Below are 71,364 nucleotides of genomic sequence, written 5' to 3'. Positions count from 1 at the left end.
CTCTCATTATCCGTTTAGGGCACTTTGTAATTATATTTTAAGAGCCATTTAAATAACATTTTATATTTTGGCATAATGACACGGATAAGTCAGAAATCACCGCAGATATTTTCTTCGGGACAAACCAAATAAATGTTTGGCTGTCACAGTAGAGGGGCAGTAACATTCCTAATGGAATCACACACACGCACACATAACTCTAATCATGCACAATTACTGCTGGCCTATATTGCTACATCCAAACCGCGTGACATGGCAGGATAATAGGAACATGACAATTTATGAGGAAAGATGAGGTCCTATCGCTTTGCCCCTGCTGTGTGTTTTTGTCATTCTGTGGTTTGTGATGACATCTGACTGTCACTGTGGATTTGAAGCAGAAACGGTATACTGGTGTTTCTCCATTTGTGCATTATTAACATGAATCTTTCTACATCTTCACATCTGACTAAAAATTTGTCAATCTTCTTTCACAGGAAATGATGTAGGTACAGTTTGAAGTTCCAGTGAAGTGTTAAATTAGATGCAGGAAAAAAACCACAAACTTCCTTCCTTCCTTCCTTCCTTCCTTCCTTCCTTCCTTCCTTCCCTGGTTTTATTTTATCAAGAATTTTGGTGGGTTTGCAGGCATCTTTGTTTTGTGTTGCTCATTACTTCATTGCTCACGCTTCCCCACTGCTGATAATACCGACACTACAGCTCATGGTTTCTTGTGAAATACATTAGTGGTTATGTCACGGCCAGAATGGCCAGTGTTTTTGTGGAGCAGACCTAAAGGCAGACAAGCGAGAGACGGAACTGAATCATTAACAAAAAGTGAGCCGTTTATTTTGGGCTGATGTCAAAAACAGAGAACAAGGCTAAACGTACTGGGAGCAGCTAAATTACTATGATAACTGGAACATGAAACCAAAACTGAACAGGTATATGCGAAACATGAACCTGAGCAGTAGAAATAAAACTCTGTGACCAGTCGTGACTTGACGTGGAGACAACAAACAACCTGACAAAGAACAGAGAAGGAAAGAGGACTCAAATACACAGAAGGGTAATAAGGGAAGTGGAAACACCTGGGGAAACACAGCTGACACAAATGAACCTGAACACCACAGGGGAAACAAAACTAAACACACTGAACATGGAATACGACACACCTTCTCATTTAATGTTTTTTCTTTACTTTCATTCTACATTATAGATTCTCACTGAAGGCATCAAAACTATGAATGAGCACATATGAAATGATGTATTAAACAAAAAAGTCTGAAATAACTCAAAGCACCCCATCACTCTCCTTCCTGGTCAAACAGCCTGGAGGTGTGTTTGGGGTCATTGCAAACCGGATTGGATGGTATGTCGCTGCAGGATGCTGTGGTAGTCATGCTGGTTCAGTGGGCCTTCAATTTTGAATAAACCCTCAAGGTGTCACCAGCAAAGCACCCCAACACCGTCACACCTGAATTTGCAGTCTTTCTGCTTTTGCTTCAAATACAGGGACCAGGTCTGCAACCACTTGCAGTCTTCAAAGCAACTTTGGTGACAGTACTAAAAGTCCTTTGTGATTATAGGGGGATTAACCATAGAAGAAAAAATCCACTGATGAAACAACCCAGACATTCAGTATGTTCAGATAGCTTCATTTTTTTGGACTCATAATGTTGGACCAACTGAAGGAGCCCTGGATCTTAACGATGACATCATCGGTTTATATAAGGTAGGCACTGGGCATCACTTCACATGCCTTTTTTCCTACCCAGGAACAGAGTAAATCTGGACTCGTCAGATCACATGACCCTTTTTCCATTGCTCCAGACACTAGTCTTTATGCTCCCTAGCAACCTGAGGCCTGTTTCTTTTTTTCCAGATTAGCCTCACTGAGAAGTGGTTTTCTTGAGGCTTTTACTTTCACACTGAAGACGTTGGTTCACCACTTTTCTTTCTGCTATTCATAGTGTGTTGGGCTGTTCTTAATCTGGTTTTAGTAGTTTCAACAACCTCATTAGTTGTCTTCTTTGCTTGATGCATGCCAGTAGTTTGACCCTTCTGAAAAAACAAATATGTTTTCCACAACCACACAATATGTCTTCCAATGAGAAATGAGAAGCTTCTCTCTGCATCACTGGGTTAAATAGCCTGTTGGTAGCTGTAGTAATTATCCAGTGGAAAGTGCTTACCTATTTGCTTTGTTAAATCCAGGTGTTTACCTGATGATTTCATACATGTCAGAAAAAAGACAAAGAAAAGATGCTGAGATGGTTGCAACCGAAACACTGTTGTTTAAACATGATCTGAAACCTGAGACTCTTTATTATATCAGCACTGATTACTTCAGTTAAATGTCTGGCAATGACTTCTCCATTTGCTTTCTAGGGGCATGATGATAGGATGTGGGGATTTGTGCAAGCAAGGCTTCCAGAAAATATGGAAAAGTGAGGGACATGAGTGCATTTGAAGCATGAGAACGGAGCAAGCCTGTGTGTGTCCTGGCTGTGCAGCTAGCTGAAGTAAATGCTGTGTAACTGTGAGAAATGTATCTGATCCCAGAGTTTGGTCACATCATGTCTCCTGTGTCTTTATACGTGAACTCACCCGCTCTTCCTTCCAGTGATGTGAAGCTTTTATTAGGAAGTGGAGGTCACAGTGGACGTAGATTTATTTAGTTACTTATTTTCTGAATGGAGAGTATCAATGATTTCCTCAGAAGCAACATTTTATTTTCCCCACGATCTTTAATCAAAAGAATATTTTTAATACAAAAACTATTGTAATTGAATTGAATGTAAATCATTTTCATATTTCAAAAAAATGAAAAAATATATTAAGATACAAAATGACAGCTACTTACTTGCATTCCTTAAAAGAAAAAAAAATAGTTTTAGTGGTTGAATATTAAATTTGAAATACATATTGCTTGTCAAGGAAATACACAGACTTTAAAAACTTTTTAAAACTTGCTTCACCCAATTAATGTCTTTTCTATGAACATAATTTTTCAGACATGTAACTGGTCAGTGAGCAGTAATTTCATATCTACTGATCTTTTATCATGAACCTGATCCAGTCCAGGTTAGGTCTGCAGTGTAAGTTATCATTACACTGGTTTTAAAATGCTAAAGACGCAGGCTTAAAGTGACCTCAGTACGCTCAAATCTGCTGTAGTACAGGCCTCTGATGAGGTCGTGCAGTGATAACACACATAAATATCACATTCAACAGCTGAAAATAACATGTAACCCATGAGCAGTACAATAACTGCTATTTTTCAACCCTTTCTAATTGCACCTCTGCAGCACAATTCTGTTGCTCTATGGCAGCTTTTAATGAAACCGTCTTAAAAAATAATCTAAATGCACACAAATGATTTACTCCAACCACAAATGATGTCAAATCAGAATCAGCTCTTTGCACATTCACTGGTGAAAATAAATTTACAACGTTACTGTACTTAAATCCAGTTTTTAAAGTATTTTATTCAAGTGCTTCTATTTTACTCTTCTTTCTTCTAGTATATCATTATGGTGTATTTTACACTATTGATACATAACATATAATATTAAAGTAATCCTGCAGATTGCAGACTTCATTCTGCTTTATATGTGCTAACAAAATGTCTGGACATTTGTTTGTAGTAGCTTTGATACCATGTATTTGTGCTTCTTCCATCACTGGTCAGAGACCTTTAAGAAAACAACTTTAGAGAATAGATGATAGTTTTTGAATTGCTTCACCCCCCTCCTCCACCCCCCCCTCCCACCATCTCATTTTAAAACCAGGCCACCCTCATTTCTCTTGATCCCTGAAAACAAGCTCCATGTGTGTGCCTGAGCGTGTGGAAGGAACACGCTGTGAGCTCTGTTTATGCTTCTTGTCGGGGGGGTTGCAGTGTAATAAAGGGTCTAAGGTACAATCAAAGCCTACTGGAGACAGTCTGGGTCAGACCAACCTGAACACAATGTAACAATGTTACAGTAGCAATCGTTTTATAACTACACTGTGACTGGTGCTACATGAAAATATTATTCTATAAGTTTGCTGGTTTGGTGCTTTTTAGAATCATTACAGAGAACTTCCATAGCTCATACAGAGCTGTTATAGTAGTATAGATAGTGGTGAAAGGTAATGGCAGAGTTAGACAGACACTACAAGATCGCGAGCACATGTAATGTGTATAACTGAGGTGGTGGAGGTAAAGGAGAAGAGGTGGAAATGGAAGGGGAGGGTAGTCTGTGCCACACAAGTTGCCCCTGGGGCCTGAGCGGTCATGTTGGCTTGGCAGAAGGAGAGAGGAAGCACAGAGGGGGGAGTGGGGCATGTGGGTGTGTGGAGGGAGGGCAGCTCCGGGTGCCACGTTTGCATCACAGGACTGTATTTCCTTTCACCTCAGAGCAGAGCCGGCACAGTGGCTGCTTCACTTTTCTTCTTTTTTTTTTTGACTTACTTCGACCAGTCGTTGCTCAGCTGACACCCACAGAGGGACATTTTAACATCAGAAAATAGCTTTAGCATTTTTAGACTATGACCGACAAAAGTGGGCTTTTCTTTTTTACCCAGTGACCGTGAAGTTTGCCATTTAAAATGACTTGTTCTAAAAGTTTGCACGTGGGGTTTGGACAACCAGGTGAATGATGGGAAACTGAGGTGCGTGAATGTGATTGTTCTGAAACATGTACAAATGTGCAGATGCTATCAGGCTAATCTTTGTTTGGCGGCTGATAGAAATAGTGAGTTGTGGGGGTCAGAATTTGCTTCTAAATTGGGGCAAGCCAGAAGGCGTTTGAGAACCACGTTGTTCACAGGAGCTGAAAACATATTTGTTGCTTTCAGCTGTGCGTAGGAGTCTTCCCTTCCTTTGGGGAGCAGGATCCAAAGCAAGAGACTTGCACATGGCACAAAAGTGGGAAGTTTGATAGTTATTCATAACTATTAATTATTAGTATTAGTTTAGTAATAGCTGACGGTTTTTATGTTACAGTTGTAGATTCTTTGTGGAGCTGAGGACTGACCCATTGTGAGTTATGATAACAAACACAGCTTAATGCGACAAAAGTACATGTATTTGTGGTTGGTGGAAAGCGAGTGGACCCACACAAACACATCTGACAGGATGTTCCTAACTGTCATTTCTGTTGCTACAAAGACGGGATATTGTACGAGCTTGCAGCCATCATATCTTGATTAATATAAAGAGTGTGGAAGATTAAATTTAAATGCATTCAGGACGTTTTAGTAAACTGAAGGTAATATACACTAATATATTACTTAATACTGGGTTGGAGCCTCTGTTGCCTTTGGAACCGCCTTTAATTCTTCCCGACATCCATTCAATAAGGTGCTGGAAACGTTCTTCAGAGATTTTGGTTCACATTGACATCACAGCATCACATAACTGCTGCAGATTTGTCAGCTGCACATTCATGACATGAATCTCTTGTTGCACCAAATCCCAAAGGTGGAGAACTGGACTGAGATATGGTGACTGTGAAGGCCATTTGAATGCAGTTAAAAGAGTGAATTGGCGTGTTCAAGAAACCCGTTTGAGATCATTTAATGAGAACACTGTGGTCATAAAGGGCTGGACAGCAACAATAACTCAGGCAGGCTGATGCATTAAAACCATGCTCAGTTGCTACCATAGTGTGCAAAGTATATCCCCCACACCATTACACCTTCACCACCATTGTTACAAGGCAGGATGGATCCATGTTTTATGTTTAAGTATGCCACATTCTCACCTTAACTTCTGAATGCTACACAAGAGATCGAGACTTATCCACTCTTACAATCATCCAGTTGTGTGTGATTTGTAATCTCATTTTCCTGTTCATAGCTGACAAGAGTGGCACTGAGATGCTCTTCTGCATCTCTGAAAAAAGTTTGATGTAATTAATGGTTACTTGAGTTACTGTTGCCTTCTGACCATTCTCCTCTGATCTTTAATATCAGTGAAGCTTTGTCACCCAGAGAACTGACACTCACTGTTATTTTCTTCTCTTTTTCTGATTGTTCTCTGTAAACCCTAAATATGACTGTTTGGGAAAATCCCAGCAGATCAGCACTTTCTGAAATACTAACACCCGCCTGTCTGGTCCTAGCAACAATGGCACTTTCAAATAGTGATGGGATTTCCAGCTCTTTTTAGAGAACCGGCTCTTTCGGCTCGGCTCACTAAAAAGAGCCGGCTCTTTAGGTTGTTTTGTTGCTTTAATTAATTTATTCTTAACAACAATATAAAATTATGCACAAAAGGAATTACTAATGTAAAAAAAGTGGTTTTATTTATATATGTTTGTATATAAATATATGCATTTAACTATTTAAATTTTCAGCTTTTTCCTTTTAAACATATTTAAAATGAAACAACACAAAACACTGCAAACCACAACACAATTAAATATAAATTAAAATATGAAAACAAACAGAAGATGCATATTCTCTGTCATATGGACCTGCATGAATAAACTTTCTGAATCGTTTATCATCCGCAACTGAAAACAGTTGTGGATGATTACTATACCTTTCTAATGTGACGTTGTTGTCCCTGGCTCTCTTTCTCTCTCTCTCCCTCCTGCTCTGTTCCTGTGCTACTGCGAGTGTAACTACGGCCCCTCCCCTTCCCAGTGCAAGCACAAGGCTCGTGTGCGGAGTGAAGCGGGACAAAGTGCGAGAGAGAGGGTGAGAGAAAGAAGAAAAAAAACCACACAGCTCGCGATAAGGAGCCGGCTCGCGTCGTTCACGTCAAAGATCTGGCTCTAAGAGCCATTTCGTTCGCGACCGACACATCACTACTTTCAAAGTAACTTAAATCACTTTTTTTCCTCATTCTGATGCTCGGTTTGGACTTCAGCTTCCATTAATGCATTGAGTAGCTGCCATAGGATTAGTTTATTAAATACATGTGTTATTGCTGAACTTGCTAAGTGCTAAGTGGCCAGTGAGTATACTGTATATGATTTGGCAGACATAGATCCAGACACTGGCAGTTGTTACTGTGGGGCATGATTAGGGATTAGTGTTAATACAGTAAGTGTAAATGAAAAGAGTTGAATGAAAGCCTGAAATCAAATTGAAAGCCAAACACACACACACACACACACACACACACACACACACACACACACACACACACACACACACACACACACACACACACACACACACACAGTCTTGCAGCAGTATGAGTCAGCAGTAGCTTCCAGTGGAAGGTTGGAGCAGCCTTCTGTGACACTTGGGATTTTCCAAAGTCCACAACATCACCAGTGCTGGAAAACTCCTTCAGAGTTGACGGCCAGGTGGTCTTTATTGAACCGATCGCGGGATGGCTGTCGCGACCTTCAATCTCAGGCTGAAAGCACAGATATTATGACCCCAGCAACGTGCACTTTTGATATATGATTCATATTTCCAAAATCGTGCTGGAGGTCTAAAATTTAGCTTTTTTTCCTCTTTACGATGCAACTCAAGTTGTCAATGCTGAGTAAAAAAGCGACATTAGAAATACGCTATGGCTAGATCTTTGTAACAAATGTATCCCCACATGCCCGCAGCAAGAATTGTGATTTAATGGGAAAAAAGAGATTCTCGTGTTGCATTAACATTTTCAAGTGACTGTGCAGAAATATTAATAAAGTTAAAATTAACATTCATGCGTTGTAGTCATGTGTGGAGGTTCAGAAATAGCAAATACGGTCATAATGAACCACCGCAGTGCTAACGGGACAGCTTTCTATCTTTCCAGCCTGCTGTTTGCACTAACACCAGTTACCATGGATACTAAGGGCATCAAAATACAGGCACAATGACAAATACCAGTGTGTGTGTGTGTGTGTGCGTGCGTGCATGCTGGGTCAGTGAGGTTCAGTCTTGGTGGTAATGTGAGACCAAGATGAAACCCTCAGCCATCAGCACATTCCTATGGGCCTCGGTTTTCTTCAGCCTCGAGAGAGAAAGAGGGAGGGAGGGAAAGAAACAGCTGTAAACATGTCTTGGACTAAAAATGATGCAGCTGCCATTTAGTCACAATCATAATCATATGGCAATAACTCATCCACCTCTCATTACTCTGTATGTTGACTTAAATTTTACATAAAGAAATGTTTCGCGGGAGCTTTACGCAGATACATTGTGGTGTTTTGGGGGTGGATGGGTGGGTTGCCGAATTTACTTGCCACAAATATCGTCTGAATATCTGTGAGCCAGACTATAAACAGAGAGCTATCTTGAAAATTATTGTTGTGGTGTGGCTGCAGAGCCGCTTAATTCCCACTTGTAACCCTGTGCAGCTTTGTTAAGAGTAAATTAGGATGCAGAGAACTTTTTAGCTGTCAGCTGTAGGTTTGAGAAGTGGAAAAATATGTTTCTTTTAATCAAGGCCACAAAGTTTAGTTAGAGCACTGCTATAAACCTGAGATATACTCAAACTGTGCTTTGATAGAGCATTCTGGCTGAGCTAATCTCTCAGTGTGTGTCCAATTATCCAGGCGGGATTTATGGTTTATTATTTTGAACAAAAACAAAAAAGCAAAGACATAAACATTTAAGCAAAAGTGAAGGATGACAAGGACGGAGGATCGGGAAGGTGATGCGACAGGAAGGGAGAGTCCCACCTGCTGTTATTCTTACTTTTCTGCTTTCTTCAGCTCTCCCTCAAGTCTGTTTGAGGACCGACTGCCTCATTTTCTCCATTCTTTTCTCCATTTTTTCTCATTCAGCCCTCCCCTTTCAACATCCCACATCCTTCTCTCCTCTGCATGCAGAGGGGAAAAACGCAGACTCCACAGTAATTATCCAGCTGGATCTGCTCATGGGGACTGTTCAGGCTGTATTAAACTCATTACCAACCAAAGACAAAGAGATTCTGAGTATGCTCTAAGCGCAGATTGTGTCTTCATATATACTAATTTATCAGTGTTACATGCAGGGTTGTTGGCAATTTACTGAGCAGGAAGGTGATGCTCTGATACACTTGAATTCAGGTCTTCCTGTGACATCATTTCCTGACAATTAGGGAGGCAGAGGTTGACAGGTTACCAATAAGCTTATGATAAGATAAGATAAGATAACCTTTATTAGTCCCACACGTGGGAAATTTGTTTTGTCACAGCAGGAAGTGGACAGTGCAAAAGTTATGAGGCAAAAATTAGAATACAATAAGAATAAATACAGTACACAGCTGTACAGAATAGAATAAAATAAAATACTATATACAGTAGAATAAAATAAAATAAATATACAATAAGATAAAAATAGAATACAAATACAAATACTATATACTATATATCAGGAAGGAGCCAATGGTGTATTCCTGAAGTATTCAGGAAAATTAAAGGGAAATCACTCCATCTGAAATAAAGAAGCCACGGGAGAATGAAGGCATGTGGAAAATCCTCTCTGTTCCTCTCCCTCTCTCTCCCTCTCTGTTCCGCTCTCTCCCTCTCTCTCCCTCTCTGTTCCTCTCTCTCCCTCTCTGTTCCGCTCTCTCCCTCTCTCTCTCCCTCTCTGTTCCGCTCTCTCCCTCTCTCTCTCCCTCTCTGTTCCTCTCCCTCTCTCCCTCTCTGTTCCTCTCTCTCTCTCCCTCTCTGTTCCTCTCTCTCTCTCCCTCTCTGTTCCTCTCTCTCTCTCCCTCTCTGTTCCTCTCTCTCTCCCTCTCTGTTCCTCTCCCTCTCTCCCTCTCTGTTCCTCTCCCTCTCTCCCTCTCTGTTCCTCTCTCTCTCTCCCTCTCTGTTCCTCTCTCTCCCTCTCTCTCCCTCTCTGTTCCGCTCTCTCCCTCTCTGTTCCTCTCTCTCCCTCTCTGTTCCGCTCTCTCCCTCTCTGTTCCTCTCTCTCCCTCTCTCTCCCTCTCTGTTCCTCTCTCTCCCTCTCTGTTCCGCTCTCTCCCTCTCTCTCTCCCTCTCTGTTCCTCTCTCTCCCTCTCTCTCCCTCTCTGTTCCTCTCTCTCCCTCTCTGTTCCGCTCTCTCCCTCTCTCTCTCCCTCTCTGTTCCTCTCTCTCTCTCCCTCTCTGTTCCTCTCTCTCCCTCTCTCTCCCTCTCTGTTCCGCTCTCTCCCTCTCTGTTCCTCTCTCTCCCTCTCTGTTCCGCTCTCTCCCTCTCTGTTCCTCTCTCTCCCTCTCTCTCCCTCTCTGTTCCTCTCTCTCCCTCTCTGTTCCGCTCTCTCCCTCTCTCTCTCCCTCTCTGTTCCGCTCTCTCCCTCTCTCTCTCCCTCTCTGTTCCTCTCCCTCTCTCCCTCTCTGTTCCTCTCTCTCTCTCCCTCTCTGTTCCTCTCTCTCTCTCCCTCTCTGTTCCTCTCTCTCTCTCCCTCTCTGTTCCTCTCTCTCTCCCTCTCTGTTCCTCTCCCTCTCTCCCTCTCTGTTCCTCTCTCTCTCTCCCTCTCTGTTCCTCTCTCTCTCTCCCTCTCTGTTCCTCTCTCTCTCCCTCTCTGTTCCTCTCCCTCTCTCCCTCTCTGTTCCTCTCCCTCTCTCCCTCTCTGTTCCTCTCTCTCTCTCCCTCTCTGTTCCGCTCTCTCCCTCTCTCTCCCTCTCTGTTCCGCTCTCTCCCTCTCTCTCTCCCTCTCTGTTCTTCCCTCTCTGTTCCTCTCCCTCTCTCCCTCTCTGTTCCTCTCTCTCTCTCCCTCTCTGTTCCTCTCTCTCTTTCCCTCTCTGTTCTTCCCTCTCTGTTCCTCTCCCTCTCTCCCTCTCTGTTCCTCTCCGTCTCTCCCTCTCTGTTCCTCTCTCTCTCTCCCTCTCTGTTCCTCCCTCTCTGTTCTGCTCTCTCCCTCTCTCTCTCCCTCTCTGTTCCTCTGTCTCTCCCTCTCTGTTCCTCTCCCTCTCTCCCTCTCTGTTCCTCTCTCTCTCTCCCTCTCTGTTCCTCTCTCTCCCTCTCTGTTCCTCTCCCTCTCTCCCTCTCTGTTCCTCTCTCTCCCTCTCTGTTCCTCCCTCTCTGTTCTGCTCTCTCCCTCTCTCTCTCCCTCTCTGTTCCTCTCTCTCTCCCTCTCTGTTCCTCTCCCTCTCTCCCTCTCTGTTCCTCTCTCTCTCTCCCTCTCTGTTCCTCTCTCTCCCTCTCTGTTCCGCTCTCTCCCTCTCTCTCTCCCTCTCTGTTCCTCCCTCTCTGTTCTGCTCTCTCCCTCTCTCTCTCCCTCTCTGTTCCTCTGTCTCCCTCTCTCTCCCTCTCTGTTCCTCTCTCTCCCTCTCTGTTCCTCTCCCTCTCTCTCTCTCTGTTCCTCTCCCTCTCCCTCTCTGTTCCTCTCTCTCCCTCTCTGTTCCTCTCTCTCTCTCCCTCTCTGTTCCTCCCTCTCTCTCCCTCTCTGTTCCTCTCTCTCCCTCTCTGTTCCGCTCTCTCCCTCTCTGTTCCTCCCTCTCTGTTCTGCTCTCTCCCTCTCTCTCCCTCTCTGTTCTGCTCTCTCCCTCTCTCTCTCCCTCTCTGTTCCTCTGTCTCCCTCTCTCTCCCTCTCTGTTCCTCTCTCTCTGTTCCTCTCTCTCCCTCTCTGTTCCTCTCTCTCCCTCTCTGTTCCTCTCTCTCTGTTCCTCTCTCTCCCTCTCTGTTCCTCTCTCTCCCTCTCTGTTCCTCTCTCTCTGTTCCTCTCTCTCCCTCTCTGTTCCGCTCTCTCCCTCTCTGTTCCGCTCTCTCCCTCTCTCTCTCCCTCTCTGTTCCTCTGTCTCCCTCTCTCTCCCTCTCTGTTCCTCTCTCTCTGTTCCTCTCTCTCCCTCTCTGTTCCTCTCTCTCCCTCTCTGTTCCTCTGTCTCCCTCTCTCTCCCTCTCTGTTCCTCTCTCTCTGTTCCTCTCTCTCCCTCTCTGTTCCTCTCTCTCCCTCTCTGTTCCTCTCTCTCTGTTCCTCTCTCTCCCTCTCTGTTCCTCTCTCTCTGTTCCTCTCTCTCCCTCTCTGTTCCGCTCTCTCCCTCTCTCTCCCTCTCTGTTCCTCTCTCTCTGTTCCTCTCTCTCCCTCTCTGTTCCTCTCTCTCCCTCTCTGTTCCTCTCTCTCTGTTCCTCTCTCTCCCTCTCTGTTCCTCTCTCTCTGTTCCTCTCTCTCCCTCTCTGTTCCGCTCTCTCCCTCTCTCTCTCCCTCTCTGTTCTTCCCTCTCTGTTCCTCTCCCTCTCTCCCTCTCTGTTCCTCTCTCTCTCTCCCTCTCTGTTCCTCTCTGTTCCTCTCTCTCCCTCTCTGTTCCTCTCTGTTCCTCTCTCTCCCTCTCTTTCCCTCTCTGTTCCTCTCTCTCTGTTCCTCTCTCTCCCTCTCTGTTCCTCTCTCTCTGTTCCTCTCTCTCCCTCTCTGTTCCGCTCTCTCCCTCTCTCTCTCCCTCTCTGTTCTTCCCTCTCTGTTCCTCTCTGTTCCTCTCTCTCCCTCTCTGTTCCTCTCTGTTCCTCTCTGTTCTACTCTCTCCCTCTCTCTCTCCCTCTCTGTTCCTCCCTCTCTGTTCCTCTCTCTCTGTTCCGCTCTCTCCCTCTCTGTTCCTCTCTCTCTCCCTCTCTCTCTCCCTCTCCGTTCCTCTCTCTCCCTCTCTGTTCCTCTCTCTCTCCCTCTCTCTCTCCCTCTCCGTTCCTCTCTCTCCCTCTCTGTCCCTCTCTCTCCCTCTCTCTGTCCCTCTCTGTTCCTCTCTCTCCCTCTCTCTCTCCCTCTCTCTCTCCCTCTCTGTTCCTCTCTCTCCCTCTCTCTCCCTCTCTGTTCCTCTCTCTCCCTCTCTGTTCCTCTCTCTCCCTCTCTGTTCCTCTCTCTGTCCCTCTCTCTCCCTCTCTCTTTCCTTCTCTGTTCCTCCCGCTCTGTTCCTCTCTCTGTCCCTCTCCGTTCCTCTCTCTCCCTCTCTCTTTCCCTCTCTGTTCCTCTCTCTCTCTCCCTCTCTTTTCCCCTCTCTGTTCCTCTCTCTCTCTCCCTCTCTGTTCCTCTCTCTCCCTCTCTGTTCCTCTCTCCCTCTCTCTCTCCCTCTCTGTTCCTCTCTCTCCCTCTCTGTTCCTCTCTCCCTCTCTCTCTCCCTCTCTGTTCCTCTCTCTCCCTCTCTGTTCCTCTCTCTCCCTCTCTGTTCCTCTCTCTCCCTCTCTCTCTGTTCCTCTCTCTCCCTCTCTGTTCCTCTCTCTCCCTCTCTGTTCCTCTCTCTCCCTCTCTCTCTGTTCCTCTCTCTCCCTCTCTGTTCCTCTCTCTCCCTCTCTCTCTCTCCCTCTCTCTCTCTCTCTCCCTCTCTGTTCCTCTCTCTCCCTCTCTGTTCCTCTCTCTCCCTCTCTGTTCCTCTCTCTCCCTCTCTCTCTCTCCCTCTCTCTCTCTCTCTCCCTCTCTGTTCCTCTCTCTCCCTCTCTGTTCCTCTCTCTCCCTCTCTCTCTCTCCCTCTCTCTCTCTCTCTCCCTCTCTGTTCCTCTCTCTCTCCCTCTCTGTTCCTCTCTCTCCCTCTCTCTCCCTCTCTCTCTCCCTCTCTGTTCCTCTCTCTCCCTCTCTCTCTCCCTCTCTGTTCCTCTCTCTCCCTCTCCGTTCCTCTCTCTCCCTCTCCGTTCCTCTCTCTCCCTCTCTGTTCCTCTCTCTCTGTTCCTCTCTCTCCCTCTCTCTCTCCCTCTCCGTTCCTCTCTCTCCCTCTCTGTTTCTCTCTCTCCCTCTCTGTTCCTCTCTCTCCCTCTCTCTCTCCCTCTCTGTTCCTCTCTCTCCCTCTCTCTCTCCCTCTCTGTTCCTCTCTCTCTCCCTCTCCGTTCCTCTCTCTCCCTCTCTGTTCCTCTCTCTCCCTCTCTGTTCCTCTCTCTGTCCCTCTCTCTCCCTCTCTCTTTCCCTCTCTGTTCCTCCCTCTCTGTTCCTCTCTCTCCCGCTCTGTTCCTCTCTCTGTCCCTCTCCGTTCCTCTCTCTCCCTCTCTCTTTCCCTCTCTGTTCCTCTCTCTCTCTCTCCCTCTCTTTTCCCCTCTCTGTTCCTCTCTCTCCCTCTCTCTCTGTTCCTCTCTCTCCCTCTCTGTTCCTCTCTCCCTCTCTCTCTCCCCCTCTCTGTTCCTCTCTCTCCCTCTCTGTTCCTCTCTCCCTCTCTCTCTCCCTCTCTGTTCCTCTCTCTCCCTCTCTGTTCCTCTCTCCCTCTCTCTCTCCCTCTCTGTTCCTCTCTCTCCCTCTCTGTTCCTCTCTCTCCCTCTCTGTTCCTCTCTCTCCCTCTCTCTCTGTTCCTCTCTCTCCCTCTCTGTTCCTCTCTCTCCCTCTCTGTTCCTCTCTCTCCCTCTCTCTCTGTTCCTCTCTCTCCCTCTCTGTTCCTCTCTCTCCCCCTCTCTCTCTCCCTCTCTCTCTCTCTCTCCCTCTCTGTTCCTCTCTCTCCCTCTTTGTGCTGACAATCAAGCCAAACACCAACATCATCAAATATACAGTGGAAACCAGATATTTACTCTTCAGGTAAAAACACTTTTTAAATTGTAACATCAAATCAGACTAAATGTTTATTTTTTTAGATTGATAAATATAAAAACATATTTGTTAACTTCAAGAGTAAAGAGAGAAACTATCTGTATTTCTTAATTGTAAATGGCACCAAATTGTATTCATAATTGAGCCACACTTATGGAGCTCCACGATTCTTTTCCTGGTGTTTTGGTTGACATCTCTTGATTTTTCCCATGTCACAGAAACAGGCTCTGTGTTTACCTTATATGCATCCACAGCTGTGCCACCAATTTACTCACATGGACTCTACTAACCTATCAGAAGCTTCTTCAGCTCAGAACAGAAACGTCTGGAGTTTCTTATTAATTAACAATAAACTTAGTGTACATGTACTCCTAAATTTGATGAAAGTGATAAAAAAATAGACAGCTCTGTCTCTCTTTATTCTGACATTTAACTAATTCAAAAGATATTTCAATATTTATTTATCCAAAACAAAACAAGTTTTCTGAAGGCTCTGGACGTTGTAGGGCTGTCTTGGTTGACACGTCTCTGCAATGTTGCGTGGAGATCAGGGGCAGTACCTGTGGACTGGCAGACCGGGGTGGTGGTCCCCATCTTCAAGAAGGGGGACCGGAGGGTGTGTTCCAACTACAGGGGGATCACACTCCTCAGCCTCCCCGGGAAAGTCTATGCCAGGGTGCTGGAGAGGAGGGTTCGTCCGCTAGTCGAACCTCGGATACAGGAGGAACAATGCGGTTTTCGTCCTGGTCGCGGAACACTGGACCAGCTCTTTGTCCTCTCGAGGATACTTGAGGGTGCATGGGAGTTTGCCCAACCAGTCTACATGTGTTTTGTGGACCTGGAGAAGGCATTCGACCGTGTCCCTCGGGGCGTCCTGTGGGAGGTGTTGCGCGAGTATGGGGTGTCTGGCCCATTGCTACGGGCCATTCAATCCCTATACAACCGTTGCAAGAGCTTGGTTCGCATTGCCGGCAATAAGTCGGACTCGTTCCCGGTGGGTGATGGGCTCCGCCAGGGCTGCCCTTTGTCTCCGGTTCTGTTCATAATTTTTATGGACAGGATTTCTAGGCGCAGCCAAGTGGCGGAGGGCTTTCGCTTTGGTGGCCTCAGAATCTCATCTCTGATTTTTGCGGATGATGTGGTTCTGTTGGCTTCATCGGGTGAGGGCCTCCAGCTCGCACTGGAACGGTTCGCAGCCGAGTGTGAAGCAGCGGGAATGAGGATCAGCACCTCCAAATCTGAGGCCATGGTTCTCAGCCGGAAAAGGGTGGAGTGCCCACTCCGGGTCGGGGATGAGTTCCTGCCCCAAGTGGAGGAGTTCAAGTATCTCGGGGTCTTGTTCGCGAGTGATGGGAGAAGGGAGCTGGAGATCGACAGACGGATTGGGGCTGCGGCTGCAGTAATGCGGACGCTGCACCGGTCAGTCGTGGTGAAGAGGGAGCTGAGTGTAAAAGCGAAGCTCTCAATTTACCGGTCGATCTACGTCCCTACCCTCACCTATGGCCACGAGCTGTGGGTAGTGACCGAAAGAACGAGATCGCGGATACAAGCGGCGGAAATGAGCTTCCTCCGAAGGGTGGCTGGCCTCTCCCTTAGAGATAGGGTGAGAGGTTCGGCCATCCGGGAGGGGCTTAGAGTAGAGCAGCTGCTGCTCCACATCGAAAGGAGCCAGCTGAGGTGGTTCGGGCATCTGGCAAGGATGCCCCCTGGGCGCCTCCTGGGCGAGGTGTTCCAGGCATGTCCCACCGGGAGGAGGCCCCGGGGCAGACCCAGGACACGCTGGAGAGATTATATCTCTCGGCTGGCCTGGGAACGCCTTGGTATTCCCCCGGACAAGCTGGAGGAGGTGGCTGGGGAGAGGGAGGTCTGGACCTCTTTGCTTAGGCTGCTACCCCCGCGACCCGACCTCGGATAAGCGGATGAAGATGGATGGATGGAAAACAAGTTTACTCTAAATTGATGTTGTACAGTAAAAAAAATGTTCTTGTGTTTTCCATAAAGTGTATGTAAATATCTGGTTTCAACTGTGAATATACTGTTGTGTATTGAAATTCCTCTTGTTTTGCATAGAAAAATACTGAACAACATACAAAGCATAATATATAAAATAACATTTACCTGAGTTTTTTCTTTGAAAGAACCCTCTAATGTCCATTCTTATATTTCAGTACATAACTGAAACCGATTTATGGAGGGAAACAACTGAAAATATGAAATAAACACATGTAAGCTAAGACTCTCTAAAGAAACAGCATTGTTGTTGTTGTTGTTCGGCTTTTCATTTCGCAATTTGTTGATTCACTTGAAGAGCAAGTAATGTAATATGGGTCAAGTGATCAGTTTGACATAAATCTTTCGTGATGCACCGTCATATTTACATTATTTGTACAGTACGAATGATTTGCTTTGGTACCTGCTCAAACTTCAGTTCTCCTCTGTCTGCCTGGCTGCGCTTCTCCAACAGCGCACTCGCAGGCAGCAGCTCCTCCCGCTCAGTCGCTTAGTGTCTGAGCTCGGATCGTACCAATATTAGGGGGGATTTACGCACAGTCGTAAATTCCCACAGTGTGCGCTATGTGCTTCGAATATTGTGTGAAGTTTTTGTTTTATACAGTTGTCAGCCAGGCATCTAACTATGAAAAAATTACACTCCAAAAGACCCCGGGCTTCTGACAAAACAACCCGGGCTTAAGCCCAGTAAGCCACCCCCCCCCCACTGCTTTGGATGACAGTTTGCCAGTAGTTCTCATGATAGATGCTGATCTGTCTGCAAACACTTTCCAACTGCTGACCAAATGATAAAGAAACTGTTCGAAAAGTGCAAGAAAGAATAAACAGTTAATGTTTGCCTTCTAACGAACTTGTGCCTTTTACATGTTGGTTTCAGTGGTAATGCATTAGTTTTTATTTTGGTGGCATTCTGTTTACAGAGAGGCGCAAATTACAGGTGAACTCGTCCATCTGCAAATGACCAAAGCAATCAAAAGGAATAGCCAGCGACCACATGCCAACTGATCAGCAAATAAACATTTTTCACTAGTGACTGGAAATAGTACATACATCTTGGGCCTATGAGTGAAGTCAAAATGTATATGGGGAGTCAGCTGGGAGAGTATGAAACTGTCCAAATCAGTAACACAGGCATTTATATGAATCTAACAAAGATCACAAAGATGAAACTTTCTTTAGAAGCTTAGGAGTCAACCTTTATTGATACTGTTCAAAAAGTCACATCAAACAACAGAAAATTATATACGTCTTTCATATTTGCTTCAGTACTGCTGTTTATACTCGTATGCTGCATTTCTTATTTCTTATTACAGTTGAACTCAATTAGCAGAATATAAAAAAATATACCCAGTCTGCAAGACATACAAAAATCTGTAATTTATTGATGCTCCAGCTCCATAAAGCACAATGTTTGGGAGTCTGAAAACAATTAACATTTCTAAGGCAGAATCTTATTTTTTGCAGTGGCACATAAAAACAAAAAGGTAACAGTAATCCATAGCAGGATATCAAACGGAGCCATAGAAAACAGGGTGGCTGGTGGTATAATCTCCATTTTCATCCTCTTCCCTGATGTATATACTGACACCTTGTAGGGCCATACAACACCTCCAAGCAACAGGCAATGCAGCCAAATACGATGCTAGAAACTGCTAGCAAAGCATGTGTTTGTCTTGCTAATGTTACATTTTGTTTATGGACATTACAACAAACCAACTGGTTTGATTTAGCACGTTGACATCAAAGGTATGAACTACAATGAGCTAATTGGAGTTTTTCAGCTGTTACCAATGCATGTAGCAACACAACGGTACAGGACACAAGTGAATGACGTACATTGAAATTGTAATTATAAAAAAAAAAGATGATGAAGAAGAAAACTTGAAAGGGCATCGGATATAGGAGGAATACCAGCAGTTTCAACCTCTTTCCTAAACCAAGAAATCTAAATGTTTTTGCTAATTTCTGGCAGGTTTGATCTCAATTACGATGAGTTAATGCTAGGCTAAAAAATTGTCTTTTTATCTGCTAGCTAGAACGATTTTCTAATGTAGACAAAATCTTTTTCAGATTTACCAAAATGCTCATTTTTAGTGTAGCTAAGGGGCTGATAAATGCTGGTAAGCCTAAAATGACCTTTAAATGGTTATCTGTTGTGTTTCCTAACTGTTCACACAGTGTTCATCTCGGTGATTGGACACCTTGTCAATATTCAAGTACTCTCCTATATTTCTGTCGGGGAGTAAAATAAATTAGATGCGCTTTGAACTGCCCTGCAGTTGCAACGTGACCGGTGATGATATAACTGAAGACATACAATACACATAATAATGGTATTAAAGTACAGTATCAGCATTGTGTATAAAAATGTGAGGAGAGACATGAACCTGATTTTTGAAGATTGATTTCATCAGCTTCACTGCTAAAAAAAGCAAATACACATTGTAATTTCCCAGCAGTCTATGTGCGCAGTTACAAAAAAACCCAAAATCAAAACAAACCAAAAAACATAAATTGCTGTAACCTAAAATCAACTACATGAAAATGCGGTTAAGGACAAATTCCAAAGCCTCAAGATATCAACCAACAAAGTATTTAAAACACATCTCAAACATATACTGTAAAAACACACCTTCCACATAACCTCCGTACACTTCCCTGTCACAAAAGGTACAAAAACCTGACCACAAATTATATAACTGGATCATCTCTGGACTATATAGTCGGGATTTGTTACTTTGGCACGTTGTTGTTGGGTAACAAAACAGCACCAAATTGCAAATCTTTTTGAAGAAATTTAGAAAAACATATGTTTCTTATCAGTTACGTAACACCATTAAAAATATGATCAGCTAAGATTACTTGGAAATCCAGTTCTGAAAAACCCTTCATTGGTCACACAGCAATGGAGAAATAAGCCAATTGATTCTACCTAGCACTTAATACAGTTACTGTGATTTTAACTTAACAAAGGCCTAACTCAGTAGTTGATAGAGACAACAAAGAACTTTCATCCATTGCAGTAATCTTTCTTTTTGGACTTTTCCGTTCCCACATGCTTTGCTGTCCAGCAACAATCCTCCCTGATTTCACAAATGCAAAGTAAAATACTTTCCCAAATAGCCCCATTCACTTTATATGAGACAGAATATTAAGTTGAACTGCTATGCAAAATAATTTTTTTGCTTATCAGCAAATAGTCACATAGTCTTTTTCACAGCCATATGAAAAAGAAAGGTTTACCAGGACTCTAATCAGCTCTGTTAAAAACTCCTTACATCCTTACTGGAGTTCATAAAGTAAGTAGAAGCAAGTCGCATCATCACAGCTAATGCCAGACCATGCAATGCTCAGAGAAACAGCAAAAATCTCAAGAGCTACATCTCAGACTCAACAGGCCTCGGTTAATATGTTAAGTACTAAAATTCACGACAGTAAAGTAACAAAAAGACTGAACCAGTATGGCTTGACATGACAGCACGAAAGCAGGGCTTAGGTTTGTAACGTTGCATCTGAACAAATCACAAGTATTCTGGAAGAACAATGTCCTTTGGACAGATAAAACCAAAGTGGAGTATATAAAGCATATAAACATAAACTTCCTAATACCAACTGTCAAGCACTGTGGTGGAGGGGTGATGATTTCAACTTGTTTTGTAGTTAAAGGACCTGGACAGCTTGTAGTCACTGAGTCAAGTGAACTTAAGCAATGCCATAAATATCCATCCATCCATCTTTTCACGTTATTGCTGCTAATGGTGGTTCTACAATCCTGGGTTGCACTTTGTTTTTCACAGAACTGCACAGAGGCCTGTGAAAACTTTTTCATGTGACTATATTTTATTTTTTTGGAGGTTCAATCTTAAATTGCCACATAAAAAACTACATACAGAGCACAGTTAGATATCCTGTATTAAAAAGGCTTAATTGTCAGCTAACAGTTTCACTTGATATGCTATCCCATACCAGATGTGGCACACAGAACAACTGGGATTCAATATACTGCTGATCTTTGGCTTATAGTAGGAGTACCTTTGGCAGTGAGGCCCACAACCTTCAAAGTGAAAGAACTAGTCAACAGGACGGTAATATCAATGTGATATCAAAGCAGGTGCATTGGTAAGGTGGGAGGAGTTTGTCTGTGTGATTTAGGGTCGAAGGCTTGGGGGAGGACGCGATGGCGGTGCACAGGGAAGCCCTGGGGGAGTGCGTGATGGCGGTGGTCCTGGGGGCACCTGGCCTGATGGTGGAGATCTGGCAGGGGGGCTGGTGGCAGTGGTAGATGGTGGAGTGGTGCGAGTTATGGGGCGGTAGTCTGGTGGTGGTGGCGAAGGGGTGTGGATAGGGGTACGAGGTGGGGCCTTGGCTGCCGCTGACTCCTCTTTCACTCTTGTGAAGTTTATGCATCGACCCTAAAGGAAAAGAAAGAAAAGTGGGATTAAAAAAGCTTTAAAATAATTTTTAAAATAAACATAAAATAATTATATAATCCTGTTTTCAGGTCTTTCATGTTGGTTGGACCCCAAACTTAGTCCAGACTGAAGTATTAGCAGATAGTCACGGTGATGAATGATATCTAATGGCGCCTAGCATTAGCAACCACGATGCTAATGTTTACAATGAAATATCTAACCAGCTGTAATAAGGCTCATCTTGAAATGATCTCTTTGTCTGATACAAAGAAATCTTGTAAATAGAGTCATGCAGAGAATACATGTAATTTTTTTCCTACCGGCTAGCATGCTAACAGGGCTTTGAATGTAAACCACACAGCCACAAATCTGCACAGTCAGCATATTACCATGCTAACTAAAACCACCATATGACCATCCTCACAGAGCCTTTTGCTGCAGACTCCGACCCCTTCCTAAAATAACACAAATTTTATAATTTACCCTTCTATGCGTTCACACTAAAAAGCACAGCTGCATGAAATAAAGAGTAAAAATAGGACAGCAACCTATAAAACAAAATTTCACCCTGCTCTCCAGCGCATTTTTAACTCCCGAATGTTCAGGTTGTTGTGGTGACCAACAGATCGCACAGAGGTTAGGGATGGAACGCCCTAAACTTCTGAGTCATTTTGATTACAAGGCAACTGATCAGGTTACCTTGAGTAGATAATCCTTCTCCAAACAATCACAGTTAAACTCAGATTCACTGCAATCATTCTCAGACATACTACCAACATGGTTACAATCAATCTCTGTCAGTCTGTCTGTACCAATGAGCTCAACTCATCTGCATCTCTTTGCAACTGGTCACAAAGGACCTGTGTCATTTTGCTGTTAATTTAGGGTAAATATGATCTTGGAGCAGTTTCCATCCATAGGATCACTGTAGCATAGCAACAACAGTAGTTTTCAGTCAGTGATGGTACGTGAGGTGGTTTTTTTTTGTGTGTTTATGCATGTTACGTTCTCATCTTCAGGATAGATAAATATAATATTACTTATGTTCAGCAAATGCAGCAGCTGCATGGCATTTGTGATCCAATGCTGCTGTACCCATTTCCAGTCATCACACTACCTTGCCAAAATTCAAGCATTGCACAAATAAATTAATAGAGTATTACATGGAAAAGTACTGAATGAAACATCTGAATTGAGACACAGAGTATGTGTTGTTAAACGTGGTATTTTTTTAAGATAACATGGAAAATACTACAGATAAAAAGCATCTGATGCAATATATAATACATAATCTATACATGAGAGTTGTTTTAGATTAAAAAGAATCTGGAGGAAAAAAGTGTCTAATCTAAAGTAGGCTACATCTGGGCTAAGAAGGCATCCGAGCTCAGGTCATGGTACAGTCACTGCTCTTTGTATGCTTGTGTGTGCCAGTCTGTGTGTGTGGCCAGCTGGTGTTCCAGATTATGCTTAAATCCCCGCTTTTACGCCCCCACTCCAAATTATCCCTGCTAGTCCAATGTTCTGTACCGAGAACTGTAGGTCCGAATGCCGACGGTCCATATGGAGAGAGAAGATTAGGGTTAGAGGCTGGGGCTGAACTGTGCCAGAGGTGGTAAAAGTTAGCAGTGAAGCTGGAATACTTTAACAGGTTGACTTATCAGGGCGTAAAAGCAACAAATTTATTTAGACAGAAATCACATTTTAGTTACTCATAAAATGTTACACCAACCACTGGTTTCAGCGAGTTCACAGAGGTCACTGTTACCAATGAAACTCTACCCGCTGCATAGCTGCATGCGGTTGGCAGTCAGGGTGGAATGAAGTAATGTTAATCTGCTAATAAGCAGTATCAGCGACTTGAGCCGCAGGTCCCTGGTTTTACATAGTGGAAAACGAAGGAATGGGAAATGATGTCACTTGTAAAACTCTAATGAAAAAGACCTTAGGCACAAGGGAAGATAGATTTTGATCTTTAATGTTAATATAATGTGACAGTGTTGCAGATAAAGCACGACAGTGAGTAAAAGTGAGACACAGAGAAAAATAGCCAGAGAAGAAATGAAAGACAGAATAATCCAAACTGAACTGAGAGAATTTCCCATTCTTAAGTTTTTCCCTTTATTCAAGCCAACCAACCTCTCCTGTCTTCTTCCATTTAGCAAGAACATCTCTGGATCTACAACAGACTCCACTCTGGCACTGATGTTGATGTTCATCAGAGTAACTTAAAGCTAAGAGATACTTTAGATGTTAAAAATAAGGTAAATATATAAAAAATGCATGATGCAGATTAAGCAGTGTCTTTTTCAGCAACACATACATACACTCATCAGCCACTTTGTTAGGTGCACCTGCTCAGCCCGCAAATATCTAATCAGCCACTCTCATTGCAACAACTCAGTGCAGACATGGTCAAGACTACAAGTAGGGTTTGATCCACCATGCAATACCAAGAAAGTGTTTGATTTGCAATGGATTTATTTTTCAGCATGACAATGATCTCAAATACTCCACCAATAATGAAAGCACACCTGGACGGACAAAAGAAAACGCAATGAAGAACTATCAGTCGTGGATTGGCCTCCCCAGAGCCCACACCTCAATGAATCAATCTGGCATCATTTTAACAGAGAACAGAAAAACGCAGCCAACATCCAAAGAAGAGCGTCTTTCAAGAAGCCTCGAAAACTTTTTCAAAAAAGGTGTTTGAAGAATAACAAAAATCATTAAACTAATTACACTGTGGGGGGCTGAGATAAGTATTTAACTAAGAAATGTTGACATTAATTGTATGTGAATTTTGTTTCAATTTCTTCATCCTTAATCCATCTTTGCTTCTTGAACGTCACTCTGTTAGCACCCAGCTGTGGTTTGAACCTCTCGACATTTTCCTGGATTAAAGAAAGCCACACTCGCTTGGTCTTTTTCACTGACCTCCACCACTGTCTACAGTCTTACCAAGGTCATTAAATTGTCTAGGACAACGCAAAATGTATGTGTGTTTATGTGTGAGAGAGTTTTGTTCAGTTGGCTTCTGAAGACGGGCCTGGCAGACATCTGCCAAAGGCATTACCTCGTGTCCTTCAGCCAGCTAAATGGCTCCCTGTAGAGCTCCGTGTTTATGTCAGTGAAAGACAAAGAGGGGAGGCACTAGCTCTGCTTCATACTGTACACTCTGACGTCAGTGTAATGGATGTGGTTTGGTGACACACATTCGCATAATGGCTAACTCCGTTCTCCAGTTTAGAAACTTTTACTGTAACTCTTCAAGTACACACACACATTCTCACACACTGCTGCTGCAGTATTTTTCCACGGTTAAAAACAGGCTTTTAGGGATGAAAACTCACATATGGCAAAGAGTCAATGCTACTGCATTCGACAGCAAGTCAAATTTGTGTTATTTCTGATTATTCGACAAACATAAATGTCTGTTATAGTTGAAACAAAAAAATCAAATACCAGCTGAATAAAATGCTTAAAAACAGAGTGATTTATTGTCACGCTGGAGATTTAGCTATGCTGCTGTCTCTGGCTGAAACCTCTTTGGGAGCACCAAAAATTCCTCAAACATCCCTTTGATGAACAATTTAAAGAAGCAGAGATGTTAGTAGGTTCATTGCTGAGCGAGAAACAGTGTAGTCATTGCTCTATAGAACACTACATATTTTTAAGCACTACAGGATCCTTAAGTAAATTTACCTGACGCTCAGGAGCACAAACACACTTCCTCTCTTTAACCCTGGACAGCTCATCTGAATCACAAATGTGGCTCTGGTATCGCCCACTTGCTAATTTAAATGGCATCTTCTTTCAGGACCAGCTGTCCCACTAACAGAACAGATGCTGGTTTGGGTATTTTTTTGGCAGAAGGTCGTTCCTCACCAAATGACCTAATTTTAGTCAAGTCAGTCAATCCAAGTCTTTTGCATTCATTACCATGAATCCATCATCCTATATTAAAAAAGCACAATCATGTTTGGTGCTGTTATCTCATTCAGTTGTGGCCGATAGCCGCCCCTCCCTCAGCCTGGTTCTGCTGGAGGTTTTTCCTTTCCACTGTCACCAAAGTGCTTGCTCATAGGGGGTCATATGATTGTTGATTTTTTTTCTCTGTATGTATTATTGAAGGGTTTAATTTACAATATAAAGCGCTTTAAGGCGACTCTTGTTCTGATTTTGTGCTGTATAAATAAAATTGAATTGAACCGAATCGTCATACTTGATCATCACTGAATGTCCTCTGACTTTTGTTTTAGCAAGGGAAAGTTTTAGTTCTATCTTTTTTATACACTGAACAAAAATATAAATGCAACACTTTTGTTTTTGCTCCCATTCCCCATGGGATGGACGTAGAGACCTAAAATTCATTCCAGATACACAATATAACCATCCCTCCCAAACAGTGGTCATAAATCAGTCCAAATGTGTGGTAGTGGGCACATCTGCTATATTGAGATAATCCATCCCACCTCACAGGTGTGCCACATCAGGATGCTGATCTGACATCATGAGTAGTGCACAGGTGTACCTCAGACTGCCCACAACAAAAGGCCACCTTGGAATGTGCAGTTTTTTGCGCTATTGGGGGTCTGGGGACCCAGAACCGGTCAGTATCTGGTGTGACCACCATTTGCCTCATGCAGTGCAACACATCGTCGCATGGAGTCTATCAGATTGTCAATTGTGGCCTGTGGAATGTTGGTCCACTCCACTTCAATGGCTGTGCGATGTTGTTGGATATTCGTGGGAACTGGTACACGCTGTCGTATACGCCGGTCAAGCACATCCCGAACATGCTCAATGAGTGACATATCCGGTGAGTATGCTGGCCATGCAAGAACTGGGACATTCTCAGCTGCCATCTGCCCTGAACAATGTGAACCATGATTCATCCGTGAAGCGCACACTTCTCCAACGTGCCAGACGCCATCGAATGTGAGCATTTGCCCACACAAGTCTGTTACGGCGACGAGCTGGAGTCAGGTCAAGACCCCGATGAGGACGACGTGCATGCAGTTGAGCGTCCCTGAGACGGTTTCTGACAGTTTGTGCAGAAATTGTTTGGTTGTGCAAACCAATTGTTCCAGCAGCTGTCTGGGTGGCTGGTCTCAGACGATCTTGGAGGTGAACCTGCTGGATGTGGAGGTCCTGGGCTGGTGTGGTTACACGAGGTCTGCGGTTGTGAGGCCGGTTGGATGTGCTGCCATATTCTCTGAAACGCCTGTGGAGACGGCTTATGGTTGAGAAATGAACATTCAATGCACGGGCGACAGATCTGGTTGACATTCCTGCTGTCAGCATGCCAATTGCACGCTCCCTCATTGCTTGTGGCATCTGTGGCATTTTGCTGTGAGACAAAACTGCACATTCCAGGGTGGCCTTTTGTTGTGGGCAGTCTGAGGTACACCTGTGCACTACTCATGATGTCAGATCAGCATCCTGATGTGGCACACCTGTGAGGTGGGATGGATTATCTCAATATAGCAGATGTGCCCACTACCACACATTTGGACTGATTTGTGACCACTGTTTGGGAGGGATGGTTATATTGTGTATCTGGAATGAATTTTAGGTCTCTACGTCCATCCCATGGGGAATGGGAGCAGTAACAAAGGTGTTGCGTTTATATTTTTGTTCAGTGTATAATCGTGTTATCAGTGAAAAGAAAATGGAACAGCCACAAAAGATTGAGACTGTATCTGATCCTACTGAGCAACTGCGTGGGTGTCTGATAATACCAGTGTTTCTAGTAGAGTGATCACAATCATTTCGTTACCAAATTAACCGTCAATCAGATACTTTTGGATAAAAAAACCCCCAGACATACACATTTGCTTTCTTATTTGTTTTGATATAATAAATAGTTCTTTCTTGGTCAGAGTTTTTGATTGGTCCACTGCTGTGTGAGGACTGTAAACATCTGTCTGTGCAGTCTACAGCGTACAGGTTTAGACTTTGTGTCTTAATGACAGAAAATAAACCAATGAGCAACCAAGCAAACTGTGAGTTTTCTGACAACAATAGGAAACAGCTTGTGTACTGCTTGATTATTAAAATATTTTGGGGTTTTTACCATCATTAAAAAAAACAGGAAGTTGCATTACCACAAAATGAGTTCACTGTTACAGGACTGCAGCCGAAGTCAGTCCCCAGGGTGACAGTCATGCTGTTGCAATTAGCATAAAGAAACATGCATGCGGGAATGCAGATGGAACTAATTTAGAGAGTTTTCTTATGGATTTGAATGTGTGCCAGCTTTGCAGTGTGAGACTGTAGATCTGAAAACCTCAGGATGAAATTGAAAACCACCAGCTTTTCAGGTAACATAAAAGGGAATGAGGTGTCTGACTCTTGTTTCTGCTGTTTCCTCTTTAATAAAAACATATTATTCTGCCTGGAAACGAGCCGGCACGCTGGCCTGTAGGCCTGCTTCTTTTGTTACAAACCACAAATGACTGGTGGAGGCGACATTGTTGGAAAGAGAGGATTTCTTCAACAAAATAGGCATTGCGTCATGTTGAGCTTGCCCGAGCAATCATCATTAAAAAAAGCTTTTCTGAGTAAGAGAAATTTGTCATTAAGGAAATCTCTTTTTATCTGTGTGCCAGGTTGTCTTTGGTGAAGATGGAATTGGAAGCTGAGGGTGACTTTTTTAGGTCTTGGGGAATCTGAATGTTTATTATGTGGCTGCAAATTCTATCGCTGTACATGTTCGTTGTGCCCAGAAAACAGTCTTAAATGTGGAATTCCTGCTAAAGAAGATCACTGGAAATTTTCTGCTAATAAGGCCGGATTTTAACTAGTGCTTTGGATGGGTCCCGATCAGCAGGAGAGTGAGCTATGGAGAGGAAAGAAAAGAAACAGGGAGGAAACAACTGGCAAAAGGAAAAAGGTGGAGAAGAATCAAGGGAGGGGAAAAAGGAAATGCTAACAACTGTATATGTCACCAAAATGGCTTTGAGTCAAACCATAGAGAATTTGAGGGTAGTGCAACACAGTTATGATCTATCATTGAATTACAAAGTTGCCTTTAAGACCAACAGAGATGAAAATAATATGCAACACATTTAAACATTAAAACAGTCTTTGCTAAGATTGTCGGAGGGATTTAAAGCATCCCCAGAGAGCTTCCTCTCCCAACATTCAGCCCAAACTCTTATCTAAGGCTTTTTGATAGAAAGGCCTCAGGCGTTAAAACTAAACCATGTGGCTTATCTGCTCTGAAGAAGAGAGACTTTTTACCAGCTTACGCGCACGAACACATCACAAAACTCTCCCGTTGAGCTACAAGGATGTGAGCTGCGGTTTGGCTTAACATCCGATTTATGGCGTATAATGTGAAGCAGGTGTGAGATCGAGGCTAGCTCAACAGCATGGAATGGGCTAGCTGAGGTGTCAGCCAGCACAGCCACACCAGGAGTGAATGAAGTGCGCTCCCAGACGGTGGAAGGGAGGGCAGGGTGAGCAAACAGCACAGATGAGCTGGACACTTTTAAAACTGCACCACTTCTCAGCCTATAGTGGATCACCGCTCATCTTAGACACTCAATACGCACTTGGTCAAAACTGTGCAAGTAAATGGATACATCCATTATTAGTGAGTTCGATTTGTTCCTACTAATTGATGCACTTTTATTGCAGCTGACCAGTCACAATGTTGTGATGTCATAATTTTGCACCAATCAATTCCAGTTTCTTTATATAGTACCAAATAACAAGACAACAACAATTGCTTCAAGGTGCTTCACATTGTAAGATAAAGACCCTACAATAACAGAGAGAAAATACTTGGCAACAGTGGGAAGGAAAAACTCATTTTTAACAGGAAGAAACTTCCAGCAGAATGACGCTCAGGGAGGGGCAGCCATCTGCCATGACCGGGTGGGGGTGATGGAATACAAATTTAACAGGCAAACTTCACATGAGAGCGGCTAAATTAGGCTACTTCTGACTGCCCACTGATCTGCAAGCAACTTTGCAACCCAACTTGACCATAGCTCCTCCTTTTATGCTGAATGTGACTTAATGAACAGTGTAGCTGTTGTCATTGACGCCTGCTCTCTGTGTTAGGGTGTTGCTCTTCCACCTCTGGCTTTGCATGTGTGTTTAGTTGCCTTGGTAACTAGTGATGATTAAATCTATCAGCAAGTGTTTCAGTTGATTTATAGTTTTGAATTGAGACGCTTGAAAACCAAGGCTTTGAAATCAGGGGTTCATTATTCCTGAAAAACTCCCTTGATTTATGTGCCACTCGTATTACTATTGGATGAAAAATAAATCTTTCTTACTTTTGAATTCTCGCTGTCCAGTGAAAAAAAAAAATCAACAAGATGGCACATATGAAACGAACATATAAAAACATGACATATAATTTAAGATGGAGAGAATGCAGTGAAGGAGGGATGACCTTGCAGATGAATTCTTAGACATCTGATGAAACAGAGATACTTACATGATCACCGGGCTGGGGTCTCATTAGAGAGACCTGGTCATACCCACGGCGGAACAGAGCCCAGATGGCGTCCAGTTTCCCCTGAAAAAGAAGCAGAGGAGCAAGAAGATAAACAGCTGGCCAGATGTGAATTGCACACTTCTCCACACTGCAATCTATCACCTAATAAAAGACTGCTCATACTGACTTTTCTATATCAGCAAACATTTGGTCTGTGGTTCTTTTTCAAGGCTGAGACCAGGTTTTAATCCCAAACAAACACCACGGCAGCTGATTTGACTGATTAGTTCCTTCCCCTCTGGATAAAGCTGCTGAATCACTGATTAGTCACAAAGACTGCTGGATATATTTTAGTTAACTCCGGTCATGAACGCTTTAACCTTTAGCAACATAAAGCAATTAATAAAGCATGATAAAACACACGATCTGCCAAGAATCAGAGCGTGGGCTTACTTCTCAGAGACAGGAAAGAGCTGATCCCAGCTAAAACAACTGTAGGAATCCAGCGTGTATTTTACTGTAGACAGTATTTAACATTTGACAGAGCTGAAGGGCAAATGTTTTGAGATAAAATCTTCTGGATTAACCGAATAAAAAAATGCTAAAAGATGTTGCATTTGCTTGGACAAATAAGCAGTGGTGGCATGGATCCTAAACAGAAGTGCACTCACACATCAAAAAGTTTTAGAAAGATGGGGCCAGCCACAGCCCAATTTCCACATTCAGTGATCAATTTACAGTATTTACCCCACAGTTCAGTGTTCACATTCACCTTCTGTACATGCTGTTAGGCTGCTGTGAATGAATTATGAATGCAGCAGTGTGTACAGATAACAGTACGCTTACTGTATGAAAAGCGTCACACAGAGTGGTTTTATTTTAGGAGTAATATTTATGCTGTGCTGGCAGTCTCACTATGGGCATGTGTTGGTGCTATGGCACTATCAACTAATTACATGTATATAGCATGTATATAGCATGTATATACATGTGTGCTGTGTGCTGGGAAACTTCTGCTGCCCTCATGCCTTTAAAAAAAGTCGGTGGGTGAAAATTCAAAAATGCAAAGTGGTCTGAGTGTAAACAAAGCACATTTTTGACTTTCTAAAAAAGGAGGGTTTTTATGTAAGAGTGGTGAGCGTGAATTCCTGAACTAAATGCAAACAGTACGAGCGTCTATACGGGATAACAGAGTGTGTGGGTATATTTTACATTACAGTGTCCCATTGTGTGCTGATTCTGTGAGGCTGTGTTTACCCGGATGGGCGTGTACCACTTCCGGCTCTGAGGTGGCTTCTTGTTCTGAGGTTTCTTAGGTTTTGGCTCATAGGGTTCGTACTCCTGCTCTGGCATTTTCACCACAGCGTTCTTTGGCTTTTCCAGCTTAGCCCCCTCCTCAGTTGAACCCTTCCCTCCCCAGCGCACCTACAAGACGGTAGACCATACAAAAACAGAAAAGGTCACTGTAATCTGTTGTCTACAGATTTAATCGTGACTTTATTTCAGCAGCGTAAATGCATCGTTTTGACACCTCCATCCTCTTGATTCCCCCAATTCCTCTTCCTCCATAATATGAGGCATCCACAGTGGGCCACTTCTTTTTGGGAAGACCGTCGTCATCGTCATCTGACTCCTAAACACCGGTACACAAAAGAGTTTGTCTTTCACAGATGAAATAAAGGTGCAGGAAAGTCTTGGGGTATTACTTAGTTAGGCTGTATTTATGTGCGTGTGTGTGTGTTTTGACTCACAGGCTCAGGAGGAGGTGGAGGAGGAGGCTCTTTGATCACCTTTAGACAAATAACAGACATGCCATGATTTTAAAATAACATAACATCAATGCAAGTGTTTATTATTTGTGAAACTAGTCGGTGTTTCTTACCACAGTGCAGCAGAGCGGCCAGAACCACCACAGGAAGAGCAGAGCAAGGAGGAGGAACAACGCCAGCAAGGTGATCAGGAGAATGGTGCCCTCGAACTGGAGGGCAGACACAAACACACGATGCTAGAACATTACGACAAGTGCACCGTGCACATCATGTTTCACAGGCTGGACATAGATGCTAGCTAAAAAAACATGCAGGCGCCGTATCTTCAGGAGATAGAAGGAAGATGGCAACTGGCACAACACCTGATAAAAGTAGTAGTACAAGTAAAAAGGGAAAGTAACGCTGACAATTTTAAGATACTTGTAAATTATTTTAAAAGTACCTCAACTACCAAATTTGTGGCATGTATACATCCATAGCTCTGATCTGGGACCTCGCTGCCCTTCTTCACTCATGCATAAAGTGCTAGCCTTCCATGTATGCGCATAGAAATCTTGACTTACTTGTTGTGTAGTGAGATAGACAACACATATATAATAAAAACGGTGATGTAGTGACTGAATGCTCGTATTATCCACAGTGGTAGTGCTGACAAGAAGAAGTAGGACAGTATTTTCAGCACTAATAGCAGTAGCGACAACAGATTAATCATAGCTGTGGTATGACTGATTTGAAGGAAAATAGTAAAAGCATATAGGCTCTAATATTCATGTTTTCCTTTCTCGAGGACAGTGGTTAATGTGAGCTTTTGCCATCCCTGACTGAATCCTTATGTTGACATTTCTCGCTTTAAGCTAGGCAGACGTCCGCTGGCCAAACATGGTTCTCATTAGAGACCACAGATGAGGATCACATGTGGTTAGACTTTCCCCTATCTATCTATCTTGTGGCAAAGCTGTGGAGGATTTATCTGAACTCAGCAGTGGGGCCCGCTGCAGAAAGCACGTCAGCGGTGCCAAATGATTATTTATTAAAAATCACCCGGATTATGATTTCCTGTGACAACAACTTAATTTGCAGAAAAGTTAAAACAATAGATGGTGGGGTGGGGGTGATGGGGCAGGGTTACTGCTAGCAAACAATGCTGAAAATTTTAATAGTGGCCACATCTGCATTTTGCTGCTTTTTCACATGTGAAGTGTGCATTTTCTCCCATGCAATATGGGTGTTTTTTTGGGCTAAGTACAAAGGCTGAAACCCCTCAGTGTGACACTTTGACAGATTCTGGGGAAAGGATGCAGGGGGTCAGTGGGTTTGTGGCTTTTGCTTTCAGCTTTGATTCAGAGACTCCAACTTGCACGTTGTTTATTGCACCAGGCCCTCCAATCTCCAGCTGACAACTTTCCGTGCCTTCTCGAGCCTGGTGTGACTTCAGTCTATATGTTTTAGTTTAGTGCCATGAGGAAGCTAATTGCAATGGTATGTCTAATTGAGGTCTCTTTATCGTGAACCACAACACAGTTGTTTAAATTTGCAGCGTCTTCGTGGATATGATGCTGCGTGGATGGAGGCGGTACAGCTTCAAAGACTGCATATCTTTTTGTTTTTTGGGCCTATTTAATATGTTCCAACATACCAACTTCATTTAGTTAAACTGCTTTAAATTGCATTTGTTAACTTGTTTTCATGGACTGAAAAGCTGCTCCGTTTCACACATGCACCACCTCTAAATAGCAGTACCAAGAGTGCATCTGTCACAGATGTTTCACCCACAAAACTAAAATATTAAACCGGGAACTCCAAGGTCACCAAGCAGCTTCTTTAACCTTTTTTTGTGCCCAACACACGGAGGTTCATAAGGTCTTTGTTGGGTGGCTCACTGCTACCAACCTCTGTGGTTTGGCTACCAAAAAAAAAAGGAGAAAAACAAAACTGAGAGTGGAGAAAGTGAGACAACTAAGAAAAGAGAGAAATGTTGGAGAAAGCAGAAGAAGAAGCAGAAGAAGAGTACAAACTACACAAACGTTTTTTCTTTCTATTTTTTGCACAATTAAAATCTTTGCAGTGTCCCTGCGTGGATACATGAAGCTTCCACTTACACACTCTGTGGTGGTGATGTGAACGTTGCTGCTGATGAAGGACAGACCGTCGTTCATGCTCACTTGGAGATAAATCACCCTGAAACAACACACACACGCACACGGATGAAGGAAAGGAGAGTAGATCAGTGAATAGAATGAGTGAATCAGTAGAATTTAGATCGGTTTATTTAGTCTGTCTGAAGTTTTTCCAGCTCAAGCTCGACTTTGTTTGATGGGAATGATGTCATTTAAACTTGGGTTCGTGCCAAATAACGTCACCGAACTGTCTGCGAAAGGCGAGGTGGTTCGTTACATGTGAGAACGAAATCTGAACTAACAGGGAACGACCACAAGAGCGGAGGATTATGAGCTGAAAGTGACAGATTTTTAGCTTAGGAGAAAACTGAAATCTGAGCAATTTCTTTTCTGCAGTAACTCGAAAGAGGTTGCTTTTGACTGTTTCCAGCTGCGAAAATCTCAACCCAGCAGGAGGAAATGTTATTAAAAACTCTTCCTAATAGATGAGGTATGCGCTGAGTCGTGTGACTCTTGTTTACGAGCCCCGTATCACTCGCAAATTGTGCAATCTGACTCCAAATGAACCAAACCTTTTTTTAAAAAAAAGAAAATAATCGGCAACGGTTAATAAGCAAAGACAGAAAGTTTAGAGTGTTTTCATGTGACTGATTGTGCAACACAGCAGGCACGGCAGCCAATCCAGGGAAGAACTGAAAACACAACCTGCTAGTTCAGGCTATTTTTTTATGGTTCTGGACAGGTTGTGTGTGTTTTTTTGTTTTTTTCCAAGAAATGACAACATGCTAAAAGCATCACGAGGAATAACAACAACAACCACTTCTCCTCTTTAAAGGCAGTTCATCATATCTACTTGGAACTACAAAATAATTTGTTCAACAGATCTCAAGTAAATATTTTTCTCACTTCAAAAATGTATAAACTTGCCAAAAAGAGTACAGAGTACAGATTTGTGTCTGTATTCCAGTGGAAACCATGTAGGTTTTCCTGAAGGCCTGAATCCCTTCTCCCTTTGAGAGGTGAAAAACAATTCAAGTGACCCCCAGAGACCTCTCCGAAGCCTGTTGTTATTCACTTCATAAAAACATGGATGAAAGGCATGCCTGGATGTGAAAGAGGTATAACAGATGGAAAGAAGGTGGGTGCGGACAGAGAGGTGAGCTGGGTTAGTGGGTGAAGTTCATGATCAACATCATACGGATCGTGCCGACGACAGACATCTGGACACGAGTGGATCGAAACCTAAAGATAGCCTAGACCCGAGCATGCGTTTGATCACTTCAGCATGGATGCCGACTCCGTCTCCTTAGTTCAGGTCTGGACATCTGTAGACAGAGTGTGGTATTAATAGCATCAGTCCACGTATGCATCCTAGCTGATCTCAGTGGCTGACTGACGGCATTTTAGTTTCCATATTACCAATAAAACCAATAAAAATGTCATTTATATAGCACCAAATCCTAATGCTAACTAGCGCATCTGTTAAGGGCTAAATAGAGATTAAGTCCTTTTGATATGTAGCCATGTCATCAAGTTTACTGCAGCAAAAAATGCCAATGGGAGTAAAAGGCCAATGACCATCACTGATCATAGTGGTCTGTAGTATAATGTAGTGTCTCATAAAAGGAAACTATTACAAGAAAACCTGGGGAGGAAATGTAGGCTGGTGTAATAGACAGCTATTAAGTAAGGAAGTGAAACAGACAGGAGAGATAAACACCCACTCACACTTTTAGATGTGCAGTATAGAAACGATACACTGATTAATTGGTCAAGAACCTACTTTATTAGTCTGAGTTTCAGAAGAGTTTCAAAACCTCACTAAGAAGTTTTTACACTCTGCTGAGAATCATACATAAACACACATGGCAAGGCCAGGGTAGGCGCTACATAGCTTTGATCAGCCGAAGCTGCAGAAGCAGACAGCGCAGAGGAGTGATGATGGGATCAAATAAGGAGGTAATGATAAAAGACAGAAAAGAGAGAGAAAAATAAACAGATGGGCAGGCAGGAGCTGTGGTGAGGTTCCACAGAAACTAGCAAATAGGTCAAAAAGAGCCAGCCTGGCACTAAAAGCTGCAGAAGTGGAGTAAAAGAGAGAGTCTGGAGGTGGTGTTTAGATTTGAAAGAACTTGAAAGTTTACAAGTGCTAAGGTAAGATCAGAACAACAAACAAAGATCCAAATGAATCTAATCAGCGGGAAGTTGTGGGGTTGTAATGCCACCACATCTGCTTTACAGTCCTTCCACCTTTGACTGAAGTTTCAGCATCGGAGCCATCACTCCAGGTTTCCTAAATCTTTCTCCAAGGACGCAAATCAACTTCTCTCTGCTACCGTACCACAGCCAGCACAAATATTACCTCTAGTGTTAAATAAAGGAATTTGTAAACAATTATAGAAATACAAGAAGTACCCTAAAAAAGTCAAGAAAGAAAGCGTGAGAAGAGAACCTCTGGTATTAGCTGACAAGGTCTCGCCTGCCTACTTTGTGTGTTTAAAGTCTTTACCACCATCCACTCAACCTTGTATTCTGTGGCCCAGTGTACTTTTCTTCCCATAAAGACTTAGGTTAGAGAGGTTTGTGGATTGTTGATGTTGGAGCATAGTTGGGCTCTAAAAGGAGAACACAGCTAGCTGATGAGAAGCAATTCTGGCCCCTTCTTAGGTTACACCAAGAACTTGTGTGACAGTCATGTGGTCAAAGTTCGAGTAGGCCAACCTCAGTTGTCTTAGTTTTCAGAGCCCTTCATTGCCCCTTTGAACACTGACAGAAACACTTCTTTTTAATGCCCTGTGATCCTGAACTTTAAAATGCAGCTCATTTTTTCTATTGTACTGTTAATCAGCTTCATGAACCTCAACAAGCACAGATCCCTGATTTGAATCTCATCTAAACTTGGACTACAATAATTTGAAAGTCATTATACCAGAACTGATTCCTTTTTGGACACTTCAGAGCAAATTTTAAACAAACTATTGATGTGGTATCAATTTACATGCAGATGTGGAACAGTGTTAGCTTTTATTACGTTTTTCTTCTTGAGGCAGTACTTTCTATCTATGTCTACCAAGAATTTGCTTTAGTTTTCACTGCTCTGTTCTAATTTACGATAGAACTAAGACGTATTTATGAAGGGTTTACCACTGAATATGCTGCCACAGTGAGAGAGCCTCTTTTATTTTGGTAAGCTCTACTGGGATCGAGAACGGAGGAATCTGGCCTCGGATGGGGATCATAAACAGCTAATGTACAGCAGGCGTCTTATGGTCTGTGCACATATACATGCGAATATATTTATGTGGTCTAAGATGCACATGGACGGCACTGAAGTATGAGCACTTTTGCTTGAAAGGGTGATGAAAGTGGATCTGCATAACTAAATGAAATCATGAAGTTATAAAGAAGAGGGACTTACTTTCCAACTTCATCGATAACAGGAGCTGGACACAATAAGAATGTGTCTTCTACATCAGCTGGCTTTTCATCTACAAGAAAAAAGAACTGAGCTATGTGGCATATATGTAGCATGTACAGACAACATACACGAGTGAAAAGTGAATTTTGTTTCTTTGTGAGGGTTTCTACTTTTTCCTCATAGAAACTGTATACTAATAACACATGCATCTGTCACAATTCAGCTTGATTTATATTAAGGAAACAAAGCATAGGTGTACTCACTGATGGTGATGGTGTCATTGATTTTGAAGCTGCAGAGCACCTGGTCGATGTTTCTTGCATGGAGAAACCCATTCCCTTTCACCACCACTTGAAAAGACTCTGGTTACACAAGGTAATTTTACATTTTAGACACTTGGCAGACAGTCTTTGCTAAGAAAAATCTGACACTTTATTACTTTATCCTAAACAAAGCTCACTTTCCTGTTTAATGTGGCACAGTTGCACACCAGCATGGTGTGATGTCTCTCTAATGATGTAGTATTATTTCAGAAAAGCCAAGAAGCCTCCAGCTCAGCTCAGCTTAGCTTATCAGTCTCACACAGGTCGTTCTATTTAAGCCTCTCCACAGTTGCTGCGCGTCTGCAAGCTGCCTTGCAACCCACCCTTATTGCAGCTCCTGCTTTTCTTGCTGTTTCTGACTAAATCAGTGCCACAACTCCTGTTATTAATGTCCTCCCTGGCTTGCACTTATGCACCTTTGCAAATACAAGGGTTTTCTCCATCTTATCCATGTCATAAGGTGGATGAGAAAATAACAATATCTTGACTGTAGTGGACCTGAGTGAAACTGAGCTTATTTTTCCACCATTGTCATGTAGAGAAAATAGCATGGGCCTTAGTCTCCTTACATTGCTTTAAAATACAATAAAAATGAATAATATAAAATAAATAGAACTAATGTCTCTGCTGGACCTTAAATAGTTACAATGTTGCCTGTCAAAAATTGAAACTACTGTTATATATCAGCCGTATACGTATATAATAAGGTTAAATCTGTGAGGCAGCTTGCTCTAGCAGCAGGCCATGGTATAATATTCAGTGTGAAGTTAAATAATTTCCCTCTTTATGGGTGAAAGTAATTCATTGCTTCATAAAAGGCAGATGTGAAAAACAGTCAAAGTCCTTCTGCTATTGCCAGAAACTTTTAATCCAACCCTGCTTTTATCTGTTCATTTGTGGCTTTTAATGTCCATTTATTGTTGCTTTAACTGTCATAATCTTTCTCTTGGCAGGAGAGTAAAGAATGGTGTCTACTTTACATCATATCTGCAGGAAATCTCACCCCTGCCCCCCGTCTCACGGTCCCTCCTTTTAATGAGACTCTAATATTTAATGAGACTGTAATATTATTCCCTCCGTGTTACCCCATCCCAGCAGATTTCCTGTAAGTAACCTGGATGGCCATAAATGGTCATTTCTTTCAGTCTGGGATTGTCATAATTCAAAGAAGCCGAGACCAGGCACCCACTAATGAAAATGACACAGTGGAAGGAGCAATGGTTTGCTGGCATATGTGTCGATGACTCAGGAGGGACCGAGTTCAGGCTGTAATTGTGAATGTGTGAGTTTTATAGCTCCTCACCTCCTGCACAAACACTGGAAGGCTCAGCTGCCAAAATTTCAATGCAGGATTTCTTGATGATCTGGGGGAGAAAAGACAGCAGTGATTTTTCCACATTTATTTTGATACTAGCCTTGTTCATGAGCCAAGAGCTCAATTAATATGTTTTGAGTATATTTGGGAGTCATCTGATGTAAAATAATCCTTAATAATACTTATCAGTGTGTGTCTAAAAAACAAGTTTGGGTTAAACCTCTTCCCAGAATACTCAAAACTCTCCCTGCTTTGCAAATACAGCTGAATACTTTCATGTTTTGATTTCCTTATTATTTTAGTACAATGATGAGTTTTTCTCCCTGGTGATATTATTATTGAGTCTCTAATTTCTGTCTTTTCTTGACGACTGATTTGTTCTGAGTTTCAGTTTTGCGATCATGTGTCGTGGTTAATGTCTTGATTTTTATCTATGACAGTTGCAGTTCGCACCCTTTGTCTCATTTCTCTGTTTTTGTGTTGGTTCCTCTTTGTTCCCCTGTCTGAGATCTTGCTAAGTGTAAGTATTTATGTAAGCACTAGTGCTCTTTTAGTTATTTCCTGTTATTTCCTGCTTTGAAAGATCTTATGTCTTGATTACCTCCATCAGCCTCTAGTTCCCCATTCTGTTTCCAATCCCCAGTTAGTCATGTGCATATAAATAATCCTGTTTGATTTTTGTCACATGATTTGTAATGCTTGCGATTCATTCCCCTCTTTTCAACCCTTTGAGATCTTCAGTTCTCTTTATGGATTTATTTTACATTGATATACCTTTTATCCTACCTTTTAGCAATTAAAGCTTTTAGCTGTTGGATCCTCCGAGTTCTGAATCCTGCCTTTTATGACTCTGACTCTACACTGCACATCTCATTGTGACAACTTTATCTTAAATTATCAAAGTGAAGGGACTAGTGTAACTTACTTTCCGATGGTTATGTTCTCCAATCTTAATACTTTTACATTAGAGATGTTTAAAGCATTAATAAAAGCAAGACTTAAAAATGACCAATCCTTTAAATAGGAAGTGAAAATCTTTTAAAAGAAATTCCAGCCTTAGATATTTTTCAGGGTTTTTTTCTTTTTTATATACTCTGCGTAATAAAACAGTGAGACACACAATGCATTCCATTAAGGTCAAGGAAAAATGATTTGGTAATTACATAAGATAATGTTTTTAGCTATTTGACCATTATCAAACTCTTGGAGCTACAACGGATTAAATGTTCAAATGACAATCATTTCAGCTGGAAATGATCTGGTCACTGGCTAACGACTATGAGCCTACCTTTGTTTATTATTCGCCGAAAGGACGACTGCAGCTGAGAATATTAGGCTTTAGAAAATTGTGATTTAGCTGAGTATATTGAGATTTCTCATGTGATGTCATTGCCTAAAATTTGGATGTGATACAGCCACAGATTTCAAGGGAAAATTACATTTTCCCAGACTGATTGGCAGCCGTTCCTGGAGGTTGCTGGCTGTTGGTGGGTGAGAAAGAAGAGGGTAATAAACCAAAAATCTCCTTGTGACAGCTTTGCCTGTAGATTCACGTCTGTCTGCAAACACTTCCAACTACTAGCTGAGTGGTATTAAACAGAAATGGAGGTTTGCCTCAGAGCTTCAGCCAACATGTTTCAAAAGAAACAACTTTCACAATGAAGGTCTCCAATTCCGGTTTGTATTGCAGTTCTTACATTTTCACTTCAGCTCAGAGAGCAGCTGGCCAGTGTTTGTAGACAAGTCCATCACTTCCATGCAAACCACGGGAGACCGCAACAATATCCTAACAACCAAAGCAATCACAAAGAATGTTTCTGCCGACCAGCTGAGGAACACACATTTTTCCCAACTGACAGGTAGGCTGCTAGGGGAAAATGGGGGTCACTGATCAGTCAACAAGACCATGTGACTCGAGATTTATCAGTCATTTTCCCAATGACTGCCATAAACCTCAAACAACCACTCTCTACCAGTTGATGAATACTAATTTGACCCCCATGACCGGTGGTTGCCAGATGTTCGTGAACAAGTCTCAAACCTGCGCGACTGGTCCTTGATTCACTTGATCCTACACTGTCACTGTGATTGTCACAGATCCGAAACTGAAAAAGCAAAATATTGCTCAGTGAGCTGATAAAAAGCTTTTTTTCCACCATGCTAGCTGTAGGAGAGAACGCAAGTTGAAGTAGCTTACCCTGCTTGAACTGAACTCTGACTGTGTGTGTTTCAGCCAATATACACAAAGAGTTACAGTTCTGCGTGTTGCATGACAGAATACTGAGCAGAGAGTTGAAACCTAGACAAGTCGAGCACTGTATTAACTGGTCTGAGAGAAAATAAAATCTAAAATCTTAAAGAGATATTCAGTCATTATGAAATTGTACAATAGTGTTTTCAAAAGTCAGGTTTTGCTTTCAAATAAACAACTGTTTAAAATGACATTGCAGTGAAAAGGGATCTTGTGTTGAATATGTAAATACAGATGTCTGAACGGAGCCTGTATGGGCTAGTTTCTCTGCAAGGAAAAGTATTTATTTACCGAATCAATGACACCCCGCAGGGCGTGGAAGCCTCCCAACACAGGAAACACATGTTCAATGGTGTCTGCAATGGTGGCCAGCTACAGTGGGAAAGAAGTTCAGACAGAGGTACACAAACAGAAGAGAACAGAGGAAGGATTAACAAACTAAATAATCAAAGGAGGCTAAATAAACTTCAACAATGAAAGATGAGGCCATGACAGGGGGAAAGCTGCCTCAAATGCACTCATACTCATTTGAAGCAATTTCAGATGTTTTAGAGGTAAAGAACTGTACAGTAAGAGAACATTTGAAGAGATCAGAGTTAAAAATCACTGGAGTTGGTTCACAGGGAAAATGATGGGTTACCCAATTTGTAAGATTTCTTCTTTTCCAGAATAATGAGCACATGTGGTAGAGTACATGTCCTGTGGTGAATTTTTGCTTTTTTCTCTAATCAAATGTCTTATATTTGGGGGATTAAAGGGAATAAACTTCCATATACTGCACAAATTTGTTACATCTGAATTACCTGTGTCTCGTTGAAGTCTTTGACACCAACACAGTACACAATAGCTCCCAGAGATCTGGCTTCATTCGCCTGTTTGAACAACAAAGGCAAAAAGTTGAGCAAACTCCAGAAAACTGTCAGTCATGAAGCTAATGAGAGCAATTCTGCTTCCAGTTTAGCCCTGTTACTGAGCTCTAACCAGAGTCCCCTGGAAAATCAGTGTTAGTGTGAATTTGTTACCTGATGTTGTGCATCTCTAAGCTGATGCTCATGTAGCTCTCCATCAGTCAGAGCAATAATCACGCTGGCAGTACCTGCAAATCATATACGCTGTGTTGTAACTTCACCATGTGCTCCATTGTTGCCCAAAAAATGAGATAATTATGTTTATTAATACTTACCAAAGTTCTCTTTCCTTATCTGCTGATTTGCCTTTAAATAAAGTCATAGCACATTTCAGATTTAAACAGGTAATAGAAGGAGCCTTGAGTAGCTCTGTTCTTAACAGACTGATTTTGCAGTGTAAAAATGTTACACATTACAGCACACACTCACAAGCTGTAATCCGAGGTGCATGAAGGTATCTCCACCGGGAACCTCTCTGTTCAGTGCGTTCAAACCCTTCGTGATGTCGACTCTGCAGAAAGTAACAAAGCACAATTGGATTCCTGTCCTGCCTGTGCATTTCTGGAAGCTAACCTACGGTACTGATTAAACTTTTTTGGTTATTATATATAAAGCAAATACAGAGTTTGTACAATTCTAATGAGCTTGAAAGTCAATATTTGGTATGACCACCATTATTCTTCAACACAAACTCAACTCTTATATTCAAGCTTTCTTATAATTTTTTTAAGTATTCAGGAATAGTTCTCCAGTGTCATTCAATAATGCTGAAGTTTGGGCTCTGGGGAGGCCAATCCATGACTGACAGTGTTTCATTGTGTATTTTTCTATCCAGTTATGCTTTTACTCCATTGGCAGTGCATTTGGGATCATTGTCAAGCCGAAGAATGAAGCTGCTGCCAGTCAGATGCTTTCCTGATACTGCATGGTGGACTGAACTCTGAAACTACTTTTCTGCATTCATAATTCCATCAATTTTTACAAGATTCCTACCACTGACTGAAATACAGCCCCAAACCATGACAGATCATTCACCATATTTTATGGATGGCTCTAGATGCTCATTGTTATACTTCTCAGCTGACCTCCTTCATATATATGTAGGGTGATTATTTGCACCAAAAATTTGAAATTTCATCATTCCACAAAGACCTGTTGCCACTAATTTTCAGTCCAGTTCTTGTATAATTTGGCATACCTATGCCTTTGTATGTATGTAGAGCAATGTGATTCCCAGCAATCAGCTGAATCACCTTGGCATATCTCTGCAGAGTATGCCAAGGTGATTCAGCTGATTAGTGGGTATCCCACTCTTGGTGCAAAAATACTATTTTATATTCTATTTATCCACTAAACTATGTTATCTTTGCCAATTTCTTGTAGATTCAACTAAGGAAATGAGAACAAATAATAAGATGCTAATAACAAAGTGCCTATAGATACAGCTTAAAAGTTACGTGTAGACACAAAACTGGTTCAGAACTTTTTCTCAAAAATACTTTTAAAACACAACAAGACACTTGCACACCAAGCCAAAGGAAATAGTGCTCTGGGGATTCTCAGAGCACCAGTATTTTGCATCAGTTGCTGTTTACATTTTTGCTTATTAATTACTGACTCACTTGGGACTTCCTAGCACTCCTGTTTTCAGTTTTGTCTTTATTAGTTTAATTTACTACTATTAGCTTCTGGGGGATCCCATCTTGCTTACATGTATTCAATATTTGCATTTAAGATTTTTTTTAACTGCATTAAAATCGTTGCTTCTTATGTGTTGTGTTCCTTTGAGCTGTGAATTTATTGACAATGACATATTTGGGGGCTTGACCAGCAAAATATCTGAATACTTTCACTACTTAAGGATTATTCTATTCTAAGCTATAGCCACTTCTGTTAGAAATGAAACTTGTTTACACAATAGCAATTATCAGTGCTCTCATTCTCATTCTTGTCTCTTATTCAACAAATGTTATTCTGTGACAGTTCCACAGTGACATGGGCCAATTTTCAGTTTTATCTGCATTGATTCTGATGCAGTGGATTAAGTTTACTGTCGCGTGAGATCACTTCATGCTACAAAAATTTGCACACGAAAACACTCAGCTAATGTTAGCTGTGTCTAAATACTGACATTAAAAGGTTGTATTCATTGTAAGGTTATATAAGAGAAATTAATTCACCTGTTTTCCGTCAGTTTCAAAATGATGGACGCTCTTGAGGAAAATGTTATGAAAGACATCCTCAGCATAGGACTATAAAAGGTAAAAAGAAAGAGCAAATAAAGCATCACACGTATTATTAACGGTTCACCCAAAAGAATGACCAGGAAGTACAGATATTAGTATTCGTCCACTAAGGACAACACCATGTGTGAGCAATACAAACATTTCTATGTCATCTGAGATTGATCAGAAACAGTTATTCTAAGTAATAACAATAAAACACAAACAATATAACAATTTTCCTAGAAAACATAAAATAACTCTTCGTATTCATGACTTTTCTTTCTTCTCTTTTCTTCAACAGATATCTTGCTGGAGACAAACGACTTAACTGATTCACTCCAGCAATCTGTGTTTCTAGCTTGAGATCGATTATTTGTTTAGAGCACACAAAGAAGCCATGTGACATGAAGTTGTTCCAGTGTGCAGGATTTGAACCCTTTGTTGCGTGACAGTGACATAAATGTTGATATTGAGGCTGCATTGCTGAATCTTCAGATGTGGAAAAGTTCTGTTTACTGGTGAAAGGAATTACTCACACTTCAATTATTTGAAGCAAGAATGTGTGTTTCTTGTTTGAGACAGTAAGTTAGCACAGATTTGGATTGTTTAAAACTTTTTGCATAGTTGTTAAAAAACTACAGCTTTGAGGAGGAGCTGTTCTTTGCTATGACTAGGCCACAAAGCTCCAGGTGTTGTGGCCTTCAAACCGTGTGGGGAAAAAGCCTTTCAGTCTGGCTGACAACTGGCTATTTATTGAAACTTCTTGCTTTTAAATATATGCCATATTTTAAGAATGATATTTCAATTTTGAAATTATAGATGCAATATCTGCATCTTAGAGAGATGAGAGAGATCTTAGAGACATTTGGAGGAAAAGAACTTTAAACTAAAGACAGTCCATCAAACCAAGCCAGCTCACATACATAAAGACATTTTTGCCTGTAGTCACTGACACAACTACTGGAGACTGAGTGAATCATCAGCCCGGATACTGAGTGACTTAGCATATGGCAAGCTGTAGCTGTAAGGACAGATTTTTTCACTTTACCAGAGTGACTACTCTGTAAAATGTGCTTTTCTCTTCAGTAATTTATATCTCTGGGCTCCAGGAAGTCGAATACGAGGCAACATGCTGTTTGGAGACTGACAATGTTGGTTCCAAATGTTGATCTTGCACTATACGGTGTATATCACCTATATTACCACATTTATCTATGCAAATCTGTTGGCTTAATTGTGTCTGTTCACACACGCTCATTAAGTGTCTCTTACCTTTTAAATTTTTCTGCTAAGTTCTTCACAAACTCATAGATTTCATTCCAGTGATCCTTCACACTGCCAGATCTAGAAAACGGATGGCACATTTTAAAAAAAGGTTATATCAAGAAAAATGTGAGAAATATGACTCTGCTTGATATCATAGTAAGTGATTGTAGCAGTTCAAATAAAAATAAGAAAATGAAAACATAAAAAACAACTTCATAAGTTATCTACTGTATCAGTTAGACTCTAACCTTCATATGCTAGAGTACTCATACAAGAGGATAAGAGCTTCGTTAGCCAAAAATGACAGGGGGTCTAGTCATTAGCTCCACAACATGAAGAACAAGCTGTATATATGCCAGGCAAAACACAACTGCTCAACCTGTTAGCAGTGCCTTTACTGCGTGTCATTTACTTGCAATAAAAGTACTGTTTTAATTTATTTAATTAAAGTAATTTGACTTTCATTCCTGAGCTGCCAAACATAACAAACATGCTATCATACTCATTAGCAAGAAATAGTTAATCTAATACGCCATTTGTTAGTGATCCTCAGAGGGATAAATGTAAAACTTAATTTTGTTATGAATATGGATTATTTTGTAACGAAAATATGTGTGTAATAGTCATTTGTGGCAGGAACGGGAGTATGATTTAGCAAACTCCTGTATCATTAACGTGGCCCTTGAGGATGAGGAAACAGACCGCGGTCTCCCTAGATGATCCTCCATAAAAGTGAACTATCATAAAATGATACCCTGTGGAGCTGCCTTCATTTCCTCTAGCCAGACACCATGTGTGCTGTGGGGCGATTTTATTAAGAGCGATCATTAGGGGAGAGAGTTTTGGGCATAAAGTAACCAGCTAGGGAAGAAGCCAGAGAGATAACAACGTGTAAATGAGCCAACTGATGGTGGTAAAATTGGAAGAGGATGAAGCAGGAATTATTTAGTGTTATTTTCAGTACTGATATGAGTACGTTTTGTTTGTTTGTTTGTTTCAATCTTAATTCAACTTATTCACCTGCATTCATCTATGCAGTTCTCTAAGAAAGAGACGAAACACAAAGGCATGTCATATGCTTAAAGTGGAAGTTCATATCCTTGTGATGGGAGAAAATGGGAAACAGACTAAACATCCACTCTGTTATCCTACTTTCTAGCTGAATGAGTTCCTTGCACACTAATGGTCCATATAGCTGTCTGAGACCTCTAGACACAACAAGGTGAATCAACCATTCCTTGCAAGCAGGTTTCTCATGCTTTAAGCTGATAATAGTCATGTGTATTTGTATTTGTATTACATGGATAGCTAAACTTGCAGGAACCAACTTAGCCTTTCTTATAGGAGTTGGGTGTTTTGGAAAACAGCGCCAGTTGCATGGCCTGGCTTGAAATGGAAATGAATTGTGACTAATGTTATTTTCCTGCAATAGCATGTCAAAGAGGTTTTAACCCCTGGTGTTTTTGTGTTATTGCTTGGAAGCAGAGGGGTAATTATTGAATTTGGCCAGGATTTGGGGAGGATAGAGCCAGGGAATACCAGGGAGTTTCCCATCATGCCTCAGTCATTCAAGACTTTTTATCGTGCCAAACCAGACTCTAAGCCTTCATTAAATGCTTTGTTAGATGTATTTGTTTCATATAATTTTTGTTTAAAGTAGGAAATAATACTTCCACTGCTCATTTAATATATCCAAGAGGTCAGTACAGCTGCCCACGAGCAACGCTGACATGTCTGACTTACAAAGCTCAAGACTTATTTTACAGCTACTGCACAGAAATTTCAAGCGTGGTTTATCAGAACTTCTTTGACTCATACAAAAACCTTATCAAGAGCAAATGCTAAAAAAACAAACCAATTGATTGCTCAAATGAAGCCAAAACGCCTCTGCACTATTATATCTATGTATTATGTAACTCTTAGTGGTTTTATCCTTTAATTCAGAATGGTTACAAACGCCGGTCAACTGGGGAAAAAAGCCTCTTCTAAGCGTTTTCTCTGTGTTTTTGCAGTTCTGATGACATGACTTGCTCCCCCCACATCAAGGCTTACATTCCTGGGAGGCTGACTGAGCAGAGAAAGAGGACAAGACCTACAAGCTAAACAAAATTCTCCCAAAATAAGAAGAAAAAAAAGGTCTGAGGTAGACTGTAGCATTTAGTTCAATAAAAAGTGCAGCGCAAACAGAAAGAGTCCCACATACACATGCAGACGGGTTCAAACCTGAAGGAAAGGCAGCAGCCAGGTTCTTGTGCAAATTGTTCCATTATAGCAACAGAGGAGGGGAGAAAGAATAAAAAGTCTGGTGAAATTTGCAGCTAATACTTGTGACGAAGTGTGGGGATCATTCTTGAGTATTTACTTAACACGAGGGTGAATCTGAGGACATCCACGTTTGGTTTTTAGCTGCTTATCTGTGCTTCTGGACTACTGTGGCTCATGTTTGCCTTGGAGCAGTTGTGATTGTCTGAGGTGGCTACAGTCGTGGGATTGAGGCCTAGCTTGCAGTTTCACTCACCTGTCCAAACAGTGCTGGGAGAGGAAGTGGTCCTTTTCATTCTCTGATTCTTGATGACACCATTTTATACGGTGTCTTATTCCCACCACAATCCCTTGATCTAATTTTAATGACCTGAGTTGAACACCGAAGTTTAGCAGTGTGCGGTCTGGACTCAGAAAGCAAAAGTTCAGAAAGGTGAGGGCCGGCCACAGATTGCCGACTAAGTGATGACGCCCAACGGCGGTGTGAAGTTGTGTCATAGCAACTTGTCATAGCCGAGTGACAGCGTTTTCTCTGTACTAATGAGATGAAAACCATGTGTCTTGTTGTAAGCCATCTGAGAGCCGAGAAACAAAGAAGCAAAAGAAAAGGAAGGACAGAGCAAGGAAAAGATGAAGAGCTTTATCAGTCAATTCCACTGTGGGAGTGAGATAATGGGAAAAACCTGTTGGCTCATATCAAAGTGCAAGAAAACATGCCAGTGGTTCAGTGATTTAGTTCAACTCCAAGGCCAAGTTTCTGACCTGCTTTGGTCTGTCTGAGCCAGCATGGCCACTAGAAGACTGAAGCAGCAAGTAAACAGTCTGTTTAGTCACTGTGCAGTTCTCTGTTTTACAGAGACTGGAGATCTGTGTTGCTAAATAGCTAGTTTTCAGTTGTTTTGCCAGATTTAAGACCACTCCTGGAAAAACACTGTAATCCATTAAAAAAAAGAGTAAGCACGCTTAGCTTAACATGAAAAATACTGTGGCAGCCAATTACATAACACTGTATAATTTGACATTAAAAGAACATTGAATGTACTGATCTGATGAACATATTGCAGATAAATCAGATGGAGGAAAAGGTGTTTAATGTAGGTTTTGTGTAGGTTTATAATGAAAATACAGCTACAGGGCCTCTGCCGTTTCACAGTGGCTTTTGCAGTTTTGCTCTCAAGTGCAGCAATGGTTGCTTTTACGTTGTCCTGTAGGGAACCTGTAGGGGTTTTCTTGAATTGTTTGTCTAATAATTTTAGATGCAAGGACAGGAAATGAAGAAGAAGAATGTCGGGTAAGAGACACATTTAAGCTCTTTGTCCAAACTAAAGTGAGATCTCAGGGAGCAGCGCTTCAGACACGCTAGAATGAAGCATTTGAACATCCAAATTACTTGTGGTGCAATTCCATCTGATTTTCAGTAGAAGTAAACTCAATTTCCTTGTTAATACAGAAGATCAAATGTGACAATATGTATTTAGATAATATCTATTTTTCTAAAGTTTTAAGACGCATAGTTTCAGGTTAGATTGCTGAATTTACAATCGGGTGGTCTTGCTTTCTTTTGTCTCTGCAGCTGAGTCACATCATACGTGCTACATTCAGGTTTACATTCAGCCCTTAGACCAAGCTATTGTGCATTATACAGTATTGGGAACATCGTATCTTCTGCAACATTATGCATATGTATGATTATTTGTAGCAACCTTGAGTTTCCAAAATTGCTAAAAGCACAAAGGGAGGTACTATGTATCATTACTAGTCACTGATGCTAAACACACTGTGACTTGTGGGTTGAAGTCCCCCATGGGTTTGAGTAGCCCTGAAGAATAAAAAATCTTTAATCATTCTCAGTAATGTCTTTTTCTGCTGACTGGATAGATTTCGCAGTGAGTGGACCTGCAGAAAATTACTCAGAGACTGTGTGTATATCTCGAAAGCACAAAGTTCAGCAGGAGGGGAAGGGCAGAAGAAAGACAAGAAGAAAAACATTGTAGAGGAGACAGAACAAGCAGGGTACGGCATCAACAGCACAAAGAACTTGAAGCGTTTATGACCTTCTATGTTCATTGGCTTTCTTTTTATTTCCATCCACTGAACAGTCTTGACACACGTATGATTTTTTACTTTTCAGTCATCTCTTTGTTAGAGATACTTGCCATTTCAGTTTAGAGTGATAGACTGCTAATATTTGCTAATTAGTATAATGAGCTGAAAAGCTCAGAGCTTTCAATGGTTAAGTGGGATAAATGACACACTGCAACACGATTAGCATTATGCAAGAAAATACCAGTCTAAAGCTGCTTTGGAGAATATTTCAGGTTTTCACCAAACCCAGATAATTAACACATAGCTCTGCACTTTATTAAGTTTATTAAGTGTTGTAGCATCTCTCAGCTCACCTCTCTGGGTGTATGGCTATTTTGCTTCACTGCTCTCATCAGCCATGCGAAGAAAGCAATAAGCCTGATGTAAAGTACCTATATAGCACCAGTTGACACACAAATTTAGTGACGGGTTTGACGATTAGCTTTGGAGCTGGTGGAAACCGAAACAGACCTTAACAGCTATTTGACCATTAACATACATGATCTAGAAAAGGCTTTCATTTCCTAACAACAAATTAAATTAAGAGAAAAAAAGTAAAAATTATTTTATTGTTGCATCCATTGGTTGCTCTATTACCTCCAGTTGGCTAGGTAATAATAAAATTGCTCAACGTTGCAGTCACAGTGGAGAAAACAGTGGTTGCCGACCACAGTATCACCAAAATTGTTAAGACCATGTGCAATAAACTTGCAATCTCGTCTTCTATCAGTTTGCTAATGAATGGGGTCGAGTACGGAATTGTTTGTGATAATAATGTGAAATTGGAGAAAACCACAAATCTGTTCCTGTCTGTTGCAAATATGTTGCCATCTGCTTCGACAGAAATTCAAATTAAACAGAACATTCACATTAACTATTTACACTCAAATTCCAAGAAGTAACTCTAAAACACAAATTCCATTGCAAACATTGACGCAGCTACTGAAGTATTCTGGATACAACCAGCTGGAATGGGAAGTACAGCTGTGTGGTGGTTAGCATCGTTGCCTCATGGCAAGAAGGTCCTGAATTTAAAACCAGAATGGGACTTTTCTGTGTGGAGTTTGCATATTTTCACTGTCTAGTGTGGGTTCTCTGGCTTACTCCCACAGTTTTTGGCAATCTCTCCATGTTTAGTAATTAATTGGCAATTATATAAACCTCCAATCTGCTTGAGTGTGGTTGCAGTCAGTCTGATATGAACTGTGATTAATTTGTAAATAGGTTGGCTCCAATCAGCTGGTCTGTGCCTAGTGATGGAAAGTGGTCGCCCAGAGGTTGAAAGTGTTGCACACATGCATCTCTGGGCAACCAGCTGGCTGCTGCAACAACTTGCAATCAGTTGCCAAATGCAAAAAATAGACAAATAAAAATTAAATGCAATCACCAGGGGGCAGCATGCATGTGGGAAAAAGCTCCCTACACCTTAAAGCTTAGTGGTGCGACATTCTTCTCGTGGTTCAAAGTGTTGAAGATGAAAAAACAATCCCCCCAAAAAACAAACAACAAAAAAACTCCACTAAGGAGTCCATCTACCATTCCAACTGGGCCTACCCACACCACCCCAGCCTGCAGCCAATGATGCCGCACCAACTTAACTGAGTGGGAACAAGGATTTGTTTGTTTAAAATCACTAACCTACTTTTACAGCCACTGCAGAAGTCAGAGTCTTTACTGCGTGATTGCTGAGCTAACGCTGCGTGTCTATTCCAAAACCGAGAGGAATCGTTAGGTTTGATACTAAGTAACAAGCTGATGAACATTATGTATTCTTCAAAGCATGCTCTTCTTTCTGCATCAAATATTAGAGCTAGAATGAGATACAGTATATCTACTTTTTATTCCCCCAGTCTTGTTTTTGCAACCCAAATTCTTGAATGACAGATAACACAATATCATGTCAACAGGCATTTGTCCTTGCTGTAAACGTCACAGCAACATTTTGTAAAAAGCCCCAGACAGCAAAACACAGAGTGGGTGTCATTCCACAGCGAGAACGTATTCAGACATTTGAAATGTATTCACAGACTGCAGCTGCACTTAAGGTTTTCCACTGACTCGTCTGGATTCCGGAAGCATGACCCAACGCCCAGCCGGAGCGCTAACTTGTGACTACATTAAAAGACAAGAGAAACATTTTGCAAAAACAACGACAAGACTTGATGAGAAAATAACAGATAAACTGTTATTTTTTTAACACAATTAATAAACTGAATAATGTGTTTCCCCATCTGTAGTCAATAAAAGTAATACTGTAAAATGTAAAGAGGATGTGGAAAAAAGGACTAGTACTGCATAACACTGTTGTAATGCATTTTTGCATAAATTCAATCACCGGATACTGTTGATTTACCATATTTGAATCTGCACCCACCCATCAAAAGAAATGCAAACTTCATTTTGAGGTTTAACATTAACATGTACCCTATATGTGAATTCCTTTATCTGCTATGAACACACCCAAAACCATTCCTCAGGCAATGTGTTCCATATAAAACAGCAAGCTGCGACCCACCCGGTCTGAATCAGCAAATGCAAAAAGTATGCAAACCCGCAGCTATATAGGACTTAAAGATATGCAACATATTATCACAGCGGTTAAAAGGCTTCATGATTTTAGGAACATCATGCACAGTGCACCAAGCTAACTTAAATGATAAATTCATAACGTCCTGTTTGGAAAGTCGGGACATCATCTGTTGGCTGGTTTAGTTTAGTTTGCACGCTGTTTGTAAGCCTAAGTCTGTAGGTCAGGGCATGTTAGTATTGGTCTTGGGACCCTATCATCCTATGAGATTTATTGCTATTCAAAAGCCTAAATCTAAATCCTTTATTATTATCCAAGGCAGTTTAAGGGCTATTTGACCAAGAAGGAGAGTCCTGGAGTGCTGTGCCAGGTGGCCTGGCCTCCAGAGTCACCTGACCTAAACCCAATCGAGATGGTTTGGGATGAGATGGACCACAGAGTGAAGGCAAAAGCACCAACAAGTGCTCAGCATCTCTGGGAACTCTTGAAGACTGTTGGAAAACCATTTAAGGTGACGACCTCATGAAGTTCATCAAGGGAATGCCAAGAGTTTGCAAAGAGGGTAGCTACTTTGAAGAATCTAATATTGGGGTGGCTGTAGCTCAGGTGGCAGAGCAGGTCAGCCACTAATCAGAAGGTCGGTGGTTTGATCCCAGGCTGCATCCTGGCTGCATGCCAAATATCCTTGGGCAAGATACTAACCCCATGTTTGCCTACTGGTGGTGGTCAGAGGGCCCGGTGGCGCCTGTGTCCGGCAGCCTCGCCTCTGTCAGTGCGCCCCAGGGCAGCTGTGGCTACAATGTAGCTTGCTATCGCCAGTGTGTGAATGGGTGAATGACTGAATGTAGTGTAAAGCGCTTTGGGGTCCTATGGACTAGAAAAGCGCTATACAAATGCAGGCCATTTACCATATATAAAACATATTTTGGGTTATTTCACTTTTCTGTTTACTACATAATTCCATATGTATTAATTCATAGTTTTGATGCCTTCAGTGAGAATCTGCAATGTAAATAGTCTTGAAAATAAAGAAAAACCATAAAATGAGAAGGTGTGCCCAAACTTTTGACTGGTAGTGTACATGCGCAGTTTACTTAGAAAATGACTGTGCCACGAACAGCCCAGGGTTGGCTGTCCACAGCCAGGGGCCCAGTATAGAGACGAACGAAGATTAATACACTGACTTCTGTGGAATTAGCACGAGTTTGATGATGCCATATCGCTGACCTTTATTTCACTAAACTTCTTCTTTTTTTTTGCTAATAGCTGATAAAAACATGTTGCGTTTTGGCAGCATGTCAGCATGCTTACAGCACAGCCTCGCAGAGCTGCTCGTACACTTCTTAGTCTTGTTACTGTGTTAACTTGAGGACCATAAACAATACACCACAACAAAGGCATATGATGTCACATTATTAACTATGGATGGTTACTGTGCCTAAAACCCTTTTTTTATTAACTTTTATTTACTAACACAATTTTTAGTTTTTGTCAGCGAGTACTCTTCTTTCATAACATTTTATCTGGACACCCTTTGTTTTCTACATATGTATACTGTAAATCTTACCACCATATGTGTTGGAAGGCATCCATTTACACAACCATCTGTATTATATTAGATGTAATGGCCTGTGTATTAAAGTAGAACTTAGATGTGTGTGGTTTGGGGGCTTAAAATGAGACCCAACATCTATATTTACTGGATTTCAGGCTGTGACTGGACGCTCCTAGAGAATTTCACATACAGATCTTCATGGCACATACCATTTTAAAATAACGTATATTGCTACAGCAACCACTTTTTCCAAACACTGTCCCAGATGTTTCAAATTCAGCAGACTGCCATGCAGCCATTAGCCACCTTGTCATCAGAGTGCAGCTACCCAGATGTCTAAACAAGTAGCGTCTCACAACTTTGAGCCATCACATGACATCATATGCTCAAGGCTGCAATAAACTCCACTTACAGCATGCATCCCTTTTTCTACATTTAAACTGATCCATCGAATTTTCTACAAACTACCAATTTGATCTGCAGTCGATCGATCAGGTGGTTAGTCTGTCCATCACGATGGTGAGGACTGAAACAGAAGAACCTAAACTGTACTGTGTGTTTAGGGTATAAACACTAACATTTACTTGCTAAACACCAACATGTTAGCAATGTCTTTGTGAGGATTTAACTCAAAGTATGGCTCTGCTTAACTAGAGCCTCAGAGCTCCACTAGCACAGCTTTAAGCTTTAAAACTGATCTTTAAAAAGTGAAAAACAACAGAGTTGAAATCTGTGAATCTGGCTTGATCTTACTATAAAGCAACTTAACACTTCAAAAAGAATGAAACACACAACTTTGCACCCAGTGTTGCCTCACATATTTAAAAAAACGAGAATGACTACAGCGCTTATGTATTAATAAGCTAAATGATTTCACCTTTCATTAAGATAAACCAGGGCACAGGGTTGAGACTGTGTCTCATAAAGCCAGCTGAGGCCTCAGGGATCGGTGGTGAGCGACGGCTGTAGGAGGCCGACACCGGTCTCTAATGAGCTTCCTCTCGTTTGAAGTCCGCAAATGATGACTTGTTAGTCAACCTTGGAGTGGGCACCGCAGCACGCAAGAGTGCTAACAATAGCATCAGACACACAGAAAAAATGAGCAGATTCTTTATTTGCAGCATGTGTCAGTGTTTACCTCACAGCACAAGACGAACACAGCCGTCCACATCTGGGAAGCAGTCCTGTGTTTTGCGTGTGTGTGTATGTGTGTGTCTTTGCATGTGTTTTCTTGGGACTGAGTTCCAGGAAAAAACTAAGCCTTACTAAGATTCTGTAAACTTCAATGGACATAGGAAGACCCTTTTACCGTCTTTACATATGGAGTCTTTTTTTCCCCTCTGGAAAAAGCCAATGGCAACGGAGATGCTTTAAATACCCCATGAAGCCCCCCCTCCCCACCAAAAAAAAAAAAAAAGGTGCTGTGTGCAACATTTCCTTCAGCAAATTAATACCACATTATCCATAAATGTTGTTGTTTCCTGTCTCCTCTTCTTTCCCCTCCCATTTCTGGCACTGGTTCATGTTCGCAAATTAGATTGTAGGTGCTGCTGGTTAAATGTTTTTTAATCATAGTAAGATTATCTCAAGATAACTGCTGGCAGTCAAAACATGAGAGCAGCATCACTGCTTTAAACAGATTCTCCACAACATTTGTACCATTTGTGCTCTAAAATAAACTGAATATAACTGAATCACAGTCATGTTCATGTCTTCAAAGTAAATGCAGAAAAAATGACATGTTAGAAAATAGCGAGCAGGAGAGAGGGCAGGCACTCCAGAAGTTTCTCTGACATTTTATTTTCTCTCCAGCTGTTGAAGTCCAGTTCAAAGATGTCACTTAACCACAACATTTTTCCTATGTGGGCGTACAGAGTGGAAATGAAAGAGCGAACGGTGAGCAGTCACATTAAAAAAAAATCCCTTCGGAATGGATGGGAATAAAGGAAACTGCTTAAAAAGTTGTATTTCTTTATAAAAACGAATTGCCAGATATAGAAGACGAGGGTTAAACAATTTAAGCCAACATATATCGCGGGATTTGCTTCCAAAACCCCACTCGGTGTTTTCGCTTATTCAGCAGCCTGAACTCTGACAGTCAGCCTCCTCTCCAACGTCATCACGCGCGCGCACACACGCGCAGATGCTAATCGGCTGCAAGCTCTCGAGCCCGACTTTTTTTTTTCTTTTTTCAGTCTTTTTTTTATGTCAAAAGTTAAACTTTTCTATCATTCCCCTTTCCTTAAAACAGCGGCGGCTAGTTTGTTCACACTTTGAGAATGACATGCTTCAAAAGAATATTAAAATATAATAATAATAATAAAAAACCTCTGACAACAACAAAAAGTTAGCTTATTTGTGGTGTATTGCTAACAACCTCCACTTACTTATCAAGCACGAAGTACAGGTCAAAAGCACCCTGGCAGGAGCTCTCCTCCTCCTCTTCATCCAGCAACCCCGGCTCGGCTCTTGCAGATGGAAAAGAGAGCAAAAATAATCCGAACAAAACCAAAACGAGACTTATGTTCAACAAAAATCTTGCCATAATCTCTCCTCCCGGCGAAACAGCGTAATTCCTTTATGGAGAGGGGGAAAAAATGCCAAAACAAGCCAAAGTACTTCAGCGGGTCTTTACATCCCACAAACAATATAAGTGGAGAGACAGGGATGCTACCGAGACAAAAGAAAGGATGCCGGTGATGATTCAACTATTTTGAGATCAGTGTACAATCAGGACCACCCGCATCCCGGCCTGATTGCAGCAGGAGAAGTGTTTTGACTCAGAGAGGTTTATTTTTTTTTTTTAATGCTGGTGGTCTTCAGGCTCTTTTTCGGATAGTTTTGAATCCACATGCAACTGACAGGCAAAAAAAAGAAAGAGAAAAGAAAAAAAAACCTGCAAAAAATAAAAAGTTAATTGAATGGGTGGTTCGTAAAAACGGATAATATTTTCCTGTCAGTGTGTCAAAAGTGATTTAGTTCTAAAGAAGCCAAATGGAGCTGGGTGATGCAGAGCTGTGTTTGAAGCCGGAGGAACTGAGAGCCCGGGGGACAGACTTGGCTGAAATGGCCCAGGTTTCAAATTTCATCTTGAGGAGGAGAGAGGAAGGGAGGCAAAAAGAAAAAAAAAGAAGAAAAAAATGGCTCAAGATCCCATTTTGCGCCTCCCTCACGTGGCAGACCGGCGCATGGGTGACAACAATTTATATCATTACAATTATACAAGGTATATGAACTTCACTGTGGCACTGCGTCCTCAAGCCACACCAGCGCGTTTATTTATCGAGCCTAGCATTTTAGCACTTTGTCCTCATTTGTTCGTTTACTTTCAGCATGCTGCTGATGGTTAACTATAAGCAGCAATATCCACTGTAATTACAACTCAGTGAAGCAAAGACTGTAATGAGTGTGGCAGATATGGTGAAGGGCACATTTAAAGAGTAAAGCAAACCCTCACATGAAGTGTGAGTGCTGCCATACATCAATCACATGAGGTAATCTCTTTCTTCTAAAATATGTTTTTAGAAATAGGTGTACGATTATTTTGAACAGCCATGAATACACTTAAATGATGACTTAATTAGAAATTATGGCGTCCTATTTTTAAATGTGTGTTTTGCTTTGGTTTGGTTTGTTTTGAATAAATAACCTGTTTAGCTTTTCTTTGAGTTTTGGAGCTTGAATGCATCTTGTCATCTGAGCTTTCATTAGCTAATAGGTAATCATTCACTCTATGATCAAATATGGTCATTTGTTGCTCCAAAATACCAATATGACCAAAGGGTTTTTGACACACAAAAGTGTATGCCAGGAAAGACTGACAAAATCAGCTGCTACCCTGATAACATCTTGAACAAATAACATCTGAAAGAAATGAGAAATGACAGTTAATAGAAACAGGACAGAAAACAGGAAGAGAGATGTAACTGTGAAGCTGAAAGGAGTAGAGTTAGTGAAGGTAGATGAGTGGAAATACCTGGGATCAACTATCCAAATCAACTGACAGTGCATGAGAGAAGTGAAGAAGAGCATGCAGGCAGGGTGGAGTGGGTCAAAACAAGTGTCAGGAGTGATTTGCGACAGGAGGATAGCAGTAAGAGTGGACGGCAAGATTTACAAGATGGATGGTACACCTGCTATGATGTCTGGTTTGATGATGGTGGTGCTGTCCAAAATACACGAGGCCAAGCTGGAGATGCTAAGAATGACCAGAATGGACAGAGTTCGAAATGAGTACATCAGAAGGACAGCTCAGGCTGAGTGCAGCTAACAAAATCCGACAAAATCGAATCTAGTTGTTTTGTTCTTTCAGCTTACTTTCTACACTGATTTTTGTAGTAATTGCCAGGAAAAAGTCCTAGTTTTCTGTCTCTTTTCATATTTCCTCTTCCAAAGCCATATTTGCTGTGATCTATTATGCTGTCACTTGTACAAAAACCAGGCAGAAAAATAGATTCCTGAAAAGTAAACAGCAGCCTTGTTGCATCACATCCCTTTTTTCCATTAATCCCGTGGCCCCAGGCTCAAAACATGTGCTCACTTATCTATCCAAGGCAAACATAGTTCTTCAGTTTCTCACATAACATGGTGTAATCTTCCCAACTGAAATATCACTGAAGAAAAAAAACACACCATCTGAAAAACTGCACATCATCCCTTGAACTAAATGTGCATTGCTCTGCAGAGCTAAACATCATGTAATGTATACTTTATTGATCCCCGTGGGGAAATTCCTCTCTGCAGTTAACCCATTCACTCAGTGAAGCAGTGGGCAGCCACCAATCAAGCGCCCGGGAGCAGTGTGTAGGGACGGTACCTTGCTCAGGGGTACCTCGGGGTAGCCGTTCACTGGATTCGAACCCCCGACCTTCCGATCATGGAGCCACCACTCTACCTACTGAACACCATCTGCACATCAAGTAAAGTCTTCTTTCTCCCTTAATCTGTAAATCTTGCATTTTATACAAAAATAAACCAAATATACTGTTAAAATAATGAAATAACTTTTGTAGTGATGAAAAAACATTTTATCTTATGTCATGCTATCCAAGGGGCGATCGTGGCTCAAGAGTTGGGAGTTCGCCTTGTAATCGGAAGGTTGCCGGTTCGAGCCCCAGCTTGGACAGTCTCGGTCGTTGTGTCCTTGGGCAAGACACTTCACCCCATGTTTGCCTACTGGTGGTGGTCAGAGGGCCTGGTGGCGCCAGTGTCCGGCAGCCTCGCCTCTGTCAGTGCGCCCCAGGGTGGCTGTGGCTACAATGTAGCTTGCTATCACCAGTGTGTGAATGGGTGGATGACTGGATATGTAAAGCGCTTTGGGGTCCTTAGGGACTAGAAAAGCGCTATATAAATACAGGCCATTTACCATTTTACCATGCTTTAAAAAATGAGCACAACACTCTCCGTCATATATTTCAGTTTGTTTTTTATTGTGTCTGATAAAACCCAGAAATGTTCACATGGCACGAAGTTCACTACATAGTGGAAAAACGATGCATGTTGTATCCACAGTAAGAACATCACATGTGATAGTTTCTTCATCAGAGTAACAAATTGATTATTATACAGAGCTCCTAATTATAATTTTGCAAAGTTTTGTTGATGTTTTTTCCAGACATCTTTGACAAACACTAACTTCACAAAGAACTGCATAGGCTTTTGAGAGCCATTCATTCTCAACCACCTCAGCACAGTAATATTTGACAGAAATGAAAACTACAGAAAACTTTCCTCTACTTTAAGAACAGACTAAAAAGGCTTAGTTATGAGCAACAGATTATACTTTATTTTTTTACATAAAACCTACGTTGTTCACTTCTTAAACAAGTCTAGACTCTTGAGATTATTTGGCTGCCAAAACAAAGAGGTGATTGTGTCCCCCATGACTTTGTTCAGGACTTGGTTTCTTTAACTGCGAGGTGCTTGTTGAATATGCCTTTGGCGGTGTCGAGGGCAGCATCAGCTGGGACGGGAATGTGAGGTGCAATGCCGGCTCCCTCCCAGGCTGGCCCTGCAGAATTGTCGGAGTGAACAGTGGGGATGCTGAGGAAGATATCGGTCTCGCCGACCTGGAAGGTCTTGGGTGGGTGGGACGCCCCAGCTGTAGTTTCGCCAATGATCATGGCGCGGCCCAGCTTCTTCATGATGTAAACAAACTCTTCTGCAGCACCAGCAGTAGCTCCACTGGTCAGGATGATTACGCTTTTCTTGGAGCCATACCGTACACCTGAATAGGAGAAAGGTAGATAGAGATATGGCTGAAAGTCAAGTAAACAAGGGAAGTAAGTTATTTCTGAATAATGGAAAGGATTAAGTTTGAGCATGATAACAAGCTGGTAGAAAAGGGATATGGATAACTGTATGCCAGAGAGGCTGGATTATATCGTGGGGTTCCAGGTGAGGGTACAGATGAGAAAATAGTTTGATATATTCTAACCACAGCTGCCCTGCAGATAACTTTGAAAGACTGGTATTAAATTCAGAAAGCATTACAACCTCCAGCACAGGGCCAGCTGGTCTGTTCGTATTAAAAAGCAAAGGTGCCTTTTTGTCTGTTCATAAATCTGCGTATCACTGTTTCATCAGACTTGCAAATATAAATATATATATAAATAAATGAATATATAAATAATATATATATATGAAGCAATGGGAACAATTTGGAGACAAGTTTCTGGATACCAGATGAACGTCTCGTTTCAGCTCTGGTTTTGAATCTTTACCAGATTCTTATTGAAACATCTGTCTTCTACTGAAATCTATTGCACATATTCAAAAAAATACACAGACTGGATTTTTTTTTAACTACCGGTGAGTTCCTGCAGAGTTTGGAGCTCTGTGATGGTTCCAGATGATCTGTCGTAAAGCTTGTCCAACACAATCTGCTTGTCCGCGTCAAAAAAGTAGGAACAGAAGCCTGCGATAGCTGTTGTTGGCCCCCCAAGATTGTTCCTGCAAATTCATTCATGGAAAGGTTTGATTCTTAGTTAAATTTAATGGTCATTTGTGATTTCTTTTTATTGATGGATGTCAACCCACATTAGGCTATCTCTGGACATCAACCTGACGATTTGAGGAAAAAGCATTCTACATTCTTCAATAATGATCAAATGCACTTTATTAAGAGCTAGACTGTTGAGCTATAGCAGCTTTAATGACTGATGTAGACACAAGGAACGTTTTTAATAGAAACTTGGACTGTCATGTCGAGTAATATTACTCACCTGAGGTCAACGATCAAAGCATTAGTGTTGAGAACTTTGTTCCAGACATGTTCAACAATAACCTGGGCAATAGGCTTCACCTCCTCAAAGTCTCCAAACATGTCAAAACGCAGATAGCCGATGTTGTTTTCAAATACGTCAGTATGGAAGGAGACTTTGATCAGTTCAATGTACATTTCTGGGGTATAATCCTGTGGAAATCAACAGGCACCAACTTAACATGTATCATAATTGTGACCAATATTTTGCATTATATTTTAAATAGCTCACCAGTTCATTTGCTTAACAGGAACTTTTGTCCATCAAACTGAAACAAAATAACAACCTCAAGTCTGAGTGTCTTACCATTGGTGGTAGGGCTGGAGTGTTGCTGGTGGTCTTCAGGCTCTTGTCCCCAGAAAGGGTCTGCAGATCAGCAGACAACTTCGATTCCAAACTCTGCTTGGAGACAACCATATTGTACGTGCCACTTTCCAGCTGCTCTTTGAGCTTTGCTGCAACATCTGACCCAATATTTTCAAAGGCATAGTTGTCAGCGATCAGGGTTGCTGATCCCTCAATGATTGCTGGAACTTGGGCATGGAGGTTGATGATCTTGATAGCGGTAGCAAGGGCATCCTCAGCATTTACCTCCACATCTGGGGTGACACCTGTGACCTCCCAAGTGGAGCCAGTAACGGGGTTGATAGACTTAGCAGTTGGTACAGTGACATAGAAGTCAGAATCACCAGCTTTAAATTTATCAGTTTTCACCGAGCCTCCCGCTGTCTTCTCACCAACAATGGTGGCCCTTTTCAGATTCTGAAGACAGTAGGCAACATCTTCGGCAATGCCCTTGGTGTTTTTGCTGGTTAGGACAATGATGGATTTAGTTGCACCATATCTCTGCCCAAGCAGATCCGGCATAGTAAAAAATGGAGTGGTGGTGTTCGAGGGACGGTCATAAATGCTGTCGATGTGAATCAGAGGCTCAGCTTCGGTGAAGTAAGACACAATGTAGGGGATCCCAGTGACTTCCCCACTGCCAGTGTAGCGCAAGTCAAAGATCAGGGCAGATGTAGGCAAGATTTTACTCCAGACAAGGTCTAGAAGCAAAGGACCAACCTTTTCAGCTGCCTCTTCTCCAAGGATGTGATCAATCCTCAGATAGCCAATGTTGCCCTCCAGGATATCAAGCTTCATGGAGTTCTGGATGACTGCGATGAGCTGCTCAGGGGGCAGGGGAGGCAACTTTGGGGGAACTGCAGGAGCGTAGTTTGGCTCATAGGAGACCTTCAGGCGTGGGTCACTGACTGTGTGCTGAACCCCACTGCTGAGGACATTCGCCAGAGTTTCGGCATCTGGCATGTTGAGAATACCCGTGTTGCTGCTGGCTGCTTCGATTGCCTCCTTCATCCCCACCAGCTTCTCTGGTGAGCAGTAATTGTTCAAGATGATTGTTGCTATGTCTACGATGACACTGGGGGAAAAGGAGGCATGGCTAAAGAAAACATTTCCCAAAATTAGCAGAGATGCAACCAGAACGAGAGTCTTTGCCATTTTTTGCCAGTTCAGCCTGACAAAAAAGCGAGCAGACACAAAACGCACGTTGTTGAACCAAACCTCTTTCCCCAAAGAGGTCTTCTGTCAAATGGCACTGTTTTGGCTGCAAGGTTTCTGGTTAGTACACTCATAAGAGGATTTATCCCACATTAAACCTCTAATCGCATTATCCTGAGTGCTTCTGCAAGGTAATAACAACCTAGCTAAGTAGATGTAGTAATACAAGGTGCTGCTAAAGATACTGGTGCTAGAGTTACGCAATGTATCCTGGAGTGAAAGGTTCCTGTGTCAAATAAGGTCAGTTTTATAATTGATAAAGGTCAAGAAAGGCATTAAGGGTAGTGAAGATATGACCTGGGGAAGTCACTACCTGCAAATACAATATACAAATGGGGGTCAACATTATATCTTAAATCTTACATAATATTTGAAGAAGGAAAACAATGGAAATGGAGAATAACTGTAAAAACATTAAAAACCCAGCAAATGCCGAATACACCATCAATAATGTTCCATCAATAACTGAGAAACACCTAAGTCTTTATTATTTTTAGAAATTATACACATTTAACAGCAAAGCATCACAAATGAAAACTAAAGAGGGAGATCTGGTTTAGGTTTGTTTGCTTGGTACTTGCTCCCTCTGCTGGACTGTTCTTTTGTTAAAGACCAAAACAAAAAAATAAAAATAAAAAATAGAGCATTATTACAGTAAACTAAGCAAAAGTACACTAAAACAAGTAGGCAAACTCAAACAAAAAACAAAAAGGGATTTCACGTGACAGGGTCGAAAGAATATCCACATTATTTTACATATAATTTAAAATGTGATAATTTTAAAGAGTAACACAGAGAAAACAAGTAAAGAAGAAAGAAAAATACGAAAACCTTTCCTATATTATGAATAACTGGAAGTTGTTTTACTTACACAATATTCACACTTAAATGGGGCAAATGTATTGTAAAGGAATCATCAACTATCACATGCTTTTCACAGTTAAAATGTCCACAGCTTATACATTCCCTTCTGTAATAAGATCAAATACTAATTCATGCTACTTAGTTACTCAAAGTCTCTCTAAATGGAATAACAAGCAAGTGCTCTTGGAGCTTAAAATTTCATATTGAAGTGAAGTTGAGTTCCTGTAGAAAGGCCTTCGAAAAAAGTAAAAAGACTAGATTACGTGAAGCCTAATGCCAAAAAAATATAAAACAAACCAACAACTGATGACAGTTTGGTATAATAGAAGACCTTCTTTGTTAAACTACTAAAAAACACTGCCTTTAAATCAGGGTGTCAAACATACCATTTGGTCAACTCTGTCCCACTGAATATCTTTGCAATATCAATTGTGAAAACAGCAGAGAATTAATTAAAGTTTCTAATTTTTAAATAAAATCTTCTTGTGATTAAGCAAGCTTAACTGAACAGGAGTGAAAATGTATGGAAAAAGTTTAATTTTATTATAGTTTTATTGTAGTGTACTGTAATATTATTTGAGGGCTGGATCTTTAAAAATCCAGTGATTTTCAATGCATGTAATAAAAGTGAGCTGAAGAAATGTTGAGAAACTGAGACAAATCTGTTCATCAGTTTTGTAAATGAACGGTGTGCTAAATGTGAAGCTTTCCAGCATATACTTGTTTCTTTACCCCTTTTTGATCTTTAGACTGTTCTGTTATATTGCAGTTGCTTGTTCTTGCAAGATCTGACCTCTGAATGATCTCTGATCCTTTTGTGCTGCATATAAGATCACTCCTATGCTATTTTACTTATTGACTGTTTTAAAGACCAACAGGTGCCTGCATCTGTGGGAACATAGGGAAAAGTGCTGGAAACACAGACAGTTCTTTTGAAAGTATCAAGGTCCCCATGAGTTTCAAGATTCTCTAAAACCACTGTCTTCATTGAGTTGACCCACAATTTTGGATCTAAAATCAATCTGAGGAAAGTACCCATTGACTAAAATGAGTTTGACACCCATGACTTAAAATAAAATTACTTTAGGTGCCAGTTTAGCTCAGTGAGCGAGCATGCCCATTCATTCAGTGGGTAGCTACCAATCTAGCAACCGAGGAGGAGTGTGTGGAGACCATTTGGTGGATTTGAACCTGCAACCTTGCGTGCATGGGGCAAACACTCTACCTATTGAGCCATCCCTGCACTTTGCTGTCAGAGCCAAAGAAATTAAATAAAAAACAAAACATCTAATTACAAGGCCACACATGCTACACATGGAACACAACAACACACACATTTACATTGAAGTGGTGCCTAAGCAGAAAAACTAATTAACTAGTCATTTTAGTCGCATTTTTATTGTTTACCTTGCACTCTCTTCAGCAACCTTGACTCTAGGATTTTCTGAGCTACAGATAGAGCCTCATTTGCCTGGACAGCAATATGGGGCTCAACCCCCGAAAAGCTCCACATTTTTCCAGTGATGGCACTAAAAACAGCTTGGTTAGGAATGGAGGCATACAGGACAGTGTCTCTGATCTGATAGGTTCTACTTGATAAAGACCCACCAGTTGTTGGCTCGCCAACAATTGTGGCCCGATTTAGGTCCTTCATTGTGCAAGTGAATACTTCGGCTGCTGACCCAGTCATATGACTGGTCAAGATGAATAGTTCCTTGGAGGATCCGTATCTTTGACCTCTCACCTGTGGAATTGTCATGACTTCTGTCATTGTGGTTGTTGTTCGGTCAAAAACAGAGTAAAGATGGTGTAGAGGTTCTGCATCAAAGAAATAACTACACAAAAGTGGAATCGCGGTTGAATAACCACCACTGTTGTACCTCATATCAATTATGAGGGCATCTGTATTTATTATCTTGCTCCAAACAGATTTTATGAGATGCGGCCCGATGGCTTTTACCACTTCTATGTCTGCCATCATATCAAACCTTAAATAGCCAATGTTACCTGGTAGAAGCTCAATTTTAAAAAGAGCATCAATTATATAGCCCACTTCCTCTGCTGTAGGAATCTTTGAGAGTTCATGAAGTGACTCAGGCTCAACCTCACAGTGGAAAACATGCAGTCGGTGATCACCTGAAGTCTCTTGGAGATCTGCTGTCAGCTGTGATGCCAAAGACTCAAAGTCAACCACCGAGCGGTATAATCCGTCAGCCCATTTACTTACCAGCACCTTGCTAACCTTTAGCGCGACTTCATGGATTGCGTAGTGATCTTCTAACAAATCTCCAGCTCCTTGTATGAGGGAATTTAGTCCTTTGTGAAATTCAGCAATCTCATGAACATGGTCCACTGCTTCTTCAGCAAGCACAATGGCATCAGGTACCACCCCACCTCCCAGCCAGAATTCTCCGTTGTTGTCGATAAAGTTTATGAAAGGAACAGTGATGGCAATATTGGTCCCCTCTATTTTAAAGGTCTTTGAGTGCATCAGGGTACCAGATGTTATTTCCCCAATGACTGTGCCACGATGTAATGACTGTATCAGATAAGCAAACTCTTCGCCAACACTTGCTGTGTAATAACTGGTTAACACGTAAATCTCCCGCTTTGAGCCATACGCTGGTCCTGTAATTTTAGGCAAAGTGTTGTGTTCTGTTGTACTATTCTGAGTTCGGTCATATATTGTAAAAAAGTGTTGCTTCTGTGATGTGTCCTGTAGATAAGACAAAATAATGGCTAGAGAGGTAGAGGATCCACCGGTGTTATAGCGCAAATCAATAATCAAGTTAGCAGTATCTTTGAGGGGTACCCATACCTTTTTAGCCATGACCTCTTCTAATTCAGCAGACTTGACAAACCTGTCAAAGCGGACATAACCAGTGTTGCCTGGGAGAATTTCCACTTTGAGCAATGTATCAATGTATTCCGTTAATAGTCCAGGTTCGTCTGGAACTTTCTCATGTTCATGGCCTTCCTCTACATTGGCTGCATATTCTGGCATGTATTTGATTGTCAGTCTGGGATCTTCAGACACAGTCTGGAGCACTTGGTTGAGTCTGATTGCTAGACCCTCTTCAGATATGACAGACACGAAGTCTGTAGATTCCAAGAATTGAAGAAGAGCTGGAACTCTTTCAGTAAACGTGTAGAACTGGTCGATTTTGTCAGAGATTCTTTGGACAACTTTTGGAATAGAATTCCTTATAGCCAGAAGTGATTTGGCTTTTGCAACAGCGTCCTTGGCAATGATGTGGACATTTGGAGAAACACCAGTGACCTCCCAGCTCTGACCTGTAATTGGACTGACAGATCTTGCCACAGGAACTGTTATGTAGAACTTCGACTGAGCAATCCTTATTTTTTGGACTTTCACCGACCCACCAGCAGACTTTTCTCCAACTGTGGTGGCCCTCCTTAGGTTTTTTAGAGCATACGCCACTGCCTCAGCAGCCCCCGTTGTGGATCTACTGGTCAAAATAATGACATCTTTTTTCTTTCCATACCTTTCCCCCACTATAGATGGGATGGTCCATAGTTCCCTGGTTGAATTTGAAGGCCTGTCATATACAGTGTCAATATGAATAACGGATTCAGGGTCTGAGAAATAGGAGATAATAAAAGGAACTCCAGAGAGCTCTCCAGCTGTGCTGTACCTTAGGTCAAAGATTAGTGAGGATGTGTGAGCAATATTATCCCAGATATTTCCCATGAGCTGCGAGCCAAACTTTACTGCTGTTTCCTCCCCAATGATCCGATCTATCCGTAGATAGCCAACATTGTTTTCCAAGATATCCGCCTGGACAGAGCTTTTCACCAGCCGGATCAGCTGTTCTTTTGGAAGAGATGACAGAGTTGGTGGCATCACTGGGACAAAATTAGGCTCATAGGAAATGGTCAACCGAGGATCATTCAATGCTCCTTGTACTCCAGCTGTGAGCACAGTTGCCAGGGTCTTCCTATCTGAAATCTGCAGGATTTCTCCACTGTTGATAGCTTGTTGGATGGCCTCTTGCATCCCAACCAGGTTCTCAGGGAAGCAGTAGTTTTCCAAAAGAATCTTGGCCATTTCTAATACTAGAGCAGGCTGGAATGACGAGTTGCTGGATAGAGTAGATAGAAAAAACATCAACAGAAGTGGCACTGTCGTATGCGCCATCTCTAATATCTTCATCAACGCTGATAGAAAGAGAACCACCTCCGTCTTTGCTTTTTCTGGGTTGTGTTAGTTGATTTGTGTTCAGAGACTGTGGATTTCACTGGAAGGAATATGTCATTGTCAAAGGTTTTTCGGGCAGCAACATCAACATAAGAGGCTTTTGTCTACAATAAACCTTTAATCGCATTATATGTAGTGCTTCAGCCTGCAGACGATAGCAGACAGAATGAAAAATGATAAATGGGAGGTACAGTTTCTCACTGTTTTTGACACAAATGTAATAGAGGTTTGGGTTCTGGTACCTCTAGTTTTAACACTTGTAACTGAAAGACAGTTTACTGTTTATTATTTTTCTACTTATTTTTCTATTACAGTCTGCATCATTTACCAAATTCTCCCCGTGGAATACTCAGTACTAAAAAGGTGATAAATGAGGCTGCACTGATTTGTGCCAAAGCCCCAACTGAAACACTCCCACTCCTTTTTACCTCTTTCTTCCTTGCCTGTTACGAAAGCTGATGGTGGTGTATTTTGGTGCTGTTGGTAGCTTTAGTGGGTCATGTCTGGGTCATTTCACTGGTGACATGATTACACAGTTTACAGACAAAGCCTTCTTAAAACACATCCAGGATAAGAACTGGGTAACAAGTTCCTTAATTCAAAGTGTGTGTAACACCCACACTTTGAATTAAGGAACAAACAGTTGAGTGGAAAGTTTTTATGTCTATTGAATGCCTTATTTTCACAACAAGGACAAGTTTGGATATAATAGAAAATTGATAGCTGGTAACTTTCCATCGTTTACTCAGATTTAAACAGCAAGACATCATAAGACCAGCTCACAACTAATAGTGCCAGACATGAGCTTATTCCAAATACTAGACTTGCTAATCTTAACGTCTTAGCCTTTATTACGGCCTCATACCTTACATAACAAATTCCAGTCTCATCCAATTCCCAGGGTGCTTATCGAGAACTTCGAAACACTGAATACTTCCTGATGTTGTCACTTTGTGTCAAATAAAAGAACAGATTATATCATTTTCGCTGATAATAAAATACCTAAGGGTTAACAATGATTCAGAACTGATTCAGAAAGTAGACTGTAGAAATGAAGTGGCGTAAGAGTTAAGATGTTAGCTGTGATAGTCACGCAACAAAACGTATTAATGTCAGCAAGATTTAGAGCTGAGTTCCCAACACACATTCAGGAATGAACAAACACAAGAATCATCAGTGTCCATTTCATGTTGCCTTTCGTGGCTGTTCTAATCGCTGTTTTTAAATGATAATATTAAACAGTAGAAGCAGAGACTTAAAGGCTCTGTTGTCCCATGCTGTTGGTGATTGAAGGAACACACTGTTATGAAGCAAAAAACTAATGGAGCTTTTTCCTTGGTTCTCAGGAAACAGGAATTCTGACCCCGACACTGATGTTATTTTAAAACAAGATCAGTTTAGTGCTACAGGACATGGAAGTGTTTGCACAAACTTGTCCCCTCATTGATTTCAACATGGTGGGTCAAACTCAGATAAGACTATGTCACTGACATTTAATATTTACACAGCTGACAGTATAGATTACTGTATGATGAGTGTGTGTAAGGGGGATAACTAATTGTTTTTTCCACATAGTCATTAGTTTATACAGTCATTTTTCCACGATTACATTAAAATGTAGAACCTCACTTTCTCTTTCTCTTTGTTGTTTTCTATAATTTGTGGACTTTTGGAAAATAGCATTCATGGAGACGTTATACAGGCTTTTTTGTAACGCTATTACTCTGTGCAATAAAAAGTCAGCATTGCACAATGTGAATAACTGTGATATTTCTTATTTCATCACCTGCCTCTAATCATCTTATTAGTCTTCCACTGTATAGCAGCTGTTTCAGTACCTAATGAATAATTGTCTTTGTGGATCAGCCAGTCTCCCCAACTGTATCTTGTGTTTTGAGTCCAATTGATATCGGATTTTTAGGAGCAACGGTGATATTTAATGATTAAAAATCTGATATTTTGGCTGTTTTTTCCTTTCATATGCATGTAAAAGACAGATTTCCCTGATTTGTTATATGTATTTGTTTACAGTTGTTTTAGGAACATATTAATTAATTCATGCTCTGGACAGCTATGGTCAGGTCAGCTGGTTAATGTGCTTGTGGTTTTCCAGACTCACGGATGTTGCCAAAAGGGAAGTGGCAGAGTGCCCTCTAGTGGACAAACTGTGCCCTGTTGACACTCACAGCATTTCATTTATTGGCCATAAATATCAATAACAGGTGAGGAGGTGAGTAAGTCAAAAAGGAGACTTCTGGCTGAGAAGAGCCCAAGAATTTTTTATTAATTTCAGGGTTGGAATGCCTTAGAAACAAAATGATGACATCATGCTACATATAGGAGAGTAAAAATCTGCACACTGAGAGCAAATATTCTAATAATTATTATTTCTTTTAAATATACATTTTTCTGTAATTTCTTTCTCTCAGGGATCATAAGTACAGATACACACCTATCAATTTTTGACTTCTGCCCCTCTGTAGTAGCCCATGGTGGGCATGCTTATGCTGTCAATGAATGTAATGTTAATAATTTACAGACTAATACCAGATATATATCAATATAAATAATTTATACTTACAATATCAATATACAGATGTGTTATATCAGCAAATGAGCAGTGATTATATGTGAATTTATGTTTCACCAGCTTATTACAAACAATAATTATACCTATTTTACCTGTAATAGTAAACTCGTTTAACTTTGCTTTTTACATGCTTTTTATTATGTACTCCACACATACAGGGAAAACCTTTACTGTACACATAATGAGAATTAAATACAATAAATGCAAAATGTGTCCCTTTCCTTTGCTCTTCCACTATTCTGTTGGTCTGACAAACCGTCACGCATATCTTACAATGAACTCTCAAAAGCAGCAAGTCTGTCATGCTGTTAGCATTGGGGTATTAATTTAAGTGATTGCCAGTTTTTTTTTTCATCAATTATGCATAGTACCTTACTTCTGACAAAAAATAGGTGCATAGTTTAGAGCAATTCTTTATTCCTTAGTATTTATTTATTTAGAATATTTGCTAGAAAAGTTCTTATCTTGAAGTTTAGCTTCTTCCTAGCTTCACCTAAAATTGAACCTAGGGATGGGAGATATTTTTAGCACAATCAACATCTTGTATGACATCTCTTTTCACGCTGTAGAGAATTCTAGTCCACAATGATAGATTAGAAATACCCCTTCTAGTCTAGAAGAGCTAATCACAGCTTTTTTCACAGTAAAAATAAAATAATATGGAGAACTTAAAGCTAAATACAGGTGGTGCGCGTTTATTATGAACTTTCACGAGGGAGGGTGGCGTTTAACTCCCACATGAAGCCATAGTTTGCTACTGAACTTTTTTCTACATATAAGTCATGTGCATATATCAGTTGAATCAACAGATCAATAAAAAAAATCAGTAGAATTAATAGAAAAGACTTTAAAAAACAAAACAAAACAAAAAACTCTGGAATATTTTACAACCTTTTGGACCAATACAGGGCATGAAAGTTGCCATATGACCTGTTATCCTTGAACATTGAACTAAATGGAATAAAATTTAAATTTAGGATGATCATTACCTTTGCTAGGGTAAGGGCAAACTACCTGCAGCCACACTCTGCTACCTTCATCTCTTCATACAGATATCTTATAGTGATGCGCCCATTCTCCTGATACATGACTGTGATGGGGTCAAGTTGGATTGGGACGCAGCATGCCATGTTGGCCTTCTTGGGGTCCCTGATGTTCATCAGCGTCTGGATAAGGGCGTGTTTTGATGGAGATGACTCATCCGTCAGTGGATGATAACACTGGCCGCGACATTCAAAGGCATCATATTCCCGAGGCGCCACGATCCAGCTGTCCCAGCCAATGTCTTTAAAGTTGACCTTGAGCGAGGTCCGCCGGCAGTATTCCCTCGGTGCTCGTCTTTTTGTTCTCTGTGGGTGCTGAGAATCAGGGATCTCGTTTGGTAGCTGATATCCTCTGTTCCAGTCAGCCCCTGAATGTAGGATGGTTTCTTCTTCATGAAGGATCATCTCTCTTAGTTCCTTCTTCATCTCCCTCCTCCTGTTACTGAGGTCATTTGAGAAGACAATCAAAGCCGCAGAGGTATTATCGCCGACGGACACGCTCATGTTTAAACAGCTGGCCCCTGCCGCCCCGCTTCTAGAATCCCCACAATCTTTCATATCCACCGCTACGTCAAAAACAGTTGGTGCAGGGCCTGACTTGATCCAGC

The 71,364-nt window shown here is 41.5% G+C and overlaps 4 protein-coding genes across 4 annotated transcripts in view; all 4 read right to left on the bottom strand.

Annotated features, from left to right (window-relative positions):
* Positions 1–20,145: 20,145 nt before the first annotated feature.
* On the bottom strand, positions 20,146–56,247 carry antxr1c (ANTXR cell adhesion molecule 1c). Its single transcript, XM_026177156.2, has 18 exons — positions 55,606–56,247; positions 44,796–44,867; positions 43,479–43,550; positions 41,728–41,809; positions 41,574–41,604; positions 41,413–41,486; positions 41,194–41,262; positions 40,682–40,762; positions 38,128–38,188; positions 36,765–36,863; positions 36,502–36,571; positions 33,066–33,144; positions 31,080–31,175; positions 30,949–30,987; positions 30,729–30,830; positions 30,455–30,622; positions 29,198–29,278; positions 20,146–20,739 (listed from the first exon to the last, which is right to left on the bottom strand). Exons 1-18 carry the CDS (start codon positions 55,761–55,763, stop codon positions 20,476–20,478), a joined length of 1,698 nt encoding a protein of 565 aa, XP_026032941.2. The 5' UTR covers positions 55,764–56,247; the 3' UTR covers positions 20,146–20,475.
* A 2,379-nt stretch (positions 56,248–58,626) lies between these two features.
* Positions 58,627–62,095, bottom strand: rbp3 (retinol binding protein 3). The gene is made up of 4 exons (XM_026177155.2): positions 60,787–62,095; positions 60,442–60,632; positions 60,027–60,169; positions 58,627–59,444 (listed from the first exon to the last, which is right to left on the bottom strand). The coding sequence occupies exons 1-4, from the start codon at positions 61,978–61,980 to the stop codon at positions 59,110–59,112; spliced, it is 1,863 nt and encodes a 620-aa protein (XP_026032940.1). The 5' UTR covers positions 61,981–62,095; the 3' UTR covers positions 58,627–59,109.
* A 2,070-nt stretch (positions 62,096–64,165) lies between these two features.
* irbpl (interphotoreceptor retinoid-binding protein like) lies at positions 64,166–67,158 on the bottom strand. Its single transcript, XM_026177154.2, has one exon. It carries the CDS (start codon positions 67,076–67,078, stop codon positions 64,301–64,303), a length of 2,778 nt encoding a protein of 925 aa, XP_026032939.2. The 5' UTR covers positions 67,079–67,158; the 3' UTR covers positions 64,166–64,300.
* Positions 67,159–69,382: 2,224 nt separating this feature from the next.
* Positions 69,383–71,364, bottom strand: part of gdf2 (growth differentiation factor 2) — a 3,371-nt gene continuing 1,389 nt past the window's right edge. Inside the window, exon 2 of the mRNA XM_026177642.2 lies at positions 69,383–71,364. This exon is cut by the window's right edge and continues 279 nt beyond it. Coding sequence (XP_026033427.2) covers positions 70,724–71,364 — 641 coding nt within the window. The 3' untranslated portion in view covers positions 69,383–70,723.

This window comes from Astatotilapia calliptera, chromosome 8 (assembly GCF_964374335.1).
Source record: "Astatotilapia calliptera chromosome 8, fAstCal68.1, whole genome shotgun sequence".
Classification (NCBI taxonomy): domain Eukaryota; kingdom Metazoa; phylum Chordata; class Actinopteri; order Cichliformes; family Cichlidae; genus Astatotilapia; species Astatotilapia calliptera.
Note: the sequence above shows the minus strand (reverse complement) of the source record. Positions and strands in the feature narration are given on the sequence as shown.

What these genes read in the sequence shown, in the direction of transcription:
- antxr1c (XM_026177156.2), bottom strand. Translation starts at nt 55,763, where the DNA reads ATGGCAAGATTTTTGTTGAACATAAGTCTCGTTTTGGTTTTGTTCGGA. An exon ending in AAGACTTCAACGAGACACAG is followed by an intron (nt 40,763 to 41,193) that starts GTAATTCAGATG and finishes TTCCCACTGTAG; the next exon opens with CTGGCCACCATTGCAGACAC. An exon ending in CTCCACCTCCTCCTGAGCCT is followed by an intron (nt 30,831 to 30,948) that starts GTGAGTCAAAAC and finishes ACCGGTGTTTAG; the next exon opens with GAGTCAGATGACGATGACGA.
- rbp3 (XM_026177155.2), bottom strand. Translation starts at nt 61,980, where the DNA reads ATGGCAAAGACTCTCGTTCTGGTTGCATCTCTGCTAATTTTGGGAAAT. An exon ending in CTCCAGCCCTACCACCAATG is followed by an intron (nt 60,633 to 60,786) that starts GTAAGACACTCA and finishes TGATTTCCACAG; the next exon opens with GATTATACCCCAGAAATGTA. An exon ending in GCTTTGATCGTTGACCTCAG is followed by an intron (nt 60,170 to 60,441) that starts GTGAGTAATATT and finishes ATGAATTTGCAG; the next exon opens with GAACAATCTTGGGGGGCCAA.
- irbpl (XM_026177154.2), bottom strand. Translation starts at nt 67,078, where the DNA reads ATGAAGATATTAGAGATGGCGCATACGACAGTGCCACTTCTGTTGATG.